This window comes from Coturnix japonica, chromosome 29 (assembly GCF_054131305.1).
Source record: "Coturnix japonica strain WE chromosome 29, WE-NBRP24, whole genome shotgun sequence".
Lineage (NCBI taxonomy): Eukaryota > Metazoa > Chordata > Aves > Galliformes > Phasianidae > Coturnix > Coturnix japonica.
The window spans coordinates 3,686,390-3,758,478 of record NC_140691.1 but is presented as its reverse complement, the minus strand read 5'-3'; the positions used below and the strand labels follow the sequence as shown (position 1 = coordinate 3,758,478).

At 47.0% G+C, this 72,089-nt stretch overlaps 1 protein-coding gene across 1 annotated transcript; it reads right to left on the bottom strand.

The window, feature by feature from the left end:
• Window positions 1–41,796: 41,796 nt before the first annotated feature.
• LOC146755865 (uncharacterized) lies at window positions 41,797–43,380 on the bottom strand. The gene has a single exon (XM_085525084.1). The coding sequence runs from the start codon at window positions 43,378–43,380 to the stop codon at window positions 41,863–41,865; it is 1,518 nt and encodes a 505-aa protein (XP_085381210.1). The 3' UTR covers window positions 41,797–41,862.
• Between the last annotated feature and the right edge of the window lie 28,709 nt (window positions 43,381–72,089).

Genomic DNA, 72,089 nt, shown 5'->3' with positions numbered 1-72,089 from the left:
TACCAGAGATAAGCCTAGGGAAATGCTGTTTGAGCTGGGAGAGAGGCAGATGCCTCAGCTGAAGTGCGTCTACACCAACGCACGCAGCTTGGTCAACAAGCAAGAGGAGCTGGAAGCAACTGTGCATCTGACAAACCATGACCTAGTTGCTATTACCGACCCATGGTGGGACCACTGCCATGACTGGAGTGCTGTGATGGATGGTTACAAGCTCTTCAGAAGGGATAGAGGAGGAAGGAAGGGTGGTGGTGTGGCCCTTTATATTAAAGAGAGTTTTGATGTTGAAGAGCTTGGGCTTCAGAATGAAGTGCATGTTTGTAAGGATCGGGGGAAAGGCCTGTAAGTGTGACATCTTGCTAAAGGTTTCTTATAGACCGCCTAATTGATGGGTGAGGCATTCTATGAGCAGCTTACTGAAGTCGCAAGATTGCCAGCACTCATTTTCTTGGGAGACTACAACTTCTCTGATATATGCTGGGAATATAATAAATAGCAGAGGAATCAGTCCAAGAGGTTTATAGATTGCATGCAAGACAGCTTCCTTACACAGCTGGTATGAAGTCCTACCAGGGGTGGTTCCTTGCTAGACCTGCTCTTCACTAACAGTGAAGGACTGGTAGGAGTTGAGAAGGTTGGGGACTGTCTTGGGCAGAGTGGCCATGAAATGGTAGAATTCTCTATTCTTGGAGATGTCAGAAGGGTGACTAACAAAACTACTATCCTGAACTTCTAGAGGGCGGACTTTGACCTGTTCAGGACACTTGTAGCACAGGTCCCTTGGGAGTCGCTCCTTATGGGTAAAGGGGTCCAGGAAGCCTGGACACTCCTCAAGATGGAAATCTTAAAGGCACGAGATCAGGCTGTCCCTGAATGCCATAAGGTGAGCCATAGGGGAAGAAGACCAGTGCAGATGAACTGGGGAAAACTATTGAGACTCAGGAAGAAAAAGAGAATCTCCGTCCTCTGGAAGAAGGGGCTGGGTACTTGGGGAGATTACAAGGAAGTTGCTGAGGCATGCAGGGAGGAAGTTAGGAAGGCACATTAATTCCCTGTCCCTTAATCCATGCCCAGAGCTTCTCAGCCATGTCACTGCCAACTGTAAGCTCCATGCAGAGTTCAAGTGGGACACAGAGGGCACAGCCTTCTGCTGGGTGGATGCAAGTGTTGGTGGAACCAGATGGGACAAAGCCCTCCCACCATGCCCTCCTGGGAAAATGGCCACCCCAAGAATGGCAGTCTGCCTCCTCCATGACCCCATCTGAAATGCTCCTGCACTGATTGATTATAGGGCTTTAAAGCAGGTCCAAATGGGGAAGGGTGGGGAATTGGATGTGACAGAGAAGGGCTGAGGGATATTGTTGCTGTTGGAGATTGAATGGAAAGCCTCTGAGTTGTTCTATAGGATTGTGTGAGGATTCCTCAGAGAAAGTCTTGTTGCCAATACCCCGTCCTAAATCTTACTGTGTACCCTCTGGGGGTAACCCCAACCTACTGCTGCCCTAAAGTGCCTGTAGACCAGTGCGGGTAGCATGGGAAATAAACGGGACAAATCAAGAGAAAACCACAGAGCTTTTCCTTTCATGCAGGCTGCTGATTCTGAGCAAGGCCCTGAACATCAGTACCACAGTGTAGATGCAAGACCCAGACAGGCTAAATCAAAGCATGCTTCTGGAAGGGGATGCTTTCTGAAGAATCCTTACACTAATGAGAGGACCACAAACATTCACTCAGCGAACTCCAAATCTCTGTGCCTTTGCAGGCCTAGGGTCTTGTTTGGTTCACAGAGACACGGTGGGTTGATTCTCAGCTCTGTACTGTAGCAAATGGGGTACAGATTCTGCATGACGGATGGGCAAGGAAGAAGAGAAAAGGCTGCTGCCATCCATGAGAGGGCACTGAGCTCTGCCTGGGGATGGCAGAGGAGCCAGCTGAGAACTGATGGAAAGGGCTCAGAGAGGAGAGCGGCAGATTCTGTTCCTTGCTTCCTGATCAGGAAGAACAAGAAGAGGGGACAGGCAGGAATCTGAGTTACAGCTGGGATGGAATTGTTTTCTTCAGACTGTCTGCTGTGGTGCAGTGTTTTGGTTCTAGGAGAAAACCATTGATAACACTCTGATGTTTACAGCTGCTGCTAAGCAGTGTTGTACAGAGCCAAGGCCATGGTCAGTGGAGGGCACATGGAGCTGGGAGGGAACAGAGTGAGGACAGCTGACTGATAGTGGCCAAAGGGACGTTCTCTATCAGCTGACAGCAAGCAGAAATTGTATTGAAAGGGGTGGGAGTTCATCTCAGTCTCTTCACTGCTCAGGGCCCAGCTGAGCATCAGTCTGGTGGTGCTGAGCAAGTGCTTGTGCATCAGTTGTTACATACGATTCTATATCAACGGATATATAGTGATTACTATTACTCCTCTCCTTTTATCTCTCTTAGTAAACTGCTTTGTTACAACCCAGAAGTTGTACTCTTTTTCCCAGTTCTCATCCCCATCCCACTGGGAATGGGGCAGTGCACAAAGCACTGTGAGCTGCTGAGCCACATGTTGGGTTCAACAACCACAGTCATTTTGGTGCCTGATGTGAGGCTCCAAGGGTTGTGGTAACAGCACATCTGTCCAGAGTGGACAGGGCTTTGTGGGAGTTGGAGATGTGCAGGCCATGGTGCTGATAGTTTCCCTATTTGTGAAGCTTGCTGAGTCTTCTCATGAAGCTGCATTTCACAGCTCCTTGCTTGCTGCTTGTTTTCCCTGCTGCATCATTTGTCAACTCTGGATGCTGGATTAGGGTATTTATTTTGCTATGCTGTTTGACCTTGGTTTGTACCATGATAAAATTGGCAAAGTGAAGTTTTGTGCACATTCAGCTCTTTGGACATCTTTGGGTTTTGGAAGTAATATTGTTGGTATGATTAGGAATTACACATTTTACACTGTCGTCTCTGGGAGACCAGGGGTATTCAAGGAGAGACTGGATATTGTGTTGAGGGACATGGTTAAGTGGGAGCTATTGGTAATAGGTGAACGGTTGGATTGGATGATCTTTCAGGCCTTTTCCAGCCTTGGTGATTCTATGATTCTAGGATTGAGGTTAAACAATTATTCAGGAATATCAGTGAGAGATCTGCCCCAAGGTGAGAAGGCTCTGCATGGCAGGGGGTGTGGGACAGTCTGGGCAGCTGCCTGGAGTGGTGGGCACCCCCAGGGCTTTGGAACTTCATCTCCGAGCAACTGCAGGATCCTGAGAAACTGGTAGAATATTGGAGACAGGTCTGCTGTGGCACTGGTAATCCTAAAAAGGCCCAAATGACTGCAGTGTGCCAGGGCCTGGCCCACACCTACTGAGCTGTGTTCAACACTATTCAGCATCTTCAAGGGGAAGAGAGCTGGATCTGCTGACATTGCTGCAGCCTCTGCAACTCCTGGCACAGTCCCTGCAATAGCTCCAAGTTTTTGCTACACATCCTGCAGTTGCTCCAAGCTCTGGACAGATCCCACTGTCACTCCACCCCTCATAAGGAGCTCTGCGGTCACTTATGCTACAGGTCCTGTAGCTGTTCCAAGTATTGAGATAAGAAAATTAAGCAAACCACTGAGTGCTGCTGTAGAGACGACGGGACTGCTGTGAGACACACAAGACCTTCAGGCCTGTAGAAATGAGAGGACTCGAATCCTCTGTGCACTGTATCAGTGTAAAGAGAGGAGGAATGAAAAGAACTAGTTGTGCTTCTATCTGTGGCTGTACCTTCCCCAAATCCAGACAAAGTTGGATAAGAGAAGAGCTAAGGAAAAGCGTATTTTGAATGCTATTTATTTATCTCTTAACCTATTCGGGGAATCTGGTTCCATGTTTACATGAGCTCTTGGAGTGAGAAAATGGATAGTAGGTGTGAAAGAAGTGAAACAAATTTTTATTTATAAGTTCAATAACATTTTTTTGCACGTTGCTATATCTCACATAATCAATCAATCAAAGATGCATAAAAGATGAAGAACCATCACTGGGAATCATGCGATGAAGATGTGCACTTTATTGAAGCGGGAATAGTGAGTATTGCAACACCTTCCTGAGAGCGTGCTTGATCTCCCTGTTCCTCATGCTGTAGATAATAGGGTTCAGTGTTGGAGGAACCACTGAGTACAGAAGTGCCACTGTCAGATCCAGGAGTGGGGAGGGAATGGAGGGGGGCTTCAGGTAGGCAAAAGCACCAGTGCTGAGAAACAGGGAGACCACGGCCAGGTGAGGGAGGCACGTGGAGAAGGCTTTGCGCCGTCCCTGCTCAGAGGGCATCCTCAGCACAGCCACGAAGATCTGCACATAGGACACAACTATGAAAACATAGCAGCCTACGTCTAAACTGATAGTAAAAATGAGAAACACAACTTCCCTGAGATTTGATTCTGAGCAGGAGAGCTTGAGGATCTGGGGAATTTCACAGAAAAACTGGTTGACAACATTGCCTTGGCAGAGAGGCAGTGAAAACGTACTGGCAGTGTGCAGCAGGGAATTGAGAACCCCAGTGCCCCAGGCAGCTGCTGCCATGGTGGCACAAGCTCTGCTGTCCATCAAGGTCCCGTAGTGCAGGGGCTTGCAGATGGCAACATAGCGGTCATAGGACATGATGGTGAGAAGGGAATACTCTGCTGACATGAAGAAGGTAAAGAAAAAGAGCTGTGCAGCACATCCTGTGTAGGAGATGGCCCTGTTGTCCCAGAGGGCGTTGGGCATGGCTTTGGGGAGAGTGGTGGAGATGCTGCCCAGGTCGAGGAGGGCCAGGTTGAGGAGGAAGAAGTACATGGGGGTGTGCAGGCGGCGGTCGCAGGCTACGGCTGTGCTGATGAGGCCGTTGCCCAGGAGGGCAGCCAGGTAGATGCCCAGGAAGAGCCAGAAGTGCAGGAGCTGCAGCTGCCGCGTGTCTGCCAACGGCAGCAGGAGGAACTCACTGATGGAGCTGCTGTTGGGCATCTGCTGTTGTTGGGCTTGGAGTCCTGCTCAGAGTGCAGAAGATAATGACAAGTCCAGACCATTCTCAGAGGCACTACTCCTGCTATACTATGAAATGTTTTAATTCTCCTACAACAGTGTACATTTAGCACCATTACTTGCATTTAATTTCATGTATTTCAGCATTCCTTAAGCAGAAGCAGCATATGGAGCTCTAACCTTCCTTTTATTTTCTTATGCCTTCTCCCTGGATATTTTCATCTGTTTCATGTCTCATATCTTTACCCCAAGTGCTCTTAGAGCCCCCTACCCGAGCTTCTGTGGCATTCAGTTTCAGTTAGAAAATGCTGCCTGTTTGTAGGATAAGTGAATTATTCATGCCTACAGAAAATGATGATAATTCCATCCTTCGAGAAAGGGGAGACTGAAAGCACATCATGTGTGAGTGTTCACAAAACAAGCAATTGATTGATGAAAAATTCTCAGAACTCTTATTGCCCCTTTTAGATTTCTGACTCCAAACCTCTTTGCCTCAGAACAGGAAATGGAAACCCCCTGCCTTGGCTCTCCTCTTGCAAAGTGCCCTCAGAAACATTCAGTTGTGCAGTGGAGCTGTGATCCCCTGCCCCAGGCAGCAGCTGTGGCAGCACAAACCCTGCCGGGGGCTCCTTCCCCCACACGTCTCCCCGCAGCGCCCTGGGCAGCTCCCCGGGCAGGCTGAGTGCTGAGCCTGGCAGGCGGCAGAGTCCCATACCCGGCACACAGCCCCTGGGGCACAGCAGGGACCCTGCTCTGCAGGACAGCCCTGGGCACCCGTCTCAGCTGGAGCAGAAAGCTTTTTCCACAGTAAAGAAACATGCAGTGCCTGCAGTCAGATCTCCTATGGGATGTCCCAGTTATAGTTACCCCTTAATTAAAAGCAGCTCATGGTCAGCTGCGAGACTTACCTTGTCATGGTCTGTGAGCAATGCTCCTGCAGTGAGTTCACAGCCCGCTCACACCACACACATCCTGCAAGCTCTCTCCAATTTCTCTCCTCTCCTTCTGTCACCTGCAGGCTGTGCTGTGCACGAGATCTGCTCCTGGGCACAGCTGTCTCTCTGCAGCTCTGCCCACTTTTATGAGCTCCCTGTGTCCCAGGAACCTGGACAAGCAAGCAGCAGATTATGTCATTTTTATCCTTCCCACTCATTTCCCCTGACATGTCCCTGGGTCCTCATGGCCAACAGCTCCTGAAAGACAACAGCATCATGACTGTGCTTTGAAATCCACTCAATTAACCACCACATGTCCAGTGGTCAGTGACTGATTGGAGACATATGGGGAGTGCTCCCAGAGATCGTTTGATGAAACAATAAGGGCAACCAGACAAGGAAGGCGAGGTTTGGACTTTCCCTGTGCAGGGCAGTGATCCAGCTGAGGCAGCGCAGGAGTCTCATCCCTTGACAGAAATCCTGGAGCTGAAATGGGATTCGGCTCCCCACAGAACCACAGGAGCTGGGATTTCTCTGGTTCAGTTCAGAAGTGCACAAGGAGTTGCCTGCATGTGAGCTCCTGCTCTGAGTCCTCGGTCCTTCAGCTGGGAGGCAGCAGCTCACACACAGACACTGGGTGATGCCCAAGGTGCCTGGGCTGCTCCTGATGTTTGCAAGTGCTTGTAAACCGTGTGGGAAATCCCTGTGATAGACACCTCCTTCCTGGGCATCAGCTGAGGGCCAGAGAGGGGATAGCACCGGCTGTCCGGTGAATTCACTCACAGCTACAAGAGCAGCACAGGGCCTTCAGGAAAGCCATGCCCATGGTGTGTCCGTGCTGCTACGTCACCTCCAAGACCCACGATCGGTCTAATGTTTGTGTGCCACCTTCTGCACACTGATTCTATAGATGAGCTATCCAGTCAGGCAATGTCCAGTGATGCTTTTCAATTAGGATATTTACTTCTGTGCTTTTGCACTAATGCAAACACCAACACACAAGAAGCTAGAAATCTTGGTAGAGCTGCAGGCCTGAGCTCCTGTTTGGACCATGGGGACACAGTTTAATGGTTTCCACAACTGCACTGTAGCACAAGGGGGATACCGAGTCTTTAGGATGGATGGGCGAGGAGACAAAGAAGGGCGACTGCCCTCTGTGAGAGTGCACTGAGCTCTGCCTGGGGATGGAAGAGCAGACAGGTCAGAGCTAATGGAAATGGCAAACAGAGGAGACCATCAGTGTCTTTTCCTGTCTTCCTGATCAGGGAGAGTAAATGGAAGGTGCCCTCTGCAGACAGATGGGAATCTGATGTTGTCTGTCCCTTGTCCCATTTGGTGGCCTTTGTCACTCCATTATCTGCGGCAGGGACAGCACAGCAGGGCATGTGGCATCCAGCAGATCCATGGAGAGCACAGATGGCAGCTTCTTGACCAAGCAGTGGAGGAACCAAAGAGGAGAGGTGCTCTGCTGGATCTCATACTCTCCGGCATGGAAGGACTTGTGGGAACTGTGAAGGTGAAAGGGGCATCAGGCCATGTGCAAGATGCAAATGTATCTCTTTTAATTTATTTATTTATTTTGAGGCTGTAAGCTTAATAGTTGATCATAAATGTCAATAAAACTGAAACAAATAATTGAAGACAAAGATGGAAATCAATGAAAATGTGTTAACCCTTCTCAACATGAAAAATTCTCATGAGTCTTGTTCCATTTTAAGTTGTAAATATGAATCTTTGAGGTGATTTGATGTCTTTTTTTTTCTTTTACTGAAACTACAATGTTTTCCAGAACTGTGTTCGCTGGACACAAATGCCTTCAGGTTCAGAGACACAGACAGCGGTGCCAGTGCCAATGCCCTGTGACTGTAGCCTGGTGCCCAGCACTACTCTTCCCTGCTGCCTATTTGATGTGCCTCATCCTCCAAGTTTTTTCAGCTCTCCTAAAGAAATGGCCATGGTTAAGGGCATGTTTTCAGCAGGCCATTTGGGCACACACTACTCCCACTGCCCTCCAGATTTCTCCATCCCTTGCTCTTTGTTCAGTCAGATACCTCCCAATTATCTGTCTGATTTCTGACTTTCAGGGGGATTACTGGAATTTGTTCCATCTCCCCAAAGTCTGATGGAATGTGTTGTCAACTCCTTCACTGTGATTTGATCTATCCCTTCCTATCTATTCTTTTTCTTTTTCTTCTTATACTTTTTCTTTTTCTCAATCACTGTCTCTTTTTTATTAAGGCACGAAGTCTGAAAGATGTTCATTAATGTCAGTAAAAGTGAAAAACAGAGTTGGAGACAAAGATATAAATCAATGAGAATGTGTTAACCCATCTCAATGTGTGAAATACTCACAAGTCCTGATCAGTTTTAAGTTGATACCTCTCAACTACCTGGCTGATCTATCCCAGGAAGATTACTGGAATTTGCTCCATCTCTCAGAGTCTGATGGCCTCTGTTGTCAACTACTTCACTGTGATTCAATCTATCCTATCCTACCTCAGAATAAATCATTTCTTTTAAAAATATTCCATATGAAAGACAAACTTCAATAGATGCCGCTTGAACATGGCATGCAGTTGATCACTGTGTTTTACTGTTCATTCAATTGCATCACCTTTCTTTCCATTTGCTGGCCAGATAAAAAAGAGAAATCTTTCCTTTTCCATGTGTAGCTGGTTCTCTGAGGAAAGCCAGTGGGAGTTGGTGCAAAGCAGTTTTAACACTGAGCGGATGAATGCAGAGGAGAAGAGTGATGTGAAGAAAAGTGATGCAAGTCCCATAGGTCCATTGTGAGCAGAAATTGGGTGGGGAGGTTGAGAAGGACCTTTGTCAACACAGTAACAGTACAGAACTCATTGGGACATCCTGGATTGGTATCAGTTGCACAGTGCTGCTTTAATGTCTTCTTTAAACCCAACTATAAATAAATAGACAATAAATTTATACTGGATTCTTTAAGCTCTCTCCAGATATCCCTCCTTTTTGCTGAACAAGTTCTGATAACCTGAAGAAGATAACAAGATGGCATAAGGCACAGGAGATTCTTTAGGTTATAATGGGCCCCAGGGTGCATTTGATGCTGAGTTCATCAGCCTCTAGTGCAGAGAGAAGTTTGCACAAAGTGCTCAACAAGACAAAGTCGGAAGTAACAGTGAAGTTTCTTGGAGTATTAATGGGCCCACTGAGGGCCATTACCAAGTAAGCTTCCCAAGGGACTTGTTAGAGAAGATAACTGGAAGCCATGACTACAGGCAGGCAAAGGCACTGGCATGCTAAGAAACCTCTCCTTTGCCTTACGAAGCAGACAGGTCAAGCCCTGATTGCAAGACCAGTGGTAGAGAGATCCTGTCTCTCATGTTGGCTCCTGGCATTTCCTGGGGCAATGGGTTGGAGGTCCGTATGATGTTAAATGAAAGACATGGGGACAGAAGATCCCAGGCTCTACATGTGGTGCAAGGACGCTGTGAGGTTCATGTCCCATATGAGACCTATGTTTCATTGCAGGATGTGAGAAGGGATGTGAGAAGGGCCCAGTCTGAACAAGCAGTCAATCCCTGTGAAACTCTGAACTTCAGATCTCTCAGTTCCAGTGCCCTCGTTTGCACATTCTCCCAGAGTTTGAAGTCCTTTATGTTCTGCGGTGCACAATCAGGCACTTGTTCTTGTTATACGTTATGCACTTGGTGCTTAGTACCAACTGGTACCCACTTCTCTGACTTGTCCACATCTCTCTGCAAGTCCTCTCCACCCTCAGTGGAGGCAACAGCACCTCCTCATCTGGTCTCATCAGCAAACTTGCTCAGAACGTCTTCTAGTCCTGCATGCAAGTCATCTGCATAAACATGAAAGGAAAGTGGCCCCAAAATGGAACCCTGGGGACCCCGACAGTGACCATCTACCAGCCTGATGGAAAAAACTGACTATAATCCTTTGGGACTGACCTACTGGCCAACTGCTCACCCACCACATTGTGTTTCTGTCTAGCCATATGCAGAACATTCTGTCCAGAAGGTTGTTGTGAGAAACAGTATCAAAATCTCCACTGAAATCCTCAAGGATTACATCAACTGGCTTCCCTTGGTCAACTAAACGGATAACTGTGTCACAGAATGAGCTTAAATTAAACAGGACCTTCGCCTCACAAACTTGTGTTGGCTGCAACCAATGACAGAATTGTCCTTCAGCTGTTTTTCCATAACTCCCACCATCATTTTCTCCATAATTTTACCAGGCTCTGGACTGACAGGTCCATAATTGCCCATGTCATCTTTCTTGCTCTTCCTTACAATGAGACAACATTTGCCAGCTTCCTGTCAGCTGGCATGACCCTAGACTTCTTTAGATGCAATTGAAATGACAGCCCAGAGCATACTAAGGCGTCATCATTGAAAGAAAGTAGATGTGCCATAGCTTTGCAATGTCTTGAACTCCAGAGTATGCCACAAATGGAGCAGAGGGGAAGATTTGCCTCTTCTGTAGTGAACTCATTCATTTGGTAAGCAGAATAACACTACCTGATACATGAGGACTGTGTCTCTGCTCTGCTCTGCTCAGCTCACAGGGCAGAGGTTCAGGGTGTTGCTCTCATGTCAGTGCAGGTAAACTCACTTTAACCTTTTTTCTTCTGTAAATGCTTCCTCTGTTTGTATGCTCAGATACACTTCCACATTCCCTCAAGTACACTTCCATATATCATTAACAATTACACTTTCTTATACCATCAAAACAGTTTGTCAAACAGTACAGTTCTTCAGTTCACATAAACTCCCTTAATACAGTCTGTATTCTTCAGTTATAAACACTGTGCCACAGAACCAGCACTGATTGAACCACCTCCCTCACACACTTCCTCGCAAGCAGTACATAGTATTACATAAATGGGTTGACACTCATTGGTCGGGTGGAATGTACACCTCTCCTCAGGACAATCTTACTAATCTACAGAGTACAAACTCCTGTCTTCTTACATACAAGCAGAAAGTACTTATGAGTGGACACACAACACAGTCTTTCACTTTGTCCGTGTCTGGCCATTTCCCTCACAGGAGGAAGGAAACATGGATCGGGACTCGGCACTCACCCTGCAGCTGTTCTGTGTCTCACTCACACCACACTCACTCTGACATTTAGATCAAAAACCATGGTTTATTCATACTACACAATGCTGACAACGTTTTCTAGCTGGAATCTTAATAACACTCATACTCTGGTCGACCAGTTGCAAACGTTAATGTTTTTCCCAGAGTCGGCTTGACACACGGTACCAAACACCTAAAGCAGATGATAATATTGAACATACAACCTATAACCCCCGTGATTACAACTTGGAGAACCCAGGCTACCATTTGACAGGCTATCCACTATATCCCATACCCGTAGGAGAGACCAACCTAGGTCCCTCCTATTGTCACCCACCTGGGAGAGAGTACTTGTTCTTGTTTCCATTCATATGACATACAGTTCCCTTTCATAGGAACTCACCCAAGGAGTCTTCCTACCCCAGCTGGCAACCAAAGCCATGAGCTCACCTCCCTGGGAGCAGCACGTATGGCTGTAAACTGTGTAGGATGTCTCCTCAAGACATATGGGCTCCACTTACCATACACATACCTGGTCCACCTATGGGTGGTCCTTGTCTGTCCCTGCAGTGATCAGGTGAGGAAGGGAGTCCTTCAGAGAAATCTCAGGGTGCGCCAAAAGTGTCTCCCTCTCAGCTGGTCCTGCAGCGAACAGAGCTGGTCCCACCTGGGCCGCCAAATTGACTACAGGAATTGAACTCTATAACCTCTATAACTGATACAGTCTCCCATGACATACTTATACCAAAGCTGAGGAAGTATGGGATAGGTGATTGGACAGTGAAGTGGGTCGAGAACTGGCTGACTGGCAGAGTGCAGAGGGTTGTCGTTGGCGGTGCAGTGTCTGGCTGCAGGGCTGTAACTAGCGGCGTCCCCCAGGGGTCTGTGCTGGGTCCGGTCTTGTTCAACATCTTCATCAACGACCTTGATGAGGGGATAGTGACCACCCTCAGCAAGTTTGCTGATGACACGAAGTTGGGAGGATTGGCTGACACGCCTGAAGGCTGTGCTGCCATTCAGCGAGACCTGGACAGGCTGGAGAGCTGGGCAGTAAGACACCGGATGAGGTTTAACAAAAGCAAGTGTAGAGTCTTGCACCTGGGTAGAAATAATTGCATGCACCAGTACAGGCTGGGGGAAGAGCTGCTGGAGAGGAGCTCTGCTGAGAGGGATCTGGGCGTCCTGGTGGACGACAGATTGACCATGAGCCAGCAGTGTGCCCTTGTAGCCAAAAAAGCCAATGGCATCCTGGGGTGCATTAAAAAGAGCGTGTCCAGCAGGTCGAAGGAGGTGATCCTCCCCCTCTACTCTGCCCTGGTGAGGCCTCATCTGGAATATTGTGTCCAGTTCTGGGCTCCCCAGTACAAAAAAGACAGGGATCTCTTGGAAAGAGTCCAGTGGAGGACCACAAAGATGGTGAAGGGCCTGGAGCATCTCCCCTATGAGGAGAGACTTAGGGAACTGGGTCTGTTTAGCCTTGAGAAAAGAAGGCTGAGAGGGGACCTGATCCAGGTCTATAAATATTTGAGGTGTGGGGGGCAAAGAGGTGAGGCCAGACTCTTTTCAGCAGTGTGTGGAGGAGGGACAATGGGAAACAGACAGAAACTGCACCATAGGAAATTCTGCACTAATGTGTGCAATAACTTCTTTATGGTGAGAGTGACAGAGCACTGGAACAGGCTGCCTAGGGTGGTTGTGGAATCTCCTTCTCTGGAGATATTCAAGACCTGCCTGGATGCTGAGCTGTGCAACGTGGTGTAGGGAACCTGCTTTGGCAGGGGGACTGGACTCAGTGGTCTCTGGAGGTCCCTTCCAACCCCTACAATTCTGTGATTCTGTGAATATCATGGAGTTGTTTGGATGGGGAAAGACTACCCCTTTGAATGACCTTTTGTCAGGGCATGTCCTGGGATTCCTAGGATCCTCAAAATGCAGCACTGCTTCTGTCACTGAAAAATGGGGCCCTGTGTGGGACGGAGGGAGGGTCCATGAGTCCCTGGCCCACCTGACTGAGTATTTCCATGGTCTTAGCAAAGACATACTTACAACTTGAGAATGACAGTTAGCTGTGTTCATGGTGGCATGGCCACTTTTAATGGCCTTGAACTGTCTGAACATAACTGAAGAGGCTCAGGCTGATGCAAATCAGCTATTGAATGATAGTGTTGAAAAATTGGAAAGACAGGTGGCAGTTTTGATGGGAAAAAACCTAATTCAATCATTCTCCTATGGAAGATCAGTAACAACTGTCTGGAGGACCATGGGGGCCCTGTACAAGGGAATCTGTATAAAATGGACTCTGTAAATGAAGGCACTAAAAGGTCAGATTTTGAGGTTCCATTTGGACTAGATCTATTTGAGATCTGACTGATTGTAACCCAAAAATGAAAAAAAAAAAATAAAAAAAATGCAGGATAGGCTGGTGGGAGTGCCCTGACCAGTGTCCACCCCCCAAACCCTGCTGCCCATAATACAGCAGCTGAACTGATGGATATAGTACAGTGGTTTAGACAGAAACCAAGAGAGCATGCCAGCATAGCTGCTCTGGTTATGGAACATGGAGGCAGAAAGTGCTATGGTGAATGGACTGGAAATTTCAAAACTGACATCCATTACTACTAACCCTGCCCTCAGGCAAAGACTTTATGCTCTTGTCTGGAGGGCTTATCGCAATAAAGATTGGCGGATTTGCTGCGTAGACCGGTCAGAACTCAGATCTGCGTTGTGCTTCCTGCGGCACCAAACGCCCAACAGTGGCAGTTCCGCTTATTGGCCAGCAGGTGGCAGCAGAGACCACGGAAAGAACGTCTGCGGGACAAACCCTGGGGATCCGTTCTTTTGATTATAGGGGAAGAACACAAAGATGGAAGAGGAGGGAAGGGGGAAAAAAAAAAGAAAAAAAAAAAATCAAACCACAGCAAACAAATAAAAACTTCTCCAAACGTAGCAAACGTGAATGTCTGTCAATAAATTAATGAGTAATTAAATTGATATCCCTTTCCCGCCCCCCCCCCCCCCCCCCCCAACTTCTGAGATGAAAAAAAACCACTTCTTTTAGAAGAAAACAGAGTAGTAACAACTTCTGTACCTACATTCACCACTCTGAGATCCTGTCTGGGTCTCCCAAGGCTTGTAAATAACCACTGGGTCGGTTCTGATGTCGCGTGATTTGTTGTCAGTTCTCTCATGGTTCTCCGGTCAGTTCTCCGGTGCCAGGATCTGCCACAGGGCATTCTGACCACGGGCATCATGTTTCTACGCTGCCGCCTGCATTTAACAGGCAATGGGACTGCCCAGCATGTGCAAGGCAGCACCTCTTTCACACCACCAGAATGTTTAAGGCTGTTGGGATTGTTGTTAGCGTCCCATTAACACTGAGGCTAGAGATACCCTTAGGATTGACATTACTATTAGCATTACTTTGATGGTGCCCTATCTGGGTCATTTCCAGGGGATGTCAGGAGTAAGGCACAGTGTCAGGAGAAAAAGAACAGACTCTGTTACTTTATAAACGTGATAATAGAGAGAGTTCATTGGAAAAAATACAACTCTTAAATAATGCAAAGCATGCTTCTGATTGGATGCAGGCATCATCTGGGCTCTGATTAATATTACTCTTAAGGTAAAGATTATTGTTACCATAATGATTTTTTTTTTGGATTATGATCAGGGTTAAGGTTCCTTTTGCTACAAACTTCTAGCATCATTTTTGTTGTTGCATTTGGAGTTAGGGACGATTTTAGAATCAGGGTAAGGGTTAGGATTAGAGTTACATTGCTGGTTAATGCTGTTATCTTTACAGCTCCTGTGAGGGTTGGGGTCTGGGTCAGGTGTTTAAAAATGAAATGAAAAAAGAATTAAAAAAATATATTGAAAGCTTCAGATTTCCTTAATCTTTGTGGGAATCATATAATGTGCAACTCAGATCTACCTCTTCGTGCAGTGACTGCCTGTAAATTTGCTGGAGCCTAATATAATATGGCCTTGTGCTTTCCACTAACTCACCTTCATTTCATTTTCATTACATTTGCTTGGTAGTCAGATTTTGGTGTGTGGATATTTTAAAACAATCTAACTGACATTAGCAAAAAATTAAAAATAAAATTAAAAAAAATGCACAACAGCATCGTATCAATTTTTATAGATAAGATAAAGAAGAGCAGTTTCCCTTAGTTTTCTGTGCCTCTTTACTTTCTTACCCTCTCCCCTTGTGTGAGAAACTCTCAAAGTCAAAGATTTCTAGTTAGGCAAAGATGGCAGCGATAGCAGCAGTGCTTATTCATTATTGCAATACTGCGCGCACATCCCCTATTCGCAAGGGAGAAACTGCACACCAGTCAGTGAAATCAGTTCTGTTCTGTGCCCTAAACCCACTGCAGGTGATGCTCTCATGGCTCTCATTGGTTGAGCATCTCAGGCTCACAGACTCCTTGAGACTGTGGCTAGGATTCATTTCCATAGAAGGTCAATTACCAACCTCTTGTTTTTAGGTCTGCCTTGTACTTTTCTGCGGACAGAGAAGGGCAATGTTTCCAAAAGTCAGTACATTCATTCTGTCCTGTGCTGGGCTCTACCCACCCTGTATTTATCTTGTGCTTGTCTCAATTCTCCCCATGTCAGAATGCCCCCAGTCTGAACTTAATTCTGTTCAGCAACTTTCTTGGTGGAAAAACTACTTATACAGCTGTTTTACAAGAGGGTTATACATTCAGTTAGGGCCTACACTATGTACTGAAAATACTGGAAACTTCCACTGCAAAAACACAATCTACCTCTCCCATCTGTGCAGCCTTGCAGACCCAGAGCATGCCAGGTTATTTCTGCTTTCATAGCATTTGCATGCTGTAGGGTGAGCACAAGGTTCTGCTGCTTGATTCTTCTGCAAGAGCTGCCTACCGGCAAATGGTTGCAGGGATGGAGGATGTGACAGAAAGCATTTGTCTCCACAAGAGCAGAGTTACATTCAGTGCAGAGTGTGAGAGTCAGGTTGGTGTGGAAAAGCACTGACACGCTGGGGATGATGCAGTGCTCACATGTCTAACACTCACAGACATTACTGTCAGAAGGATGGTGCTGTGTTGTGCTTCTACCTTTGGCAGCCCCTGGAGAAATGCTATGGCACACAGAACACCTTTGTATTGCACTGACTGCTGCCATGCAGCATGGATTTAACACACCAAATCCAGAGGAGCATGACTGCATCTAACTGCCCTGAGAAAAACTACTGTAGCTGAAGAGATGAGGAGGCAGCTGCTCATCTGCAGAACAAGCAGTACTGCCAGACATTGGGCCAGGTGAGCACCTCCTGCTGCAGCGTGATGATGACAGGGCTGGAGATGATCTGCAAAGCCAGCTTAAAAGTGGGAGACGTGAGTCAACATGGCAGGAGGACAGAGGTGTTAGGGAGCAGCCAAGGCATCAAAGAGTATCAAAAGGCTTTGAAAAGTATCACAAAGTGACAGCCAGGAAGACTGGGATATATCATGAGCAGCAACCTGGATGCTAGAGATTATTTGCTCCCATACAAAATGGTAGAGATCTTGCTGCAGACATCCCAAAGCCAGGCAAAATGGGAACCCAGAGCTCTGCCTGCACGAACCCCACAGCCATAGCATTGCAAGCTGAGCTGCCTTGCTGTTTGTTGCATTCATCCCAATCCCTGTGATTGAAGACTCAGAATGCAGTCGAGGCGATGACTGAGCATGAGAGTGACTTTATTCAATAAAAGACAGGAGGGCTTGAGAGGTCAAGGGTGAAGATGGGACTCCTCTTGTCAAGATGAGAGTGGCTCAGAGCTGGTGCTGCTGCCTGGTGCCTGGGACTGGCAGCCTGACTCTAAGTCCCCATCTAAGATGCTCAGCTTCACCTCACTGATGCTGCCCTGCTCCTGCATGGTGGTGCTGCTGCTGGGACACTCGGGCTGTGCTTGGGATGGGCAGCACTGCAAAGGCGCTGGGTCACAATCCAGGCAGGTGACTGCTGTGTCTGGCAGGCTCAGGTCAGGAGCTTCAGCAGAGCCAGGAGATATGAGAGCATGAACGTGGATGAGCCCCTTGTGTCCATCACTGTTACCATGTGGAAGGCTGTCATCCGAATTGCAGCGATTCATGCTTAATAAGAACTCTCCATTGATGGAAAGACACTGCTTGGTTTGGATCTTTGGGGTTGACAAGGGCTCGAATCACCTAGGAAGGCATAGAAACACAAGGGTTAGTTTCAAACATTTGCAAGTTGAATCATGAAAGGTTGTTGATACTTGGTAATAGAGTGGCGGCAGGAAGAAGCAAGTAGGCTTGAAGCAGCATAGCCACTGTCTTGAAAGTGATCCTCATTCAGGTCCAGCTCGTGTGTTGTTTCACTGTAATCTGCTTCTTTGGGTCTACCTAGTGGGCAGCAACACTCGAGCTGTTACTGATATCATTGAAAAGAACTGGAGACAATTGTTCTATTCCTAAGAGCTTCAAGGTGCCTAGAAGCACAAATAGAAACCAGCAGTATTTCATCACTTCACCAAAAGGAAGGTCAAACACCTGAGCTGTGAAGAGCAGTTACAGAACCTATGCATAAGATCACACCAGACATACTTTGTTCTAACAACAGTTATGGCACATAGTCCATTTCCTTCAATATTCCCAAAATGAAATGATGTGGAGCATTACAGGGAAAGAAACACTGCACACAGACACTATGACCCTGATTAGACTCAAGCAGCAGACTTAAAACAAGTCAGAGTTTTTGATTCCAGGATATTTCAGGACCTATCGTGTGAAATTCAGTTACACAACAGTGCCTAGGTGCCTGCGTTTCAAGCAACTTTCAGATCACAGCCATGTAAAATAAAAACAAATTCAGTGCAGAAATAGCAAGCCTGTACCTTAATACTCATGAGATTATCCATTTTTTACTGCATTCTGACTAAGTTCTAAAACTTGCTCATCCCAGTTCACTTCAACAAGTTCCACCAGTTCAAGCAATGCAGTTCTGAGATCCTGTGTATGTTGTGCAGATAGAATTGAACAGTGCAGAAATAATCTCTGACAGCTTTAAGAGCTCTGTTCTGCTTACAAACTCTCAGTCCAAAACTATTCACAGTTTTAAGGAAATGAACACCTGAAGCAGTTGAATCATCTGCCATTTGCCGCATTCTGCTTCTTGGCATCATGATTAGCACAAAGGGTTTTCTGCTGTCCTGCAGAGATGGACAAAGTCCTGCTTACAAATGGACCAGGTTTCAGTGTACAGCAGAGTTTGTACCAGACTAACAAGCCACGTCATTCAATTCATGTGCTCAGGTTGTTATGCACTCCGAAAGGAAACAGAACTAACTGTTGGATTCTGAAGGCAATCTGTGGGGTCCTACATTACCTCCTGATTCTGGAAGAGGAAATTCTAATAGCAAATGCAGAACTTTGATCTTTGTAGACATGAGAAGAGCTGGCATTTAGGAACATTCATTTCAGGGAAATCAAATGATGTGTCTATATTTTTACTACAGATAGTATAGGGAGCAGCCAGTTGAAGAACCAGATACAAAAAAATCCAGCCCATTGGCAGGAAAATACTTCTCCTTAAATTCTGTATGCTATCATGGTACAGAATTAGGCTACAGTGCCACATAGGCCAACCAAGCGTAGAACCAAATCCACAAAATACTGGTAGACAAAGCAGCAAAAACAGGGACAATATTCAGCAGACAGGCCTTTCTACCCACAGCTCAGCATGTTCTGCCATCCGAAAAGCAAGGCCTCTTGTCAAGCTCAGCTATTTCCCTTCTCAGTGTATTCTAGCACCACTGATACCCACTGGTATCCTCCTGTAGAGTGCCATCATATTGTCATCATCCAAAGGAAAAACCCACACAGCAGAGCATACAGCAGTACACCCATGCTCCAAATATCCGCCTGAAAAACAAAAAGACAAGCTTACAAACCTGAAGCACCTCAAATGGCTTCCTGACAGACTGGATTGTCTGCCCTTGCCAAAGCCCACATATAGCCCATGAAAAGCTGGCTCTTTCCCTCAGGAAATAAAACCTTATCGTCCCAGAGAAAGCATATAACCCTCATTCAATTGCCCTTTCACTCAGCTTAGAGCACTACTAAAACCAGCATCTTCACCTTAGCTCATCACACTGCTGCAGTTCCTTTTACAAGGATTTCACTGGCAAAAATGAAATCAAAGCCGTCACAAGGGATTTAGCACAGTTACGTGTTACTGGCTACGAGAGCTGTCAGCACAGTCACCTGTCTGGCTTTGCTGCTGTTCGGTTCTCTTTATGTAGAGGCACAACAAGGTTCAGACACAGTGCAGTTCTCACTTTGACTGTAAAGAAAAAGGAGGCTTGAAAAGCAGCGTGTGGAAAACAAAGAAACAAGAATTAGAACAACAGTGGGGCCATGGCACTTGTAGGAATTGCTCCGCCTTTAACAGCGATTCAAGAAGTACGAGGGCATTCCAAACCAGACCAGTTTGGACAGATTAACAACTGCAAGTAGTGGGTTCCAAAATTCCAGACATGAAATCAAAGCTGGAAAAACTCTTCACATTTTCATCTCTCAATTTTTAGTTCATTGTGCATTACAACGGAAACAATTCTTCACATACAACTTGGAAGCTAAAGACAAGTCTGACAAAACAGACTGCACAGAAATGATGGATAATTAACAGAGCAAATTGCTCTTTCAAACACTTAGTAATAGAAAGAGATCTCTGAAGTTGCTGTTCTGTAGAGCCCCAAAGCAGTCGCTTGAGGCAGTTCAGGATTAGCCTGAGACAAACCAGCCAGCTGTGTGAACTGAGACCAATTGCACTTTTCTAGTCTGTGGCCACTGACAGCTTCTGAGAGCTACCAAGCGATGCAACCTAGCAGAATTCAGAAGGGAAACCAAGAGAGCCTACCTGAGCTCCACTGCCTTTAAATGCTCTGTGGAGAGGGAAGGGAAAGAGGGGAAAACAAACACCGCTCTACATCCCTCTGAGCCAATAGACACTTTGCCCTGGATTAGCTCTGGTGCTGCATAAGCTGGGCTTCCACAGCATGTGTTCAGGCGGTAATCAAGGCCTGCCTGGAATAACACAAAAAATAGAGAGAAACGTTTGCTTTAACAGAGTTTATGTCTTCTGGTCATAACACTTGAGAAGCCTCAGAGGCTTCTTCTCCTGTGCATATTTTCATTCATCTTAGAGTTTGCTTTCATTCAATGTGACCTCTCTAGGCAAATATTGTCTAAGACCATGAGCATCACATCAATGTGCAGATCTCAAGCTGCTCACTTATCTAGTACCCTTCGCATGATGCTTTATTTTCCTCAGCTGATCATCTAGATTGTGTCTGTTGATTGTGCAACAACAGCCTGTTGATCTCGATTACCTGTGAGAGGCTCTAACTTTGGCCAGGAAAAATCATTTGAGGATAAGTAATTATCTGGGACTCAGTAAGTCTTCCCATGCTTTCATAACAGCAGAGATACACACACACACAAACTCGTGGAACCCCACTGCTTTGCACAATCCTGTGCACACTCATGTGTGTCATGCACTGATTTCCCAGCCAGTCCTCATAGGGTCTCTTACTTAGGACGGGAGTGTAGGGGAGCAGCCAGAAGCTGTTTGCATTCCCTGCTGTCTGCTGGGCAGCTTTGCTGGAGATGCTTGGGTTGCTTTGTTTTTCCTTGGGAGGTGGGAAGGAGCTTTGGGTTGGAGGCACATCCCGTGCCAGAGCATCCCAATGGCACGTGTGGGGCACTGATCTGCAGCAGATGAAGGGGAGGAGGTCCCAGCACAGCTCTGCACCATGCTCTGCCACACTGGGCAGCTTGTTCCTGGCTCAGCAGCGTCATCAGACAAGAAGCAGGGAAGGAAATCAAGGATGGGGGGTACCATCAAACGCAGTTAGTGCATGCCTGTGCAAGACAAACAGACCCAGAGCTTGCAGGTTGTTCCTGCTTTTGTAGCATTTGTGTGCTGTAGCTGAGCAAAAGGTTCTGCTGCTTGAATCTTCTTCTGCAAGAGCCACCTACCGGTAAATGTCTGCGGGGATGTAGTCGGTGTGCACGTCTGAAGCCATTTGAGAACCTAGTCGTTCTTGCTGCAGGACCCCTGTCTTCTGTTAAAAGCTGAACGGTCCCCAGAGCACCTGTTTCCATCAGCTACCACCATCCAAAGCAGCCAGCCTTCTTACAGTCACCTGGCCCAAACATCCCTTTTGCTCTACACTTGATTCCTGCAAGAGATGGGAGCTCGGCACGCACACCATCCTTCCAACACCCCATCCCTGCAGCAAGGGATCACAGCGCTGGCACAGCTGAAACAAAAAGGGTGTGCGAGTTTCCTGTTAGCACTCAGTGTGAACCAATCTACCACTGAGCAACACCGTGAGTCCCCACTCACCTCAGCACAGGTCAACCTGTAACCCCAACCTTCCCCTATCCATGTGCACACGCACACCCATTCACCACCCTGCCTGCTTTGCACACCCCCATGCACACTCTGCATCGTGTGCCCTCCTTTGCATTCACAGACGTGTGCAAACCATCCCTGGGAACACCTACGTGCCTACACCTTCCACAAACACCCCTTTGTGTGCACCTGTGTGCAACCCAACTCCTCAGCACACGCACGCGTTTGTGCCACCCTGTCCATGCACTCACCACGTGCCCTCCAGCAACCAAGGATTGCAGAGATGCTCCAGACTGTGCCAGAGATGGAATCTCAGAGTGCTGGGACATTATTGATCACTAAGGAAAACACTTGGAAGCATATTCAATCTGCAGAAGCTGTAATTACTGGGCACAGTTAGCTTTCCTATGGCTCAGCTGGAGGAGGCGGGTGCTCTCATACATCTGAGACACTCGCACAATGTTGGGATCATTCTGATGGAAACTATGTCTTCAGATATCATGGTTAAAACCATCCAAGATGATCATGCAGAGCCTTAGCTCTTGAGCAGCACTTCCTCCCCACCCTTCACTACTCCAAGCAGCTCCAACAAACTTCTCAGAAGAAATCCAGGCCAGCACAGACCTGGCAGACCAGAACCAAGTGCAGCTTGTGGGACGGCAGTGCCCACTCCTTGCTTCCACCCTGCTCCAGCAGGTTAAGGAGTCTGAGCCTCACTGGCCTTTGACAACTCAAGACTTTCAGCACCTCATGCCAACATTTCTCACTAAGATACACCTAAGGCATTGAATTCTCTTCTCACTACCTCCTCCCAGTCCTCCCCTAGGAACAGAAACAATTCAGATTCTACAGCAAACTACAGCATCTGCACTGCAAGAGCACACTGAACCACCTGCAACAATGAAACATGGTTTTGGAGAGTGGGTATGAAAACACACCTTTAGACAGCTGTCTCCCTGTAGCCAAAAGGAAACCAAGAAGGAAAAGTCCAGCCTGAAACATGCCCATGCTACTAGCCCAGGTTTTTCACAGTCAATGCAGAATCCATCCTGTTCTTGAGGTAACAAACGACCAGTGAGTCTCCCGTTGCTCCACCCCTTCTCCTTCAAAGCCTGAAAAAGAAAGAATAAACAAGCAGAAGAAACCCAGACGTACCTTTCCACACACAGAGCAGAAAGTGGAACAGCAGTTGTCTCCTTCCTGAGACATGGTGGGGAGCATCCCAGAGGAAGCCCAAGTTCTTTGCTTCTCTCCACAGGGACTTCAAGCACTCTTGGCAAGAGCTGCTTTGGTTCTTTCTTCAATTGCTTCCATCACCAGAATCTCCTTTGGAAAAGGAACCCGAATGAAAGAATCAGCAAATGAAAAAGAATGAGCAATAGCCACTTTACCAGCTTTCTTCTGACACTCAATTTAGACTCTTGACTCGGGCAAGGTCTTAAAATCAACTGGTTACAAGAACTGTCCCAAAATATATCCAGCTTCTGTACAGCTGCCATTCTTTCTGACAGCGAGTGTAATCACAGAATCATAGAATGGCCCGGGTTGGAAGGGACCTCAAGGATCATGAAGATCAATCACCTCCCTGTCCCTGCTGGCCATCCCCTCTTCTGATGGAGCCCAGGGGACCATTTGCTCTCTGAGCTGCAAGAGCACGCTGATGGCTCACGTTCTGTTTTTCATCCACCAGGACCCCCAGGTCCTTCTCTGCGGGGCTTCTCTTAAGGACTGCTCCTCCCAGTCTGTAGAAATGCCTGGGATTCCTCCAGCCCAAGTGCAAAACCTTGCACTTTGCTGTGTTCAACCTCATTAGATTCACGTAGGCCAACCTCTCGGTTGAGCTCCCTCTGAATGGCATCCCTTCCTTCCACTGCGTCAGCCGCACCACTCAGCAAACAGCAGAAGGTGCACTCCATTGCATCATTGGTGTCTCTGATAACCATATAAAAAAGCACTGGTCCCAAGACAGACTCCTGGATGACACCACTTGTTATCGGCCTCCACCTGGACATAGAACCATGAATCACCACCCTCTGTCTGTGGCCTTTCAACCAATCCCTTATCCACCAGGTGGTCCACCTGTCAAATCCACATCCCTCCAGTTTAGAGATAAGGATGTGGTGGAGGGCAATGTCAAAGATCTTGCTCAAGTCCAGGTCAATGACATCTGTTACCTTCCTTTTGTCCACAAATGCCGTCACTCCATCATAGAAGGCCACCAGAGTGGTTAGGCATGGCCTTCCCCTGCTAAAGCCACGCTGCCTGTCTTGGATCACATGCTCATTTCTTATGTGATCAAGCATGTCTTTGAGGCAGATCTGTTCTTCACCATCTACATCAGTTACACATTTGAATCAAATAATTGGTGTTCCTGTCACCAAGAAAACCTCTTTGTCTTCTACTCCTGCTGCACTTCTGTGCTTTCATCAGAAGCAAAGGAAGAGACCACCTCCTAGATCCAAATTTTAAGAAACCAACACCCAATAGGTGTCATCTGAAGTAAAATAGCAGAGAAATTAAGATGACTCTTCTGCATCCAGCTTGGATCACTCCCTCACTCAGGCACACCACCATCAGATCAAGGAGATGCTGCCTTCAGCTTAGAGACTGTATGGGAAATCACAGCTTGAACCTCTGATTAATCAGCTGAGGCAAGTATTGGGTCAGCTGCGGGAGCACACGTGAGAGTAATCTAGCTGTGCTCCCAGAAGGGGTGGACCTCGACTCAACCTCCTCTGAGACCTCATTTAAAGGCTGACCACCACTGAGACAGCATGTCTTAGAGATTGCTCCCTAGTTGAGGCTGCCTCAGCTTTCTAGTCAAGGTATCGATATTGGTGAGTTTCCCTTTGCTAATAACCTTAGGCTATTTACCACCATCTTGGTTAATATCTTTTTATTAACCACCCTTACAGAGACCATAAGGGTTTGGGCTTCCAAACTCTCAGCAAGCATTTGGATCAGCCAGCTTCCTGCCGAGGAGCCCCCTGCATCACTGCTGCCTATTCTGGTACCGGACCCGCAGATGCTTCAGAGCTCATTAGCATGGACTTCCTTCCTCCCCTCAGCAGCTGCTCCTGCACTCACCTTCATTCCTACTCAGATACCGGCCGCTTCCAGCACCAGCTGACCTGCAAGACACAGAAAGGAAAGGTGGGAGTCATGCAAACGCACAAGCCCAAGGCTGTGTCACCACCACACGTGGCAGCCTCGGGAAGTCAGTTGAAACTACAGCCTTTGTCAGAATGGAAACAGGCACCGTCAATTAAGTGTGACCTCTGAACTCATTGCCACCATCAGAAATAGGCACTGAAATCGCTCACTTCACTGCAGCTGGTTAACTCCAAATTCTTTTGCTTTTGGGAAAATGCGGACACGGAATTGAAGGACACCAGAAAAACGACATCTACTTCATTGTAGGTGGTTAAGCTTGGAAGCAGGACTTGAGCAAGAAATGCTTCTCAGCTCCTTGAAAGGCACTAATCCTGACCTCTGCCACAGGTGGCTGAGTGACACAAAAGTTGAGCTGCCCATTCAGAAGCACATGGAGCAGGCCATGGAGCGGTTACATACCAACACATGAACAGGCACTTTCCCATTGGAAGGGAAATCCCTTCTCCCTGCCATGCCATGCCCACACCGCTCCTCAGGGCTGCACTGACAGCACAGACAGAATTGAAACATCTTTTGTCATCATTGTGGTTTTTCACAGACCCAGACAATGAGATACTGGGTTGCTGTGTGGGTTCCCAGGCGGCACTGCCATTTCCAAGCCATTGCTTCCTAGGGGCACAGAAAGGAAAACGCCTGAACAAAATTTCACCCAGAGATTGCTATTTTACCATTCTTCCATGCAAAACAGGAGGACAGTACAGCGGATTTGTGCAGCTGCATCAACACCCTGGGTGCTAAAGGAATGCAAAGACAGAAATATCAAAACTACAAGGAGGGAAGCTATGTTTAGTAATATCTTTTCTCATTTACAACAGGCAGTTGGCACTACTAAAGGAAAATCCCAGGCCTCAGGTTCTGACAGTGCGACAATCTGGCACGGACTCAGATGTGAGTGATCCAAATGGTTTATTCCAGGTTCTAATACCACTTCTGTGAATTCACACGTTTTCTCTCTTAACTTTCCCACAGCCTTCACATGTCCACAGAACATCCCACAAACTCTCCTTTACGGCGCACGTAGGCACTCATCCCACCAGAGCCATCAGTCATTCCTAGCCATGTGCTTCTCCTCCAGTCACGGACAGTATCACACGGCCATAATGCATCTTAAATGACTTAGTTTTTCTGTTCTTTCTGGAGGTGTCCTTGGTTCCTAGCCTTACCTTCTCATGCCGTTCATCTTCGTCTGCAGCTCCTGCTCTGAAGAGTCTTCTTATGTTCCCACATGACAGGAAGAAAATGAAGACACAACCCCTGCCACCAAGGTCAGCTCGGCAGCACACGTTACCTGAGGAGCACTTGGCTACTCATGCAAACTGCACAGTGCCAGGAAGATTGTTACATGTTGCACTTCTTCTTCTCCTGGCTCAGAAATTAAATTTTCTACCTAGAAAATGGAAAACAAACAAACAAGCAAACAAAAAACAACAACAACAAAAAACACCTCACCTGACATAAAGGAGACATGATTGTTACTATGGAATTCCGGAGGGCAAGGTATTTGCCCTCTCTATGAAGAAGCTGACTGCAAAGGACTAAGAACAGCCACGATCACGTTGAGAACTTGCGGGTAAAATTCGGGACTGAACCAATAATGGGCTTCTGGAGGTGAGGGTCTGCTCCAGGCCGCCTGGTCAAGGGAGCCTGTTGATGGGCCCTGCTTACTGCAGCTACCAGAAGCACCGCGCTCACTGACTCTCAACTTGATGGGGGATTCCAGTCAGGCTGGGAAATCAGCATGGCTGGCTGCAAGCTGTCTGAGAGACTGCTGGACTGCACTGGGAATAACTTTGTGGGCCAAGCATTAAGCACACCAAGCAGAAGGGAAGGTATTGGACAGACCGACCAGAGGTCAAGCGTTGCTGGGCCTGCTGCTCACCAACGCTGAGGAGATCATCAAAGGCGTCAAGGTTGGAGGCTGCCTGGGCTCCAGCGATCATGCCCTGGTTGAGTTTGTGATCTCAAGCGATGTGGGCCTGGCAAAGAGCAGGACCAGGATGCTCAACTTTAGAAGAGCAGACTTCAAGCTACTCAATGGAATGCTGGCCAAGATCCCCTGGCGCGCTGCCCTCAAAGATAAGGACGTTGAGGAGAGCTGGCTACTGTTCAAGGATGCCCTCCTGGCAGCACAAGAGGTCTCCATTCCCCTGATTAAGAAAGTGGGCAGGAGAGGTAGAAAACCGGCATGGCTCAGCAAGGACCTGCTAAGAGAACTGAGGGTGAAGGAAGGGGTGTACAAGCTCTGGAAACAAGGCTGTGTCACCCGGGAAGAATACAGGGATGCCGTCCGAACTTGCAGATGTGGGATCAGGAAAGCCAAGGCTCAGGCAGAACTGAACTTGGCGAGGGATGTGAAAAACAACAAGAAAACCTTCTACAGGTACATTGGCCAGAAGAGACAGGCCAAAATGGGCGTGCCTACTCTGGTAAATTTAAAAGGAGAAATGGCTTCAACAGATGAAGAGAAAGCTGAGGTGCTGAATGAGTTCTTCACCTCGGTCTTCACTGGTGGCCAGGATTCTAGTCTTTTTCACGTCCCTAAGTCTTGCACCCCCATACCTCCATGTGGGGACCAAGGAGGTAAATCCCTCCCCACTGTAAGGGTAGAGCAAGTCCGAGAGTGCCTCCTTAGACTGAATGAGTATAAGTCTATGGGGCCAGATGGCGTGCATCCCAGGGTCCTGAAGGAGCTGGCTGAGGTGGTTGCTGAGCCGCTCTCCATCATATTTGAGAAGTCATGGCTGTCAGGTGAGGTCCCGGATGATTGGAGGAAGGGTCACGTCACTCCCATTTACAAGAAGGGGAGCAGGGACGACCCGGGTAACTACAGGCCGGTGAGTCTCACCTCTGTGCCTGGGAAGATTATGGAACAGATCCTCCTGGACAACATGCTTGATCGCATAAAGAACAAGCATGTGATCCGAGACAGCCAGCATGGCTTCACCAGGGGAAGGTCATGCTTAACTAATCTTGTGGCCTTCTATGATGGAGTGACGGCGTTGGTGGATGAAGGGAAGGCGACCGATGTCATTTACCTGGACCTGAGCAAGGCCTTTGACATGGTCCCCCATCACATCCTCATCTCCAAATTGGAGGGAGGTGGATTTGATGGGTGGACAACTAGATGGATAAGCAATTGGTTGAAAGGCCGCAGACAGAGGGTGGTGGTCAATGGCTCTATGTCCAGGTGGAGGCCGGTAACGAGCGGCGTCCCTCAAGGGTCTGTCTTGGGACCGGTGCTCTTTAACATCTTTATTAATGACATCGATGAGGGAATGGAGTGCACCCTCAGCAAGTTTGCTGATGACACCAAGCTGAGTGGTGCAGTCAATACGGTGGAGGGAACAGATGCCATTCAGAGGGACCTTGACAGGCTGGAAAGCTGGGCTCGGGTGAACCTAATGAGGTTCAACACGGCAAAGTGCAAGGTTTTGCACTTGGGCCGGAAGAACCCCAGGCACCTGTACAGGCTGGGAGGAGTTGTCCTTGAGAGCAGCTCGGCTGAAAAAGACCTAGGGGTCCTGATAGATGAGAAACTTAACATGAGCCAGCAGTACGCTCTGGCAGCCCGGAAAGCAAATGGGATCCTGGGCTCCATCAGGAGAGGGGTGGTCAGCAGGGATAGGGAGGTGATCGTCCCTCTCTACTCTGCTCTTGTGAGGCCCCATCTGGAGTACTGTGTCCAGGTGTGGAGCCCTCAGTACAAAAAAGATATGGAAATTTTGGAAAGGGTCCAGAGGAGGGCCACAAAGATGATCAGGGGGCTGGAGCACCTCCCCTATGAGGACAGGCTGAGGGAGTTGGGTTTGTTCAGCCTGGAGAAGAGAAGGTTGCGAGGTGACCTCATTGCAGCCTTTCAATACCTGAAGGGAACTTACTCCCAGGAGGGGAGTAAACTCTTCGAAAGGGCTGATAATAGCAGGACTAGGGGAAATGGTTTTAAGTTGAAGGAGGGAAGATTTAGGTTGGATGTTAGGGGAAAGTTCTTTACTAGAAGGGTGGTTAGGTCCTGGAACAGGCTGCCCAGTGAGGTTGTGGATGCCCCGTCCTTGGAGGTGTTCAAGACCAGGTTGGACAGGGCCCTGGGCAACCTGATCTAGTAAATGTGTATGTTTGGTGGCCCTGCTAGGCAGGGGGGTTGGAACTACATGATCCTTGAGGTCCCTTCCAACCCGGGTAATTCTGTGATTCTGTGATTCTGTGATTCTGTGAAGGGAAGCATTACTGGACATGCTGCACAGCAGGGGTTAAGACTGGAGGTGGTCAGGGCTGTAGTGACCATGCCCTCCTAGAGTTCCTCATCTCAAGGAATGCGGGCCTGGCAAAAAGCAAAGTCAGGACCCTGAGCTTCAGGAGAGTCAGCTGCAGGCTGTTCAAAGAATTCTTGGACGAGAGACACTGGAAAACTGTTCTTAGGGGCAAAGGGTTCAAACATCCCTTTGTGTGCACCTGTGTGCAGCCCAACTCCTCAGCACAGCCCTGTGCAAGCACACATTTGTGCCACCGCATCCACGCACTATCTATGTGCTCACACACACTCACACAACCACATCCCTTAGTGCAGCCCTGTGCGCACACACACTCACACATGTGTAACCCCTTCCTTTCACTCCCAAAGTGCACGCACACACCGGTACCACAATGTCCTTGTGCAGCTCCAACACTCTGCACACCCCTGTGCACGTACATATATGTGCATGCTCGTCCTTGCACACATACCCACAGACCTACACACACCTGAGCAACACCACTGGTTTGTACACTCATGTACACAAATGTGTGTACAACACCATCCATGCACAAATACACACACACACACGGATCCCCACTGCTTTGCACAATGCTGTGCACACTCACGTGTGTCATGCACTGATTTCCCATCCAGTCCTTGAGGGGTCACTTACTTAGGACAGGAGTGCAGGGGAGCAGCCAGAAGCTGTTTGCATTCCCTGCTGTCTGCTGGGCAGCTTTGCTGGAGATGCTTGAGTTGCTTTGCTTTTCCTTGGGAGGTGGGAAGGAGCTTTGAATTTGAGGCACATCCCGTGCCAGAGCATCCCGATGGCACAAGGGGGATCAGGGCCCCTCTATTGGTTACCTCGGTGGCTTGCAGCAACTGGAACTTTTTGCCTATTGAGAAAGCTAAAAAGTGTGAGTTCCTCCTGACCCATATCAACAAAAATCTCAACCATAAAAAAGAGACGTCTTCGTATTCAAGCAAATGACAACAGTAAGACCATGCATGTTGTTTTGTTGTATTTCCTCTGTAATCATGGGGAGGATATGAAGAAGTGGTATAATTCATCCACTTCTGCACTTCAGGCACAAGTTCCTTAGAATTGGAAGAGACCCTTAAAGGCCATCTAGCCCAGCTCCCCTGCAATAAAAAGGGACATTCACAGCTAGATCAGGTTGCTCACAGCCTGGTCATTAGTCATCCCAGAGGCAAAACACACACTGAATGATCTCTCCTTCAGTCATAAATCCTTGGAGACAACAGCATTGACACTGCATGTTACTGAAGCAGTAAAAGAAATTGCTCCTGTAACTCTCCTTGTGTTAAGTAAAATGATGATAAAAAGCAATGGAATGCTTTGGCAGGACACCAAAACCATCCTCCTTCCTTGATATCTGCTGCAATGGAACCTTCCACTGGAAGAAAGCCTCTGATGACTTGTCACCCCAGAGAGGTCAGCTTTAGAAGCAGGACTGCTGCACAATAGAATGAACTGGAGCTCCTTAGCATCTCTTACATCCAGGAGGGGTGTGATCAGACCCACCTATCACCTTCAGGTGCGCTTTCTGACACCTTGTCTGACTTCACTGTCACTGTGCCAGCATCCTCAGGCTTAACCTGCTTCATTGTCAGTGTGCAGCAATTGCCAACGTTCTTGATGTCATTGTAATTGTTGGTGTAAAGGAGGTTGCCATTCAGGAACCATTCCACGTCCTCGTCATTATGGGACAGCTCGCAGGAGAAGACAGCAGAGCTCTCTTCTTCAATTTCTACATCCTGCAGGTGCTTCGTTACTTCTACATTGCGGGCTGTGGGGAAACAAGGTGAACTGTTACCACTGTTACTATAAATCATACTGGGATGTGGTAGAATGGTTGGACTAGATGATCTTTGTGTAATCATCTATGTGAAGATAATACATGTATAAAGTTAGCAGGAGAGAACGGCAGAAGTCAACCTCAAGAAGAGAAATCTGAGGTGAAATAGGACATGGAAGAGGCCACCCTCCCTGCTCATACCTTCAGCTGTCAGCGTGGCCTCAGTCTCTGCAATTCCTGCCTTGCACTTGTACACACCAGCATCATCGGGCTTCAGCTTCAGAATTCTGAGCTCTACTGAATGCTTATCCCTCTTGATCTTGTACTTCTCAGAGGGCTCGATGGGTGTGCGGCCCTTGAACCATTTCACAACCTTTGGAGAAGGCCTGAAGTCACAGGACAGGATGACAGAATGACGTTCCAAAGCTGTCTTGTCCTCCAACTTCCTGGTGATTTCTATATGGTAATCTGCAAAGCAGGGGTGGAAGAGAAGAAAGGATGAGGACAATTGGAAGAAGAGGAAAGTCTCTTGCGTGTATTCCATTCCAATTAATGTCAAGTTCACAATGGTTCTTTGAACGACTCTAAAGATAAAACAAGCGATTGTCTATAGGGAATGCCATTGACTACATTTCTATGAAGTAATACTGTACAGTATCTACCAAATGCAAGGTCCAGCTCTTGTTCTGTGCTTATTAAATTGCTCCCAATTGTTGAGGCTTTTATTCAAATAAGAGTGAGTTGAAAATATAACAAGTACTTTAGGATGTGAATGGATAATCTTACGCTGGGGACAACAGCAGATAAAAAGCCTGCAAGTTTCTTTCAGATGAAATCAATGACAAACCGCACCAAATTTAGGTGCTACCAAACTTAAACTTGTCTAGTTCAGAAATACAATTAATTTCACCTGATTTGACTTCTTTGCTATAGCCAAGGACAAAACCTCAGCTCTGTAAATCTGAATAGTAAGCACATCACAGCTATTCAAACACATCTTTTACTGAGATGCAGCTGTCTCATTTAGTGTCCAACAACTTTGAACTGGAAATGGAGCAGACCAAAGCAGAATCTAAACATGGCTTCTACAAGGACTGATCAAATGCGGCCACCGTCAAATTCAAAGTATCTGATACAGAAGGATCACACTCACAGTCAGACAAAACCTCTTTGGAGAGGTGAACTGACTGCCCTGTTCACCCCCACTTTGGAAATAACTGCACTCATTTCCTACCTGCTCCCAGCAGTGTGGGATGGTGGGATAGCATCACACTTCCCACACTAAGCATCCCACCATGTCACTTGTTCCACCTAAACCTCAGTCCCAAAACAAAAGGGGAACTCGCTTCTGAACCCTCTTCACTTCATTTCAGATGTCTTATATGCTTGATCTCCAACCCACCCCCCACTCAGGAGAAAGACCCCCCGCTTACACCCTACCATCTTGTTGCATTCTGATGTTGTCATCAGCCTTCAGCTTGTTGTCCTCTTTGTACCACTGGGTCTGAACCTCATCGTGTGAAATCTCACAGACAAAAGATGCACTCCCATATTCATTCACTTCCACATCTTCCAGTGCTTTAACAATCTTGATATCTCCAGCTGTGAAACAGTAGAGATATATTTGTCAGGGTATTTCCAGAACTGAGTGCAGCATCTTTTCCTTACACATATTTGCATAGAAAATAAGTAGGATTATGTTTTATTCTAAACCATCATCCATTCCTGAGTCATTTCTCTCTTCAACACAGTCAATGCATTATTGCCCTTGAACTTAAAGACAGACCTACTAGCTACAATGGAGCTCCCTGCAAACAGTTTTCATGGAAACCAGAATCTCATTTATTCTAAAACCTTTCAAGCAAAATTAAGGGTAGAAAAACAATAGAACTGACTGAATCTTTAAGGTCATTTAGTTCCAGTCCCCCTGCTATAGGCAGGGACACCTCCCTCCACACCAACTCTTCTCCTCAGGGTCAAGGCTTCTCTCAAATCATTCTCCTCTAAGCCTGTGCCTGTGCTTGGGATTGCCCTGACCCAGGTGCAGGGCCTTGTACTTGGCCACACTCAAGTTCATGAGGCTGCCAAGGGCCCACCTCTCCAGCCTGTCCAGGTCCCTCTGAGTAGCATCCCTTCCCTCTAGCACATCAACAGCACCGCTCAGCTTGGTGTCATCTGCAAACTTGCTGAGGCTGCATTTGATTCCACTCTCCATGTTGCCTACAAAAATGTTAAATAACACTGGTCCCAACACCACCCTCCACCTGGACACTGAGCTATTGACTGCAGCTCTCTGAGTGTGACCATCCAGACAGTTCCCTATCCTGCAACTGGTCCATCCATCAAAATCATTTTTCTCCAGTTTGGTGACCAGGATGTCATGCAGGACGGGATCAAATGCTCTGCACAAGTCCAAGTAGATGATGTCAGTTGCTCTCCCATTATCCACTGATGCTGTTACTCCATCATGAAAGGCCACCAAGTTTGTCAGACATGGCTTGACCTTGATGAAGCCATATTGGTTACCACCAATTACCTCATCTTTATTTTCCAAACTATGCCAAGGAGAACTAGACAGAACTCTACAGTGTTGTGTCACTACAAACCTGTCTGAACCATTGGCTTCTCTGCATGCTCATCACTAGTCTCTCCTTAGCTTGTGTGCCTACAAACAATGTATGGGGAATGTCAGCCACAAATCTTACCTAGGGGACATCTTTGCTTCAAAATCCTTTGAACATCACACAATCCCTTTTAACTCTCCAGGTCTGCATTTAGTTATGTCAGAATCAGGCCATATTTCTGTGCTGCTATATCCCTTTCCTTCTGAAGGGCCTGGATACAACTTGGATTAACCTCAGGAGAAGAGTTCCTGCATAGAATCATAGATTTACCCAGGTTGGAAAAGACATTGAAGATCATCAAGTCCAACCGCAGCCTAACCAGTACCCTAACTCTAAAAACCCTACACTAAATCATATCCCTGAGTACCACATCCAAAAGGCTCTTAAACACAACCAGGGATGGTGATTCAACCACCTTTCTGGGGAGCCTATTCCAGTACCTAAAATCTCTAGTATCTAAATCTCTCTAAAAGAGCACAGGTATTAATCTGACCAGAAAGGTTCCTGTTTGTTCATAAAATGAGCCTTTTCCGCTCCATCTTGCATAGGCCACTGGGCACAGGGTAGCTGGGAGACCACAGAAAAAGTGGTTCTGTGAGCAATAGGGAAACTACTGCCTAATCCAACTCCTCCAATCTCTGCGCTCTGCCAGCATGTCTAAATAGGGTGGCAGATACACACAGGAGATAAATATTTCCACTTCCCTCAGCCAACACTGCTCTGAATTTCTATGGGACACACAGTTAGATGAAAAGGCATTTGACAAAGAAGGAAATGAAAGAGTTTAATCTGCTGTGTCATTCTCTCGGTAGCCAGAATAACTAACCCTCGCCAGTGTTAGTTCAAAGAATAGGCAGATTTTATCTCCTGACATGAGCAGTAATTCAAAGAAGCTGGTATATGATCCAGTATCCTGCATATTCACTGCAGGCAGGAAAAGACATTATGAGATAAGGGAGATCTACACATCACTTGTTATGAACACCTCATAAAGATAAAACCACACACAAGAGGAGAGTTTAGGAAGAGGACCACTCTTGGACTACTTTCCAAGAGGCATCAATTAGTAACTCTCTTCGCTCATTTTTCACACTACTCCACAGTGTCCTCCTGAGCCCCCTTACTCCTGTTGCCAACTGCTGATGCAGGGAATCCTGAGGAACCAAGGATTCATAGTTGTTCCATCAGTAGTCCTTGGTCAGCTCTCCCTCCCTGCCCCTTCTGTTTTGATCCCACTAACCAAATTTTAGTTAGTCTGAAAAGAGGATGGAAACCTCCGCAGCAATTAGTTTCTAAATATCTTGCAATGGGCAGCTTGTAGGAGCCCCATCTCAATGCCCACAGCACAGGAGGCAGGACTGCTTAGCCCATGCACTAGTGCATTTACCAGCACAGATGTAAGCCCAGATCTATGCACACCAAATAAAGGCTCTCAGTTTGCACAAGGAGGCATCCATGGAGCTGAAGTATTAGGCAGATATTGTGGTGGGGCAGCAGTTATTGAGACGCCAGACAGAAAGGACACAGATAACATGGCAACTCAGCTTTACCATTATGACTGATGATGGAACATCTAATTTCACTGCTCAAAAGAGAACTTACATATAACTGGAAAGAATGAAATTCACAGGGGAAACCACACACAGACACACACAAAAGCAATACAAAGGAGATGAAGGATGGTTCACATACTAGTGATTCACTCTGAGACGCAAGCAAATGAAAGAGTATCCCCAACCATTTGCCTCCTGAAATGCTAAGTATATAAACTCATTGCTGTGATAACTCTGCCAGACGTGAGTCATACACTGTAAAACCTTATGGGGTCAATCAGTTTAACTTCATAAATTCATTACACCAACAAAAACAGACCATCGTGTCCAGGCTGGTTCATTTCAGCTCTTCAAAGCTGTTGGTAAAACTGCCTGAGAGCTGAAATGCTTACCAGCAAAAGCTAAAAACTGTAAATCAAATGTAATAGGCTGGCTTTGTCTACTGTATAGAAATGATGCCTGAAAAAAAGAAAATAAAAAAGAACGTAAACCAGAACAAATGGAATGGCTACATAAAACAGCCAGTACTGAAACAGCAACCCAACCTGGTTGCAGAATGAGAGAGAAAATGAGAGTTCACCAAAGTCATGGGACAGGACACATGTTCATGTTCATGCTAACACTGAACCCAAGTGGCCACATGAGGACAGCATCTAGTAGGAAATCAGAAAAAAGCATCCTTTCATACGTCCCTTGGGAAGGTGGCATCTACCAGGGCACAGCAGACCCGTGTGTTCAGTAACAAGTCTGATGCTTCAGAGCCCAATGATGAGCTACAAACTGGGGTTTAACCAATGCAACACATGGAGGGAAAATCTGTCTTGAGCATAAAGAAGAAAGAGAAAGGTATCCAAAAGGACTAACCAAGAAATGCCCAAACTGCCCATGAAGCATTTCTTCCCGTGGTGCAAAATACCACAAGAGGATTTATTTGCTCTTTCAGTTAAACATAAAATGAACCTTTAGGGTAGCTGATGTCTTGTCTTAGGCTGCTCAGCATGTGGATGTTCCCTGATCTTCATATTCACACTTGTGAATAATGAGACTTCTCTTATTTCCCTGGGAAGTAATGCCCACTTTTTTACTTTGACAGAGCTCCTTCCCATCCTAGAAGGGAAAATATCAAGTCAGATCTCCATTAGTCCTTCCATCTCTACACTGAGCAAAGGGAGCCTTCAGATCTATGCTTAATTCACCCACTCCCCTAGAATTAATGGAACTGTGCTTACTGGAACATATGCTGAAGCTTAAGCACAGTGCAGTGTTTTCAACATGAAGGAATTGTCTCGCTCCAATTTGTAGGAGGGAGGCAAGGTTCTTTAATATGTGTATACCCGGCGTGAGATTAAGAAGCAACGGTTCAAATGTTGGTCCAACCAGTTTATTAACGTCCTAGGCGTTTTTAGGGAGACGGGGAAGGGAAGGTAGGCGATAGGGAAAGTAGGAAATATAAGCAAGGAGTCTTTGCAGAGAGCAAAAGAGATAGTCACCACCGTGGGTCCAGCGAGGTACACAGTAGGTTCGTTGATCTCAGGAACTCGTCTGATCACCGCGGGGGACGGGAGACAGCCAGGGAGCTCCGCAGCAAGCCGGTCCCGGGGGTTCTTCCGACGAAGTTTTCCCCTCAGGGAATTCTCCGTCAGAGGTGTCTTCGGGAGTTTGTCTCCAAAGTCCCCAGTTTAGTGAGGGCCTTTTATCCCCCGTTTGGCGGGAATTTTCCTCTTCAAAGTCTGAGAATTGCAGCTCAGCATTTTTTTTGGGGTGGAAATACCAAACTTCTGAACAAACAGGCAAACACTTCTTGAAAGGTGATTTACAAAAAGCTTTTGTGATATTCCTGGCCACGGATGAGCCAGCAAGGAAGGAAGAGGGGGTCTCTGTTGCCGGACACAAGCGTTATCGCCTTCTGCAGTGGTCCGCTCCTTCGAGCAGCACCCCCGAGAAAGACTGCTCTTCCTGTTTCTGTTTACCCTTGCAATTGTAAGCAGAAACACTATGGCACATTGACGCCCACCATCCGCCCTCCAGGATACTGATCAGTTGTCAGTCAGAGTCTTATCATCAGGAAGGCCTCATGAAGCAAGCTTTGAGACAAAAAAAAAAAGGAAACCAGTTCTGTCTTTCACACCACCCCGTGGCTCAAAGGTTGCTTGAAACTGATGCGCAAATGACCATTCACGGTGGTGGGGAAAAAAAAGAAAGGTAAGCATAAGGGAAAAGAGGGATAGGTGATATGGGGGAATTAAATGTTACACAATTTCTATAAGGGATCTTTTGGGCTTGGTTACAAATGTTGCCCTGATTTGTTGGACTACTTCTTCATCAGTTGAAGCAGTTACAAAGTACATAGAGGATACCACATGCTGTATAAGTTGAATAAAACATGGAATCATACAAGGAACAAACATAAGAGTTGCAACAACACACAGTAGATAAAACAGAATACGTTTCACCCATGGGCCACCTGGAAGCCAGGAAAAGAGCTCAGTGTCTAGGTTTTTCCAGGTTTGGACAGGAACATGGGCTATTTTCCTTATACCCTGGGCAATTTGTTTAACAATTTCACCGTTATCATCAATCTTCAGACAACAATTGGAATCGTTCAACTTGCCACAAACACCACCTTCTTCAGCTAGCAAGTAATCAAGAACCATACGATGTTGGAGAATTGCTGTCCGCATCTGTGTGGCTTGATCTGCAAGGAGGTCAAGCGCATAAGCCGTTTCATTAGTAATGATTTCAAGGACTGCCTGCAATCTGATAATACGGTTCAGGTTATAAATGGGTTCTCGAGCACCATTAATTATTTCACTGGGATTCCAGGTAGCTGGCCCATAGTATTTGATTATACGTTGAGGGGGCCAATCATCTTTGCCCCAAGTCTGGCCACTACCACTTGTTAGGGAGGTATCAATAGACCTCCGCTGTCGTTTAAGATCATCATATACCTTGATACCTAATTCATTGCCATCATCTCCCGCAAGTAGGAAGAATAGTGGGCGGATTGCCCCCACATAACACACCCCAGTCCAATTTGCAGGTAGTTGTTTATATGCATAATGGCCACAAATCCAGTAATGTCCTTTCAGTGCTACTGATCCATTTTCAAAGGGTCCATCCCATTCATCAGCCAGTTTATTCACATGTTCCTTAGCTTGAAAGTATGTGGTGTTGAAAGGTCCAAAAGGATGTCCGGCCACATTACAGTTCCAGCCGTGACCAGTATCACTCTCATTCCTACACCACTTACACCTCCAAGCCCCAGCATCAGGCCTCCAGGTACATTTCATACCCCCAGCTTCAGTAAACAGGGTGTTGTTGGTGGAGGACCAAAAGTGAGAGAACCCTTGTCCCAACCCTGATCGATTGTACCACCCCCACTGATACACTATGGGGCTGTGTAAATGGGGTCCTGTTTCATAAGCCATTTTACGATAAGTCCAAGTGCAATTACTTGTTCCAACGTAGATACCACCTGGCTGAGTACGATTCAGACAATAAATTCCCATGGAGGGATACTGAATTGGCCATGGAGATGTATTCTCAATTTCCCAGTGGGTAGTGTGGTTAATTCCACTGTAGTTACTTGCCAGCCATTTAGGGGCAATAGGAGTTGAAACCCATGGCCAGGTTTCAAGTCCCATAGGTCCTCCACAGACCCAACAGTTAGTCAGGTTATAGACATTTGCCACTTGTTCAGCCAGTTGGAGAAAAGAGTTTTTATGCCACCCCCCCCCATCCCCGAAGTTTTGAGGAGGATAGCCAATTGCTACAGAAATTGAAATATATGACAAACACAGAAATAACAAAAATGACATTTGGCTCAGGTGTTGAAGAGGCAATCACCAAAGCACCAATGATTTGGCTCTTCTGTGTTCAGTCAGGGTCCCTCGGAGATCTTCTGTAAAATAAAACAAGACATCGGCTTGCCCTTTTGGGCTTTTGTTAATATGGTTAAAATGAAGGGATAATCCAGCGAGTGTTAATTTTATATTCCTTTTCCCGGACATCCTTAGCTTTCCATGCATACTTATTAAGAGGCTCTGTAAGGGTCAGGGGAACTGGCCCCACATTAGGCAGGTCAACTAACACAGGCTGGCCAGGGAGATAAGAAGGTTTCCCTTGCTTATCTGCATCTGGGTCAAAAGTAATAGGCAACAGTGGAGGGGCCCTGGGACAGAAGGCATTAAGTCGAGGACAGCCATTAATTCCCCAGCGATCATTAACTCTTCTGACTGCATCAGAAGTGCGGGTGGTCCAATTGGGTTTTTCTGGTTTCAGGAATTTCTTAAGGAGGCCATTGGATCGTTCCACAATACCATTAGCTTGAGGATAGTAGGGAGTGTGAAAGATCCAGCTAATGCCTTCATCTCTGGCCCATTCTTGTACTACCCCTGCAGTGAAATGGGAGCCATTGTCTGATTGGATAGAACTAGGTTTTGGGAGAATACTAAACCATTTCTTTAGAGCTTTTACAGTGTTTTCCCCTGTTGCTCGAGGAAAGGATTCAGCTTGTAGTAGGCCAGAGATTACTTCTACCCCTACTAATACATATTGTTTGCCTTCAGATTTTCTGAAGGGGCCAATGTAATCAATTTGCCATGTTTCCCATATATGTTTCCCTTCCCTTAAATGGAGAGGGGCATCCTGCAAAGGGTGCTTGTCTAAGCGGGTGCGGCATAGTTCACAGGCAGAAATGCAAGTGCGACATTGTTCCCTAGTAACAGGCCAGCCACGGGCTTGGGCCTCACGGTAAAGATCAAAAGCACCAGTATGTCCTCTTTTTACATGCAACCACTCCATAAGTCTCTCCCAGTTTTCACTGTCTGGTTCTCCCTGTCTCAGTGGAGCAATCCTGGCTAGTTCATCAGCTTTATTGTTCCACTGACTTGCAGGATTGCCATCTTCTTGGTGGGATGCAACCCATGCAACTGAAAATTGGCCTTGTTTAGCAATAGCAAGAATCTCCTGCCACTTATCTTTCTGCCAGACTGGGACACGATTAACCTCCCAACCATTTTGCTCCCAGAAAGGAAGCCACTCTGTACAGCCTTTGAAGACAGCATATGAGTCAGTGTAAATATGCACATGAACAGCAGACTGTGACTCATGCTGGAATACACTCCATACTGCTACCAGCTCCCCAACCTGAGCACTACCTTCCCCCTCAGTGATAATAGTGAAATTAGTGCCTATCTGTAAGGCAACAGCCCGATATTTCCATACTTTTCCCTCACGCTTGGCAGAGGCATCTGTGAACCAAACATTCTGCAACTGGTCTGAGTATGGGGGGGCAATCTGGATAACAGAGGGAAGATTGGCATCAGTGATAGAGAGAATATCGTCTTGAATAGCAAGTGTTTTTGTAGCACCCTCTGTGACTGTAAAGATATTACAATAATGTTCAATTTGAGCATACCATTTCCGGACAGAAGCACGCTGTGCCGCCCCGTCAGGGGGAGGGGTACCGGATATTACAGGCTTGATGACCTTAAATGGGCCTCTCAGTACTATAGGTTGCTGTCGTATGGTCCTCTCAGCTTCTCGCAAAGCTAAGCTGACAACAAACAGCCCCTTCTCCAGCTGTGAGTATCGCTTCTCTGCATCTTTAAAGCTGCGGGAATAGAATCCAATAGGTCTAGTGGGACCTTCTGGACCCTTTTGCCAGAGATGTATAGACAATCCTGACTGAGCAAATCCCCATTCTATCTGCACGGGGTCAGAGGGATGAATAGGACCTAAGGACTGGTGGGTAATAGCTTCAAAAATTAAAAGCTGCAAGGCTTCCTCATGAACTGGGGTCCATTCCCATGATGTCCCCTTCCTCAATAAGTCATACAATGGACGAGCAATGATAGAAAAGTCAGGGATGTGTTTTCTCCAAAACACTAGAAGTCCAAGAACATGTTGTAATTCCTTTTTATTCTCTGGCATTTTGAGTTGATCTAAGGCTGCGAGGGTGTCCTGTGGAATGCAGGCCATACCGCCTTTCCACCAGATACCCAAAAATTTCACTTCAGAAGCTGGAGACTGAATTTTATCTGGAGGAATAGTCAAACCCAGCCCTTCCAAGTGTTTTATTATTTTGTCATGCATTGTTTTAACTGCTATCAGCTTATCTCCCCCTACCAGGACATCATCAATATACTGATAAATCCGGACTCCTTCTTCCAGGGGAATTTGTTCCAGCTCTTGTGCCAATGCATGGTGAGCCAAAGTCGGAGAGTGCTTATACCCTTGAGGGAGACGGGTAAAAGTATATTGCTGGCCCTCCCATGTAAAAGCAAAACGGAGCTGGTCCTCAGAACGCAGGGGGACCATAAAAAACATATCTTTAACGTCAATAGAAGCCATGATCGGGTGAGCTTGCTCTTGGATAGTTGCTATCAATTCAGAAATGTTAGGAACAGCTGCAGTTAGCGGCCCTGCGTTAGCATTTAGCCTACGATAATCGACAGTCAGTCTCCATTTGCCATTTGGTTTTCTAACAGGCCACACGGGAGAGTTAAAAGGGGAGTGAATGGGTATCACAATTCCCTGTTCCTTTAATTCTGCCAGCAAGGGGCCAATACCATTACGTGCCCCCAGGGGTAAAGGATAAGGCTTAACAGAGGTCAAACGGGAGGGGGGAAGCAGGGGTGCCACCTGCAACAGACGAATATCTAAAGTGGGGGCGCCGAACACCCAGCTCCCTCCCTGGTCATCTGTCCAGCTCCTACCCTTCAGGATATCTAGCCCTAACAAATTAAGAGGATATTTTCCTACAACCATGGAGACCTCTTGCACTGCTTCCTCTCCAGGCAATCGCAACCTCACTATTGCCATGGCTTGAGAATGTATGCCGCCCATTGCATCTGCCACAAACATTTTTCTGCGAGACAGAACCACGCCTGCGCGGTCTGCGTCTTCTATTTTAATAGCCGAAATTTGTGCTCCTGTATCTACCAGAAATGTCAGAGGAACTAGTCTAGGTTCAACAATGCATGTGATTAACAGGTCGTTTCCTTTTGTTGTGAGCTTTCTAATATACATCCAACCTCCGCCCCCCCGCTCACATGAGAGGAGCGAAGGCATTAGTTTTCCTGTGGCTCTAGTGTTTGGACTGATTCCAAAGAAGGGGCACTCGGAATTACAGTGTTGCTCTTTTCGAGCTTCTGGTTCGGCCACCCATTAACTAACTTCTCTAGCCTGTCGGTAGATAATCCATCCATTAAGTCTCGCGGAATGCCCTTCTGCCAACCTAGCGTCCAAAGATTATTACGTTTATGATCTATATTTCGCCCACTCGGTTTCATAGAAAGCGAGGCCCCTTTAAACTCGTGGTTCTCTAGTCTGGAAGGGGGCGGGGTCGAATTGGCCACTGCGCGCCTCACTCCTTTTGTTTCAAATTTACTGGTGGAAGAAATCACTGGTCCATATTTTCTCCCATAGTTAATTAATTCTTGGGCAACCTCCCCCCATGTCCATGCTTTATATCCTGATTGCAGATGGTTCGAGGTTATTGATCCTTCTAATGCTGCCCGCGTTCTTTCTCCCTGAGGCATAGCCTGTATCTTTCCTTGTAGCTGTATACCAATAGGTTTCAGTGACTCTGGAAGCCCCCTGATTAAAGGAGTCATCCGTTCAGGATCAACAGGCATCATCATAGGTGATTCATGATGTGGCTGCAGTTTTCTGTCATACATCATTTGGAGACAAGCAGCCTTTTGAACACTTTCTACTAATTGATCAACTGTTCCAATAATGGCAAGAGGGTCTCCCCTTTCTAAAGGGTTAAGACCACCTGCCCAATAGGCAGCCCTTTGTGTTAGGGACCAGGGAGCACGGTTGTTACCAGTAGTTAAAAACACTCCCGGTCCCCAATAACCTTCAGCTTCCTTTTCAGTTAACAGTATTTGGTCTCCACCAGTGAGACTAACCCTCCATACATACTCTGTCTCTGATTCCTTTGGAGAGCGGCTGAACTCTTTTCTCAGCTTTGCTAATTCAGTGGCAGAGAAGGGAATTTCTTTAACATTCATTTGAGGGTCCAAATCCTCACTGTTATCAAAGGTATATTCGGTTTTTATCAACGGACGCAAGTGGGTTGGTGAGTCCTCTAACTTGTTAAGCCTGGACTTTATTTCTTTCAGTCCTTCTAAAGGATAGACCTTTTCCTGAGGCAAGTTATGAACGACAGTGTCGGTAGTATCCCTACACCTTAATTGTTCCTTCAGAGCCTCTAGTAAAAGAGCCGCATCGCGTTTTTCATATTCTAATTGCTTGTTGAGCTCCTCTGTCTGTTTCTGCAGAGTCTGGACTAACTCTTGCAGAGATCCTATGGTTTGGTTTTCTGCTTTAAGCTGTTGGTCTCGGAATTCTATAGCAGCAACCAGAGCAGAACCCAATACTGCACAAATAAACGATTTGCCTTTTCCAGCCCGGCTATGAGCATTCCTTTGCAGAACACTAATACGGTCTGAAACGCTCTGCAAGTTATGCCAGTTTTGTCGTGCCCAATCTACCCCTGATAAAGAGGGCCGAGCACCATGTTTTTCTAAAAGGTCAAATAACACATCTTCACTTTTCATGGTGGCAATACTATCACTCATTATCTAGATAAACAACGAAATCTACTGGCAACAAAATCTACACTGGGGGAGAGGGAGGTGACCCCTTATCTCCTCAGAGAGACAAGCACTTAACAAAACAAATCCAGCAACTACTCAAAGCACTTCTTCCCTACACAAAAGACTGAGAAGACCAATCAACACTTGCAAAGAAAGCGTTAACGCCCAATTCACTCCTGGCTACCCTGTCAGACCAGAAGAACTTCAAGTTTCAAGCTGCAAGAGTTACAAAACACTTCAAGTTTTCTCAAAAAGCAACAAACTTCTTGGAGAGGCACATATATCCTAACTTCCCCAAGAGGCGCACACACAAAACTTTCAATATTCAAAATAGTCTTCCCGAGGAGGCACACGACATATGTCCTCGAGAGATGCACACGTAATACAGTAAAGTTTCAGAATATGGAGCGATCTTCCTGGAGAGGTGCTCACATCTAAGTTACCTAAATTACCGCTCCTTGCAACTCCAGGAGGTGCACACAGAAAAGTTTTAGACTGTATCTGGGAGGACAACACTCTCACGGCGGGTATCCTGCCGACTACGCCAATAAAAATGTCTCGCTCCAATTTGTAGGAGGGAGGCAAGGTTCTTTAATATGTGTATACCCGGCGTGAGATTAAGAAGCAACGGTTCAAATGTTGGTCCAACCAGTTTATTAACGTCCTAGGCGTTTTTAGGGAGACGGGGAAGGGAAGGTAGGCGATAGGGAAAGTAGGAAATATAAGCAAGGAGTCTTTGCAGAGAGCAAAAGAGATAGTCACCACCGTGGGTCCAGCGAGGTACACAGTAGGTTCGTTGATCTCAGGAACTCGTCTGATCACCGCGGGGGACGGGAGACAGCCAGGGAGCTCCGCAGCAAGCCGGTCCCGGGGGTTCTTCCGACGAAGTTTTCCCCTCAGGGAATTCTCCGTCAGAGGTGTCTTCGGGAGTTTGTCTCCAAAGTCCCCAGTTTAGTGAGGGCCTTTTATCCCCCGTTTGGCGGGAATTTTCCTCTTCAAAGTCTGAGAATTGCAGCTCAGCATTTTTTTTGGGGTGGAAATACCAAACTTCTGAACAAACAGGCAAACACTTCTTGAAAGGTGATTTACAAAAAGCTTTTGTGATATTCCTGGCCACGGATGAGCCAGCAAGGAAGGAAGAGGGGGTCTCTGTTGCCGGACACAAGCGTTATCGCCTTCTGCAGTGGTCCGCTCCTTCGAGCAGCACCCCCGAGAAAGACTGCTCTTCCTGTTTCTGTTTACCCTTGCAATTGTAAGCAGAAACACTATGGCACATTGACGCCCACCATCCACCCTCCAGGATACTGATCAGTTGTCAGTCAGAGTCTTATCATCAGGAAGGCCTCATGAAGCAAGCTTTGAGACAAAAAAAAAAGGAAACCAGTTCTGTCTTTCACAGGAATGGCTATAGAACATGCATAAATTCTGGCTGACCTATGACAGCTTAAAGCACTGCGGAGGACTGTTAACAAGCCTGTTTGGACATCACCTTGAATAAATGACGTTATCCCCAAGTAAGGGAAGGAACAGCTGAGCACCAGGGAGGTACACAAAGTGCCAGAGCAAATTCTCACACTGTCAGGTGCAAAGAAAACTGAGATTTCACCCCAAAAACCCAGTTTACAACAAGGCTACAAAATCCCGGCTGAGAATTTCTGTGTTAGACTTGAAGCTCAAGACTGTACTGTAGTTCAACCAACAATATTTTGTGCAGCATGACCTAAAAAGTTCACAATAAAACCAAAACAAACTTCAATTTCAACTTGATAAATGAACTCAGGACATAATAACAAAGAGTGCTGATCTGGGCAAATAAAAGAGCATAAAGAAAAGAGAGCAGTGAAAAAGCTATCAAGGAAAAGCTCAGACTCGCATCCCTTGGAAGTGAAATTAAAGGCTCTCATTCATTTCCAGAGAAGTCAGAAAGGAAAATACCATTACATGCCATACCTTGAACCACTTGACGTCCATGTTGGGCCTGGACAGCTCACACTCAAATGTGACCTTGTCCTTCTCAATGACGCTACTGTCTGCCAATGGTTTGCTGATTTTCACAGGCAATTCTGAGAAGGAGAAAGAAGAATGTGGATTTAGTTGGGAACTTAGTTTTGTTCATAACCAGGTCCATGGGTGCTGTTAAATGGATCCTTCCAGATGGAAAAAACATTTCAGGTGGCCTCCTAGATTTTACCCCTTTTTGTGTTGCACGCAAGACTGAAAAAAAAAATTACTTCTGCAAAGTTCTTCTTGTCATAAGGAAACAAATATTTGGGGAATGGCAGAACCAGGTAAAATTTTCCTTCACGTCAAGAAAGTATAAATTTCACTCTCATGCTCTTGGTGTGGTTTCTGCTATGATTATTTGGACTAATTAAGCTTCTCCCTGATGAAAGCCTAGAAGTATATCACAAGAAGGACCAACTTACCCGTGACCTTTTATTTGTCTTACTCAAGCATCTCCTCCTGACCAAAACTGACAATAAAAGATTCAGCCAGACTGCAGGTTTGAGCAGCTGAGTTGTTTCTAGGATCTCCTGCAATCTCAAGCTTGGAACACACACTTGTCTTTTGACTAAGTGTCTCTTATAGTGCAGTAAAACAACAGGTTTTCACACGGCGATTCCTCATTTACCTTGATCTGAAATCATTCTCAAACCATGTGGGATCAGTCCAGGGAGAAGGGGAGGAGAGGGGAAGGGAAAGGGGAAGTCCACAGTCCTCTAAAATCAGGCTTCTTAGCCTAAAGCTCAACAGCAAATAGCAGTCCACTTCCCCACATTGCTAGACTCCGAGCATTTAAAGAACATCAGCTGACCTCATTATGAGCTCTAACATAGCCAAAGGAATTCATATATTCAAATATTCTCTTGAGTGATGAGAAATATGGAGCATAACTTCAGACTTCTGCTGTTAAACTCTCACTTCTATCATAAACCAGAGTAAGAGTTCAATGCTGTTTTAGATGGAGGACTCATATTTTAAATAACTCATCTCATTAAGGCTTGGATTCCCTACTACAATTAGTTAAATTCCAGTTTGGATCATGCTTCACCTTGGATCACTTAAAGCTTCAGCCACTTATTGGAACTAACTCAATTTGTCTACAGAGAAGCTGTTTTCTATAGCAACAATAAGCTGTGATTGCAACTGGATGTCGGGAGAGCACAAATCCCACAGTTATCCTGTACCAACATCCTCTCCTTCCATCAGAACAGCAAGTTTTTAAACCAGACTCATGCAAGCTTGCATGACACACCTTGTGTAAAACTGTTGGCAGCCATCAGGACAGCCAGTTGCTTCCTGTATAGACACTGTTCCATCAGTTTTGGTTTTTTGTCTCGCTAGAACAACAGCCAGTGTCTGAAAACTCCCACAACTGAAGCAACCACGCTGATATACCGCAGTCACTGGAGGTGCTCAAGAGCCACGGGTATGTGGCACTGGGGACGTGGTTAGTAAGTCCAGTGAGGGTGGGCTGGGTTGGACTCAGCTATCTCAGTGGTCTTTTCCAGCCTTGGGTGCAACTTGTAAGAGGGAATGAAGCAGCAAACTGCCCAGCACTGAGCTGCATTCTTCTGACACATGGTATCAGTGAACTGCTGTATTTCCCTATCTTCTCTGGAGCTATTGATCTAACCTAACTGAAAAAGTAAGCCTGAACCTAGATATAAATCAGGATCATAGTCACCCATGGTTGCTTATATATTCAGAAAGACACTCCAGAGGGTAATTCAGCGCATCTAGAAATTAAAGTAGAAGTTCCTTAGTCAAAAATATTCCACAGCCAGATTTTCACCTCGCTACCACTACATTAAAAAGGAGAATCCAACTTGTGGTGTGGGTCATTGATGTTGTTCCGGGGGGAATTGTGGCTGTTCCATGCCCACAGGGTAGAAGACAGCCAGTCTTCCTCTAAGCCACATAAAAAGCTGCTTAGTGCTCCCAAAGCGAATGCTCACCAGTTGTTTCCAACTTGAAGGTCATCTTCTGGCCAGCAGCCTCGCAGATGTATTCTCCAGCATCTTTCTTCTCCAGCTGCTCCACAACCAGACGCCGTGTTTTGCCCACAGATTCCATTCTGAACTTTCTGGAGGAGGCAAGCAGTCTTCCATCCTTGTACCATTTTACTTCGGTTGGATCCTGTGCTACTTCACAGCTGAGGAAGGCACTTGCTGCCAGGGCAGCACTCACCTCTTTCTGCACCTGCTCCTGGTTTATAAACACAGGTTTTGGCTCTGAGGGAAGAAAAGAAAAAGTATTGACTGAGGGACCGAAATGAGACCAACTTGCAGGTTTGTATGTACAGGTTGGAACAGGTTTAGGTTACCACTTGTGCCCAAACTAATAGCCTTCACTAGAGAATATCAGCTCTTCTGTTGAAACAAAGTGTCAAATCTAGGCAAGAAAGAACCTAGGAACTGAAGGAACCAAGAGGGTCCTTGAACACCAGTCCCATGGTTGCAAGTCACTATGCAAACATATTGAACCCAAAAGAACATCTGTCCTGCAGGCAACCAAAACCTGAGTTCCTTTTACTTAAGACCCACTGTGAAACATCAAAACACATAAACATGTGATAGTCAAACCACTGGCTGCCTTTTCATGACCCAGAACAGTACTCCTGGCTTCCTGAACAGACTCCTCATGGCCTCTACCATTGCCACAACTGTGACTGTCAAAGGCACAAAGGAAATATGCTCACCAACGCAGTCCTTTGTTCTTTGTGTGTGATTTGCAGATATCTATCTTACTTTGAGCTCTGGCAATAGGCAGCTCTACCAGGTCTCTTACTGTGAGTAGCAGACTCACCTATCCAGATGCAGCCTCCAACATAAAGGCATAGTAAAAAGGCAGTGTACTACTAGGAGAAGTTCCTGCTTCTCCTGCCATGAAAGGCTGCACGTAGAACATGCACTCCAGCCTCACTGCACATACTTATCTTAGTCAAATGTTTAGGTGAACAAGAATTACAGTTTGGGATCTCAGGCACAGGAGAGATTTGAATAATATCTTGAATATTGCTTCCACTGTACATATATTACTAATTATTGCTCTACAGACAGATTGAAACAGGTCTTTGTGTCATACTGAAACCAAATACTTTCTACAAACCCAGGCAATCAAGTCTAGGGAAAAAACCTCAGCACAGACTACAGTGATCCAGGTGCAGTATAATAGAAACTAGATTTTACTTTACTGTTCTCTGCTGTATTTCATACAACACCTGTCTTACCTGTGACATGAATCTTGAAGGTGAGTTTCTGGCCAGCAGCCTCGCAGCTGTACTCCCCTGCATCTTTCTTCTCCACCTGGCTCACCACCAGCCGACGCTGTTTGCCCTCTGACTCTACCTTGAACTTCTTGCTCGAGGTGATCAGTTTCCCCTCCTTTTATCACTTGACCTCTGTGATAAAATGTTTGCTCATTAAGACCGGGATGTGGTAGCATTGTGGTGGAGTGCTTGTTCATTAGGACCGGGATATAATGGTGGAATATGGAGGCCACAAAGGTTGCAGAACACTCTAATTTTATGGGTAGATTGTGTACTCTGCGTAGTTACAGGCAAAGCGCGCCCCGATGGATACAAAGTTCCACGGAAGGACCAACCAAGGAACGACACACCAAGTCGCACGATCACAACCGACCAATTAAAGGACAATACGCTCGGGATGGACAATACAAAAGAAGTTGCAAGGGACGGGACGGCGCGGCAGTTGGAGGAACAATAATCCCCCTGTCGCCCAGCGCTGAATTGCCTTTTTGTTTTACCCGCTACAATTAATAAAAGTTTATAATTGGAACATTATTGGCTCATTGCTTATAAATTGATGACAACCTCCATCTTCTCCTGGGCCACCTCGCAGCTCAGCGTGGCATTTTCTGTTGTTGCAGCCTTCACCACCTTCTGTACCTTCTCCTTGTTTGTAAATACAAATTCTGGCTCTGAAAAGAGAGAGATACATTAGTTTGGCCTCTTGAAAGAAGAGCAGGTTTTGGGGAAGGAGTCAGAAAAATGAATCAGTTCTCCCAGTCTGATGCCCCAAGAGAATGATGTGGAGAGAAGTTGTGCAATTTATGGATGCCCCATCCCTGAAAACATTCAAGTCTAGGCTGGATGGGTGTTAGAGCAACCTAGTCTCAAAGAATGTGTTCCTTTCCAGGACAGAGATTGGAACTGGATGATCCTCCAGGTCCCTTCCAACAAAAGGCATTCTGTGATGCTTCTTGTATGACTCTCATGACTCTTTCGTCCCCTAGCTGCCATTTACTTATGTCTTCAAAACATCAACTTATACAAAACATTCCTGTAGTATTCTCTCCCATGCTAAATGAGCCCTTCCAAGACAAAAACATGTTACATAGAGCACACCCCCTAGTGCTTGACACAAAGCCCCTGTTCTGAAACTTCCTGAGACGCAGCTGCATTGCAGAGTTGTTCTAGTGGTACAGGCACGTGGGAATGGAGAAGTGCAATCAGAACTTTCTTGTCTATGGCCTCATTCCCACAGCAAAAGGAAATTCCTGAAGATTTTAAAAGATGGAGCTGCCTCACAACTGTATTTAGAATAATTTGTTCAATTTCCTCATCAGAAATTAACCACCCCAAAGTTCAGCTCCAAAAATTTTAAGCATAGCAGGGAAAACTTACAAACTAATGACCGTTTTCTAAAACATTCTAGAATGAAAGGCCAAAATGTGTTCTCTCTCACCTGTGACATGAATCTTGAAGGTGAGTTTCTGGCCAGCAGCCTCGCAGCTGTACTCCCCTGCATCTTTCTTCTCTACCTGGATCACCACCAGCCGACACTGTTTGCCCTCTGACTCCACCTTGAACTTCTTGCTCGAGGTGATCAGTTTCCCCTCCTTGTACCACTTCACCTCCATCTTCTCCTGGGCCACCTCGCAGCTCAGCGTGGCATTTTGAGTCAGTGCAGCCTTCACCTCCTTTTGTACCTTGTCCTTGTTTGTAAACACGTCTTCTTTCTCTGCAGGGACATCACAACAGTCACACCATTTTGCTGTAGTCTGCTGCAGAGCTTACTCCAGTTCCCCATTTTCATTATACTTGCCCTTCACAGGGACCATCATGATGCCTCATTAAGACAGGAAAATACTTTCCCCTCTATTTTGCCTTGGGAAATGAATAGGCATATCATTTCATATCATATCATAAATCTAAACATTTCGCAGTCTGATAGCAGATTTGGACATGAGATTTAGAACACCTGCATGCACTGCTGAACCTCCTCCCTTCTCTTTGTTTCTTCTGATGTCTCTCTACATTTCCAGTAAATCAGAAGGGAATGGCCCTCTAGAACAGGTTGCCCAAGGAGACTGTGGATGCTCCATCCCTGCAGGCATTCAAGGCCAGGCTGGATGTGGTTCTGGGCAGCCTGGGCTGCTGGTTGGCAACCCTGCACATAGGAAGAAGGGGGTTGGAACTGGATGAGCACTGTGGGCCTTTGCAACCCAGGCCATTTATGAGTCTGATTAGTGGCATTTTCCACCTCATTGTGTCATTCAAATTTTGTAACCAGATCTCATCAAACACCTCCCCTTTTCTCACTCCTTGCATGCCTGGTGTGCTCTTGCACTGTAACCCTGCAGACACCAGCTGACTACAAGAGCTGCACAAGTTACCCTCCTTGCCTATTGTTTGTTGCAGTAATTCATTCCTGGATGGAAAAGCACATGTAGAAAAGTGTTGCTATGACACTAGATGACAAAGAAAGTCCTATAGCCAAAATGTTTTGCACCAGAGAGGCTGTAAGTTGATCCTCCAAATGCAAGACACACAAAATGAAGTGTTCCTTTATCTCTGGGATTCCAAGCATTTTCTCACCTCTGACTTTCACTTGGAATGTTGCTTTGTCATCTTTTGTTTCACAGCTGTAGCTCCCTTGGTCTTTCAGGGTCACATTTTTGACCATGAGCTTGCGGTGCGTCCCCTGGGAGATGATGGTTGTCCTCTGGTCCTGCTTCACCTCTATTTGATCTTTCTTCTATACGACAGCTCCGCTTGCAGCTGACACCTCACACACCAGCTCCAGGTCTTCAGAAGGACTGACTGATATTTCTGGAGTCGTTTTGGACTTGCTGACAAAATTAATGGCTTCATCTGAAGAAAAAAAGAGAAAGTGGTTTACATCCTGACTCAGGCTTATTCAGCACAGCATTAAGATACAGTTAGAACTGATTGTAATGTCTCTGCTCATTACATCTGGGGGATCAAGTTTCACCTCTGGAGGTACTCACATACAAACATGTGCTTGATTCTCCTGTGTAAGGAAAGAGTAAGTTCTATGCAGACAGTTCTTATTTCTTTTAATCAATTCTGTATTCTGCACATGTTCTTCTGAAGCTAAAATGAAGGCAGCTAAGTAACCTGTTTGCAATACATGAACAAACCAATTCAACACCTTGTCTCTAAGCTAACAAGCAGCGTTTGATGAGCACATCAGTATTTCATGCCCTTCATTCCATCCAGACTGTATTGGCAATAACTATGCTGGTATTAACAAGGATAGCAATTACAAGCAAAATGGTAGAAATACAGAAGATATAAGGAAAAGGGAACTCACCAGAGCTGAGGCGATCCTCCCTGGTGAGCGATCTCCAAGAGATGCTGCCTCAGTGAGGGTCAGCCCTTAAATGAGGTCTCAGAGGAGGTGGAGTCGAACTCCACCCCTCCAGGGAGCACAGCTACATAACTTTCACCTGTGCTCCCACAGCTGACCCCACACTTGCCTCAGCTGATCAATCAGTGGTTCACATTGTGATCTCCCATACACTCCACCCCTTCACAACGTGAACCAATGATTAGGTGAGTTCCCCTTATTACAGAGACCCAATCACGACGCTGATACAATCTCCCGTCGCATTAGATGTTGATATTATTCAAATGATGATGATTGGATGGGTGTTTATGATCTTCCATGGGCCAGTGCTTGATAGATGTTACCGGAGACAAATCATCTTGAAGTGCAGGTCCGTCTGCGTTTCATCAGTCCAGAGTAATGGTCCTAGAGGCTTAGAATCAATCTTAAGGGGAGTAATATAGATGTTTCAAGGGTACTAGGAGGGGAAGATCCGCCCTCCAGGGCAAGATACAGGCCGTATTCTTATCTTGGGTCAATACTTCTGCTTGTACTGGATTATGTCCCGGCCTCCGATACCATACCCTCTGGCCAGATATCTGTGGCTGTATAACTATATCTGGCACCAGAGGAGGAGTCTTGATCTGCCATAGGGACATAATAGGTGTTCCTTTAGCAATAAAGGCCGGAGTATTGACCACGATGTCAGTAGGCCATGTACCTATCACCGAGGGGGTGACTGAACCTCCCACCTCCAATAATCTCCCCCAAGGTGCAAGTAGGCCACACCATTTGGGTCCTACCTGCACCTTCCAAGGCCAATTTATCTTATGGATTCCCGGTTCTAAATTCTCAGGGGCAGGGAGCAGAAGATTATTTTCAGTACCAACCTGCGGTTTTACCTTATTATTGGTGCCTGTAATTTGGATCCTAAGAGGGGAGGCCCATATAGTTTGTAACATTTTCAGGGCACTGGGTCTGCCATCCCGAGGTCTTTCATTCAGGTCCCGCACGGTTTCATATAATCTTTTTGTCCACCCCTGCAGGGACTGAGAGTCTGTTTTCAGGGCAGCCTTAAGGATACCATTATAACGTTCAATAAGGCCTGCCCCTGTTGGGTTATATGGCAGGTGGAATCGCCATTCAATGTTGTTTTCTTCTGCCCAGCGCTGTATCATCGCTCCAGTGAAGTGAGTCCCTTGGTCACTCTCGATAACTTGAGGTGTCCCGTATGCAGACATCAGTTTAGTAAGTGCCTTAATTGTGTATGCTTGATTTGCCTTTGGTACAGGATAGGCTTGCAGCAGTCCACTTACAGTGTCAACGCAGGTCAGGGCATATCTCGCCCCCTCAGACCGAGGGAGGGGCCCAATGTAGTCGACCTGCCATCTCTGAAGAGGACTATATCCTCTAGCAATGTGGGATGTTGTTTCAGGCAACGGTCTCGGTCTCATCTTTGAGCAAGCATCGCAATCCTGACATGCTTGAACGATATCAGATAGTTGTACAGGCAGCCCCCATGCTTTAGCAGCTGCCCACATTATCTTCTGTCCAGCATGCCGTAGCTTCTGATGTAACCAACGGGCAATATTTTCAGATTGTGAATTCTCAATCCATCGGATTCGGGCCAGTGTGTCAGCTTCATCATTTCCTGGTGACTGCAAGGGTTGATGACCAGAGACATGGTAGACACATACTGTCCTGTGTTTGACCGTATTCCAAATGTCTACCCACATGTCTTTACCCCAAATCGGTCGGGCGTGGATAGTCCATTCCTGGGTAGCCCATTGCGTAATCCACAGAGTGAGCCCCCGGTACACAGCCCAACTATCTGTACAGATGTTCAGGACGCCGTCACCAGGTTCTTTAGTTATAACCATCCACACGGCTCGCAATTCTGCCCATTGGCTGCTTTGACCATCCCCCTCATCAAACCAGATGGTCTCAGTAGAGGGATGGTATGCTATTGCTCGCCACTTGCTCGGGTTGCCTCTGCTGGACCCATCCGTATACCAGGCATCTTCAGGAATAGGATATCTTCCTTCCTGAACGGGACTCTTCTCTGGTGGAGCAACCATCGGTTCTTTTGATGTATCACTGTGATACGTCACTGGGCCTAGGATCTTCTGTAGTTCTTCTTTAAGTGGAGATGAAGACAGACTGCTTCTCTGGCTTAGATAGGCGACCCATCGTGCCACCGTTTGTGCTTGGGCCACCCCCGTCTTAGGAAGGTGAGTCAAATCTCTCACCCACCCCTGGATTGGTAATGAAGTCTTAACTATGACCTCTGCTGTTTGCGTTATCGGCTCTACTGCTTGTAATGCCGAATAGGCAGCCAATAACTGTTTCTCAATCATGCTATATCGTTCTTCTGCTCCGTGCCAAACCTGAGACCAGAATCCAATGGGGGTTCGAACAGAACTCTGGCGTTGCCACAGGCCCCAGCCAAAACCATCTTGAGTAACATGAACATCTAGTTCAGCTGGGAGGGTCGGATCAAATATACCCAACGCCTGAGCTTGTTTAACTGCCAGTTTTGCCTGTTGGAAAGCATCCTGTTCTATCTTTCCCCAATTCCATGATTGACCCTTCTTTGTAAGCTTGTATAATGGCCTTAATAGCTGAGCTAAATGAGGTATAAAGGAGCGCCAATACCCCAATATACCCAAACATTCTTGCAATTGTTTTGATGTTGTAGGGACTGGAAACGCTTGGACTTTATCTACTACCGCACTGGGTAGTACTTTGGTTTTCCCGGACCAAATTACTCCCAGGAATTTTACAGATAGCCCCGGACCTTGCACCTTCTGTGGGTTTATAGCCCACCCTCTTTTCTGCAGGTAAGCTATCAACAAATCTGCTGCTTGTCTCACCGCCTCTAACGAATCGGATGTTAACAGGAGGTCATCAATATAATGATATAAATTGACATTATTTGGCTTTTCCCACTTAGCCAGATCACGTGCCACTAAATTATGACAAAAAGTGGGCGAATGTACGTACCCTTGGGGTAGGACCTGCAAAGTCCATTGCCTCCCTTCCCATGTAAATGCAAACTGATCTTGCGATTCTTCACTGATTGGAATACTGAAGAATGCATTCGCCAAATCCAAGACACAGTGATATGTTTTGATTTCCCTGCTTAGTGTGTCCATTAGGGAGGCAATATTGGGTACAGCCGCATGAACAGGTGGCGTGACCTTATTTAATTCCCTATAGTCTACTGTCATCCTCCATGTTCCATCCAGTTTTCGCACTGGCCATATTGGGGAGTTATATGGGCTATGTGCAGGCCTTATAATACCCACTCTTTCTAATTCCTGCACCGTCTTTGTTATTTCATCCTGCCCACCCGGGAGTCTGTACTGTTTCACATTAGTAATCCGGCGTGGCTTCGGCAAACAAATAGGCTCATGTTTTGCATGGCCTCTCAATATTGTCTGGATTGCCCGGATACTAATGCATCTCTGCCGCAATCGGAACTCTCCCACTGTTGTATGGAGAGCCAGACCCCACAGGATATCAATTCCTAATATATACTCTGGAATTGGGGCAATGGATACCTTGTACTCCCGTGGTGGAAGACGCCCGACCCCCAGTTTTACCCAGGTTTGGGTGACCGGAATGGTTTGTCCCCCAAAACCTCCAATCATCACTCTATTACCTTTAAATTTAGTTGGGTCTCCATATATTATAGATGTCTCTGCCCCGGTATCAACTAGGGCCATAACCTTCTGTATATTCTTTCGGGACCAGTATATCGTCAGTTCCACATAGGGCCTCCGGTCCCGTCTAGAGGCCCTAGGAGGACTGACATCCCTCGTCAAGCCATGAACTGAGCCAGATTCAAGTCTTTTACCTCCGATACCTCCGGTGTCACAACCCGAGGCACCTGAGGTGGCTTCTTTTTCCTATTTGGAACTATAAAATCTTCTAAATTCCATGTTGTTGTTGGTCGCCGCTCTATAAATCTTATCCCTGGCCTTTTGGGTTTATTCTGAAATTTTTGTTCATCCTTCAGTTGCTTCCACAACTGAAGGAGAACCTGATTGGGCTGCCCATCAATTTTTGAAAACTGAACGCCTGTCCGGAGCAGATCATTAAACATTTGTTTCCGGGATACCCTAACAGGTCCTGCCCGAGAAGTTCGCGGGGCCGATCTTCTGGCTCGCACTATTGGAAAAGCCTCGGCATCCTCAATCACCCTGATATTGCGCTTAGCTCGTAAACGCTCAGTTTCTCCGAGGTCTGCTACCAATTGGGCGGCTTGTTGGACTACTGCCTCTGCGGATACTACTGGATTAAGTATGGAAACCAAGGTTCCATACATATGAGAGGGTGCTTACTGTAAAATTAGGTCCCTCATTCCCGCAGAAAATTTAACCATATCAGGGCTATCGAATGTGTCTTCGTAGATAGCCTCTCTCATACCTAATTCGCGTATATAATTTTGAAGGTCTTCCATAGAAGACCACATCCCTGTGTTTACTGGCATGTCAGTTTTATTTGTCCACACCATGCGGCAAGCAGCCATTATCCATTCTACAATTGAATGGTTTTCTTCAGGGAACTGAGTCCCAGCATACAGTCTCTGCCGAAGGGCAGGATGTACTGTTATTGTGGCCAACTTAGATACTTCGGGGCCACTAACCAGTACACTATCTGCCCCTGAATCCCATAACCGTAATAACCAAGCCGGAACACTTTCCCTTGGCCTTTGCCTAAATCGTTGCACTAGGTCCATGAGTTCAGTAGGCGTATATGGACGGGCTGTTACATGTAAAACAGATTTGGCAGGGGGCCATTGATCAGGAGGCACTCCTGCTGGTCGATCTTGAATTTTCTTTGTTTTTTGAGTTATTACTGGACGGACTTCTAGCGAGTCCGTCTCAGATGGTTTTTCTAGATCAGATTTAGTGATCTTATTTTGATTCATTTCTTCAGGATCTTGATCGTCATTAAATGAAATGTATCTAATTTGAGGGTTGGAGGAAGAAAATGACGGTTTTTTTCCTGTCAATAGATTGATCTCACCCTCCAATTTTTCAATACGGGCCTTTAACAATTCATTTTCATGTGCAATGTTGTTTGATTTTATCTCTGCCCGATTTAAAGCATTTAATAATGGCCAAGCTGCCATAGATGCAGCCATTCGCTTTTCTTTTATAATTAAGATATCTTTTTGTAGTCCTAGAAAGTAATCAGTTAGACAATAGGCGTCCATGTTATTTGGTACTCTTAAAGGGCCCCATTGTTCAATAATTGTTGCTAATTGGTAATATGGGGACGCCTCAAAACCTGGAATTTGTCCAGGAAGGCATGTCCCTAAGGGGGTGGTCTTCTCCCCCTTGTACCAATTAAAGATTTTCCACACAAAGGACATTTTTTTTTTTTTCCTTATATTTCTAGATGCCAAGTCAGTGGCTCCTGCCTGGCTTGCCAAATGTATTGGCAATAACTATGCTGGTATTAACAAGGATAGCAATTACAAGCAAAATGGTAGAAATACAGAAGATATAAGGAAAAGGGAACTCACCAGAGCTGAGGTGATCCTCCCTGGTGAGCAATCTCCAAGAGATGCTGCCTCAGTGAGGGTCAGCCCTTAAATGAGGTCTCAGAGGAGGTGGAGTCGAACTCCACCCCTCCAGGGAGCACAGCTACATAACTTTCACCTGTGCTCCCACAGCTGACCCCACACTTGCCTCAGCTGATCAATCAGTGGTTCACATTGTGATCTCCCATACACAGACAGAACCTGCCTGAGGAGCAAGCTGATGGCTGTCAGCTACAGGCAGACCTAGCTTTGTACTGCATTTCTTAGAGCAACAACTGTTGCTTTCAGTCACTGAATATACCAAGGCCAATTACTATGCCAGGAACATTTATGGCATCAGTGAACAAAAAATGCGTTAAAAATTGTAATAGACAGGAGCCATTTATTCTTTTATAACTAGGTGACCAAAGAACAACAGTCCTTCTAGAGTCAAGCTGTTAAGAACTAATAGCATCAATCAATATCACATAGATAGATTACTTCCCTGCCCTAAGACCATCTTGCGACCATTTGGTGCTCCTAATTAAGCCCTCTTGATGGCATTTTGTCTGAGCCATGCGACATTTTGTGATAGGAGTTACTGCTAGTGTTCCCTTAACCCTACACCAAAGTAGGAGGTATCCATTCTCAGGGAATCATGCAGGCTTCCTCTGTATTTGATGCTCAGAGACAGCCCCAGAACTTTTTAAATCTTAGCTTAGCTCTCATCCAATAATGTTCATCAAACAGTGCAACTTGTCCTTTGGGGATGCCTTTGTTCTGCATCAACCAGTTCCAACGGAGTCTTCTTGGCTTGTTTTAGATCAGTTTTTCAACAGATAAAGCCAGGGTCTTTGAATTACAAAGTGAAATTGCAGAATGCATGATTCTCAACCAAACAGAACAGCAGGTGGGATGCAGGGTGAATACCTGAACCAACACCACCTGCAAGCAATCCTTCAATATCTTAGGAATCTCTAGCCACCCCAAATCCAGTGTTGTGCTTGATCTATCATCTCTGCTGAGTTTTTAGCTAAGCTGATGGTGAGCATCACGGTGGTGATGGGTGAGCAGTCGGACTAGAGGGTCTTAATCAACCGTAAGGATCCTGTGATCAGAGGAACGTGAATGTGCTGTTAAAGGTCACAAGCGCTGCACTGCAGCATGAGCATACACAGCGAAAGGCTTTCAGTAGAGCTTCAGTTCATAAATGAGGACTGGGTTATGGAAAATAGGCTCAAGATATAAAACAGAAAACAGATCTTAACGCCAGGTTCTGTGAATGCAACCAGCTGAATTTCACAGATATTGAATTTCAATGACAATTTCTTGTGTTATTTTACCCTCCAGCTCCACCCTGAACAGGAACATGTCAGTGACAAGCATTACTCCTCCAGGCTTGACCTAACAGTGCTTTACTTGCACTATGAGCTAATGGCTGTGCTTACAGCACCTCAGGGAGACACCTCAGAGATCACAATGTCCTTCGGGTACAGCAGGAGACACTCAACTCTCCAAATGTGGAGTTTAATTTGTCCAAAGAGGAGACAGGATTCCCATGCTAATAACTTAGGACCATTTCAGTCATAGGTTTAAAGATGATGTAAGTGCTGAGGCAATACATGAACTAGATGAATGAAGCCCAGATGTCAGGGCTCAAGTCGTGACTCCAGCCCCAGCTGGAGCTAAGGCTGTCTTGAATTCATCACAACACAGTTACATTATTTGCTCATACTGTGGATTTGCATAGGGACAACAGGAAGGTCAGAATTGCTTCAATAGAGCTATGCAATCTTTGTCCTAAATACTGGAAACCCACAGCATTGGACAAATAAAATGAATTAAGTCTGAAGTGCTTTACATGCATTGTGATCCTATGTTTGCCTCACAAACTTACCTGAGACTTTCCAATCAAAAATCAGAGTGTCATCTCCAATTGTGTAGATGTATGTTCCCTCGTCTTCTTTCGTTACAGCTGAAGCCACAAGCTTATGCAGTTTCCCTTTATCTTCCATTGTGAATTTCTTACTGGTCTTGATTTCTTTGCCATTTTTGTACCACTTCACCATGACATTGGCTTCAGAGGTCTCAGAAACAAATTCAGCTTGTTTTCCAGCAACGGCCCTGATTACTCCTCCACTTGTCTCTTTGATTACGAAGTTTGCCAGTGCTGAAACAAAATATGAAGACACAAAATACATATGATGGTAAAGAACTGCAGGGACATTGGTGACCATGAGGCATTCATTTATCATAAGATCAAACGTGCACGTTTAGTCCTAGTTCTAATTGCTAGATTCTAATTCAGAAGCTGGCAAATTGGCAGCTTTTATAAACCACGTGCCAGATTACCTTATCTCCACAAGTTGAAGGACATACACTGGACAGGGGACAGAGCCAAAGGAAGAAGCCCAAGGCTTCAAGAAAATGTCTAAAATAGGAAAACTGAGGAAAGAATTGGAACAAGCAAACTAGAAGGAAATCAATGGAGGGGGTATCTATTACTGCACTGTAATCCCCTGGCAAACAAATCGAGCCTAAAAGATAGAGATATCACTTAGGACTGAAAAGAAAAACAGAATTCCTTTATGGAAATTAATTGGAGTGCAAAAGTTAGATGATAAAACTGGCCCCTATTAACACACAGTGGAATAATTGACTTCAAAGATTCAAAATCTCACCACTGTCTTAGCCAAAAGTTTAAGCCTAAGGCCATGGTCCTATTTTACTGAGGGTAATTGAGCTTGTTTTCCAACTTCTTGTTAACATATCATTTTAAAACAGCGCACACAACTGAGTTGGGTCTGTTGAGACAGCGCAGTCAGAGCTGCTAAAATCAAAGTCTGGATTATGCATGCATTTGTTCTGCAGTTCCAAGAACACGCATGTATAATACAAATTCAACAACGTTCTACAGAATGCCTGTATTTAGGAGCTCGAGAGCCAGCTGATGGACACTGGGATGACTGAGATCCTGTCAATACATTTAACTCCATCCTATCATACAGTCAAATTTCATTCATGTTTTCAGGAACTGTCTCATCATTGTAGTCCCATCACCACTGCTGGATGTGAGCCCAACCACACAAAAGCAGCTGCTGGTTTTCACTGCAGATACTGCAGTAAGGAGAAACAGCCTCCAGACTGGACCAGCTGAGCGTGGCCCTACCAGGATTTGCTCCAAAGGTCTTATTACCAGTAGTGCTTCCCGATGAAATACATGGGGGTCCTCCTTTGATTCCAACCCCAACCCACCCCACCATGCCCCCTGATAACATCCATCAGGGCCACATCTCGACAGCTCCTGAACACCTCCAGGGATCCCACCACCTACCTGGGCAGCCTGTGCCAGTTAATTCTATGGGCAGACCTGCCAGTATGAAATATTATGCTAACATGACAAAGAGAGAGAAGAAAAGCAAAATTAAGACTAGCTGACAAGCCTTGGCAGGAAGTTCTGCTCTCCATCAATTTAGTCCCTGTGACTCTTCACAGGTGTTTTCTACATTTGGGATCACTGCTACAAAAAGAGATGTTGACATCATCTCTTGTGGCCACCCTGACAGAAGAGCAGGAAGGCTGGGATGCTCTTTTTCCTGTCTTTCCCTTGATTTCCTCTATATCTTAGGGACGAATCACAGGACAGAACACAGAAATCAAATGGCTCTACAAAGCAGATTGGCCAGTTCAAGTCAAAACAGCCACTGAAAACACCCCAGATGCTGTCTGACAACAGCTGGACTGTCGGGGAGTCAGGTGAATGCAGTCTGCTGGCCCTGGGCAGGAAGAGGACAGCCCAGACTGTCACATACCTTTCACTGAAAGCTGATAGAGCATTTTATCCCCCTCACAGATGCACTGATAACTTGCAGCATCATCCATTGAGTCGTTGTGAATTTTCAGGGTGTGTTTCTTCCCCACAATTTGCAGTTCATAATTTTCACTGGCCTTGAGCTCCTTCCCATCCTTCATCCACTCCACAGTAGCGCCTGTGTCTGAAAGCTCAGCCTGCAGTTTGGCTTCCTCACGCAGCCAAGCGCAGATCTTTTCTACATCTTTGCTCTTCTTGGTAAATCTCACTGCAGCACCTGTCAGGAGCAAAGGCCTCGTTATTTCAATTTATATCAGGCTAACGTGGTCAATGTTTGCTGCAACATCTCTGAAAAAGTATCACCTTCTGTTCCTGCACTCATCATTGTGTCAGTGCTGAGCAATTCACGATATTTCATTTGGTCTTCTTGCTGGATTTACTAAGTAAAAATCAACCAAACATCTCCTTCTACTGATTAATAATGCTCTAAACATGCTTCTGCAGAGGTTTCCACCCAATGACAAACAGGTCCTCCCATCATGAATGTTTATTTGTTCTACTTTGTCATGCAAAGCTGATTGATAGAGATATTATTGGAATGATTGCTCCCCTACTTCTAAACTATTCCAGTGCAATCAGAAAGGCTGTCTGAACCTGCAGCTGAAAGTACTGCTCTATGGTCATGCAGTGGTAAACCTGGTGACTGAATGCACTGGCCAATAGCTGTGAACTGCAGACATTCATCAGCTGGCATGCTTGCACGTTGTTGTAACGACTGCCCTATAGATCTGACCAACATCAGCCCCACATCAGCTCCTGCCCCATAGATCTGACCCTCATCAGCCCCATAGCATCTCCCGCTCCATAGATCTTAACCGTATCAGCCCCACAGCAGCTCCTGCCCCATAGATCTGACCCACATCTGCACCACAGCAGCTCTTGCCCCATAGAACTGACCCACATCTGCCCCACAGCAGCTCCTGACCCATAGATCTGACCCACATCAACCCCACAGAAGCTCCTGCCCCATAGATCTGAACCACATCTGCCCCACAGCAGATTTTACCCCACAGATCTGACCCACATCAGCCCCCAGGAGATCCTGCCCCATAGATCTGACCCACATCTGCCCCACACCATCTCTTGCCCCATAGATCTAACTCACATGTGCCCCACAGCAGCTCCTGCCCATAGATCTGACCCACAGCAGCTCCTGCCCTATAGATCTGATTCAAATCTGCCCCACAGCAGCTCCTGCTCCATAGATCTGACCCACATGTGCCCCAGAGCAGCACTGCCCCATTGATTTGACCCACATCAGCCCCACAGGAGATCCTGCCCCATAGATCTGACCCAACTCTGCCCCACAGCAGCTCTTGCCTCATATATCTGACCCACGTCAGCCCCACAGCAGCTCCTGCCTTATAGATATGACCCCCATCAGCCCCACAGCAGCTTCTACCCCATAGATCTGACCCACATGTGCTCCAGTGCAGCTCCAGTCCCGTAGATTTGACCCACAGCAGCCCATGCCCCATAGATCTGACCCTCATCAGCCCCACAGCAGCTCCTGCCCATAGATCTGACCCACAGCAGCTCCTGCCCTATAGATCTGATTCAAATCTGCCCCACAGCAGCTCCTGCTCCATAGATCTGACCCACATGTGCCCCAGAGCAGCGCTGCCCCATTGATTTGACCCACATCAGCCCCAGAGGAGATCCTGCCCCATAGATCTGACCCAACTCTGCCCCACAGCAGCTCTTGCCTCATAGATCTGACCCACGTCAGCCCCACAGCAGCTCCTGCCTTATAGATATGACCCCCATCAGCCCCACAGCAGCTTCTACCCCATAGATCTGACCCACATGTGCTCCACTGCAGCTCCAGTCCCGTAGATTTGACCCACAGCAGCCCATGCCCCATAGATCTGACCCTCATCAGCCACACAGCAGCTCCTGCCCCATAGATCTGACCCACATCTGCCCCACACCATCTCCTGCCCCATAGATCTAACTCACATGTGCCCCACAGCAGCTCCTGCTCCATAGATCTGACCGACAGCAGCTCCTGCCCTATAGATCTGATTCAAATCTGCCCCACAGCAGCTCCTGCTCCATAGATCTGACCCACATGTGCCCCAGAGCAGCTCTGCCCCATTGATTTGACCCACATCAGCCCCACAGGAGATCCTGCCCCATAGATCTGACCCACATCAGCCCCACTGCAGCTCCTGCCCTATAGATCTGACCAACATCAGCCCCACATCAGCTCCTGCCCCATAGATCTGACCCTCATCAGCCCCATAGCATCTCCCGCTCCGTAGATCTTAACCGTATCAGCCCCACAGCAGCTTCTACCCCATAGATCTGACCCACATCAGCCCCACAGGAGATCCTGCCCCATAGATCTGACCCACATCAGCCCCACTGCAGCTCCTGCCCTATGGATCTGACCAACATCAGCCCCACATCAGATCCTGCCCCATAGATCTGACCCTCATCAGCCCCATAGCATCTCCCGCTCCATAGATCTTAACCGTATCAGCCCCACAGCAGCTCCTGCCCCATAGAACTGACCCACATCTTCCCCACAGCAGCTCCTGACCCATAGATCTGACCCACATCAACCCCACAGAAGCTCCTGCCCCATAGATCTGAACCACATCTGCCCCACAGCAGATTTTACCCCACAGATCTGACCCACATCAGCCCCCAGGAGATCCTGCCCCATAGATCTGACCCACATCTGCCCCACACCATCTCCTGCCCCATAGATCTAACTCACATGTGCCCCACAGCAGCTCCTGCCCATAGATCTGACCCACAGCAGCTCCTGCCCTATAGATCTGATTCAAATCTGCCCCACAGCAGCTCCTGCTCCATAGATCTGACCCACATGTGCCCCAGAGCAGCTCTGCCCCATTGATTTGACCCACATCAGCCCCACAGGAGATCCTGCCCCATAGATCTGACCCACATCAGCCCCACTGCAGCTCCTGCCCTATAGATCTGACCAACATCAGCCCCACATCAGCTCCTGCCCCATACATCTGACCCAAATCTACCCCACACCATCTCCTGCCCCATAGATCTAACTCACATGTGCCCCACAGCAGCTCCTGCTCCATAGATCTGACCCACAGCAGCTCCTGCCCTATAGATCTGATTCAAATCTGCCCCACAGCAGCTCCTGCTCCATAGATCTGACCCACATGTGCCCCAGAGCAGCACTGCCCCATTGATTTGACCCACATCAGCCCCACAGGAGATCCTGCCCCATAGATCTGACCCAACTCTGCCCCACAGCAGCTCTTGCCTCATATATCTGACCCACGTCAGCCCCACAGCAGCTCCTGCCTTATAGATATGACCCCCATCAGCCCCACAGCAGCTTCTACCCCATAGATCTGACCCACATGTGCTCCAGTGCAGCTCCAGTCCCGTAGATTTGACCCACAGCAGCCCATGCCCCATAGATCTGACCCTCATCAGCCCCACAGCAGCTCCTGCCCATAGATCTGACCCACAGCAGCTCCTGCCCTATAGATCTGATTCAAATCTGCCCCACAGCAGCTCCTGCTCCATAGATCTGACCCACATGTGCCCCAGAGCAGCGCTGCCCCATTGATTTGACCCACATCAGCCCCAGAGGAGATCCTGCCCCATAGATCTGACCCAACTCTGCCCCACAGCAGCTCTTGCCTCATAGATCTGACCCACGTCAGCCCCACAGCAGCTCCTGCCTTATAGATATGACCCCCATCAGCCCCACAGCAGCTTCTACCCCATAGATCTGACCCACATGTGCTCTAGTGCAGCTCCAGTCCCGTAGATTTGACCCACAGCAGCCCATGCCCCATAGATCTGACCCTCATCAGCCACACAGCAGCTCCTGCCCCATAGATCTGACCCACATCTGCCCCACACCATCTCCTGCCCCATAGATCTAACTCACATGTGCCCCACAGCAGCTCCTGCTCCATAGATCTGACCGACAGCAGCTCCTGCCCTATAGATCTGATTCAAATCTGCCCCACAGCAGCTCCTGCTCCATAGATCTGACCCACATGTGCCCCAGAGCAGCTCTGCCCCATTGATTTGACCCACATCAGCCCCACAGGAGATCCTGCCCCATAGATCTGACCCACATCAGCCCCACTGCAGCTCCTGCCCTATAGATCTGACCAACATCAGCCCCACATCAGCTCCTGCCCCATAGATCTGACCCTCATCAGCCCCATAGCATCTCCCGCTCCGTAGATCTTAACCGTATCAGCCCCACAGCAGCTTCTACCCCATAGATCTGACCCACATCAGCCCCACAGGAGATCCTGCCCCATAGATCTGACCCACATCAGCCCCACTGCAGCTCCTGCCCTATGGATCTGACCAACATCAGCCCCACATCAGATCCTGCCCCATAGATCTGACCCTCATCAGCCCCATAGCATCTCCCGCTCCATAGATCTTAACCGTATCAGCCCCACAGCAGCTCCTGCCCCATAGAACTGACCCACATCTTCCCCACAGCAGCTCCTGACCCATAGATCTGACCCACATCAACCCCACAGAAGCTCCTGCCCCATAGATCTGAACCACATCTGCCCCACAGCAGATTTTACCCCACAGATCTGACCCACATCAGCCCCCAGGAGATCCTGCCCCATAGATCTGACCCACATCTGCCCCACACCATCTCCTGCCCCATAGATCTAACTCACATGTGCCCCACAGCAGCTCCTGCCCATAGATCTGACCCACAGCAGCTCCTGCCCTATAGATCTGATTCAAATCTGCCCCACAGCAGCTCCTGCTCCATAGATCTGACCCACATGTGCCCCAGAGCAGCTCTGCCCCATTGATTTGACCCACATCAGCCCCACAGGAGATCCTGCCCCATAGATCTGACCCACATCAGCCCCACTGCAGCTCCTGCCCTATAGATCTGACCAACATCAGCCCCACATCAGCTCCTGCCCCATACATCTGACCCAAATCTACCCCACACCATCTCCTGCCCCATAGATCTAACTCACATGTGCCCCACAGCAGCTCCTGCTCCATAGATCTGACCCACAGCAGCTCCTGCCCTATAGATCTGATTCAAATCTGCCCCACAGCAGCTCCTGCTCCATAGATCTGACCCACATGTGCCCCAGAGCAGCTCTGCCCCATTGATTTGACCCACATCAGCCCCACAGCATCTCCTGCCCCATAGAACTGACCCACAGCAGCCACAGCAGCTCCTGACCTATAGATCTGACCCACATCTGACCCACAGCAGCTCCTGCCCCATAGATCTGACCCACATCTGCCCCACAGCAGCCCCTGCTCCATAGATCTGACCCACATCAGTCCAACAGCAGATTTTGCACCATAGATATGTCCCTCATCTGCCCCAAAGCAACTCCTGCCCCGCTTGATCTGACCTACATCATCCCCTCTGCAGCTCCTGCCATATAGATCTGACCCACATATGCCCCACAGCAGCTCCTGCCCCATAGATCTGACCCACATCAGCCACACAGCAGCTCCTGACTCATAAATCTGACCCACAGCAGCCCCACAGCAGCTCCTGCCCCATAGATCTGACCCAAATCTGACCCACAGCAGCTCCTGCCCCATAGATCTGACCCACATTTTCCCCAAAGCAGCACCTAACCCATAGATCTGACCCACATGTGCCCCACAGCTGCTCCTGCCCCATAGATCTGAACCACAGCAGTTCCTAACCCATAGATCAGACCCAAATCTTCCCTACATCAGCTCCTGCCCATAGATCTGACCCACATCAGCCGCACAGCAGCTCCTACCCCATAGATCTCACCCACATGTGCCCCACAGCTGCTCCACGGCACGGTTTCCCCGGCTCGGTGCGGCTCGCGAGCTTTGCGGCGCCGGCTATGCGTTTTTGCCTGCGGAGACGCCACGGGAGCGACATTTGGCTGATTCCGAGGAACGTCCGAGCCGAGCGGTGCCCGCCGGGAGCGGTTGGACCGTGCCGGCGCACTTGAGCGGGGTCCGTTCGAGCTCTGGGGCACATGTGGGTCAGATCTATGGAGCAGGAGCTGCTGTGGGGCAGATTTGAATCAGATCTATAGGGCAGGAGCTGCTGTGGGTCAGATCTATGGGCAGGAGCTGCTGTGGGGCTGATGAGGGTCAGATCTATGGGGCATGGGCTGCTGTGGGTCAAATCTACGGGACTGGAGCTGCACTAGAGCACATGTGGGTCAGATCTATGGGGTAGAAGCTGCTGTGGGGCTGATGGGGGTCATATCTATAAGGCAGGAGCTGCTGTGGGGCTGACGTGGGTCAGATCTATGAGGCAAGAGCTGCTGTGGGGCAGAGTTGGGTCAGATCTATGGGGCAGGATCTCCTGTGGGGCTGATGTGGGTCAAATCAATGGGGCAGTGCTGCTCTGGGGCACATGTGGGTCAGATCTATGGAGCAGGAGCTGCTGTGGGGCAGATTTGAATCAGATCTATAGGGCAGGAGCTGCTGTGGGTCAGATCTATGGGCAGGAGCTGCTGTGGGGCACATGTGGGTCAGATCTATGGAGCAGGAGCTGCTGTGGGGCAGATTTGAATCAGATCTATAGGGCAGGAGCTGCTGTGGGGCAGATCTATGGGCAGGAGCTGCTGTGGGGCACACGTGAGTTAGATCTATGGGGCAAGAGATGGTGTGGGGCAGATGTGCGTCAGATCTATGGGGCAGGATCTCCTGGGGGCTGATGTGGGTCAGATCTGTGGGGTAAAATCTGCTGTGGGGCAGATGTGGTTCAGATCTATGGGGCAGGAGCTTCTGTGGGGTTGATGAGGGTCAGATCTATGGGTCAGGAGCTGCTGTGGGGCAGATGTGGGTCAGTTCTATGGGGCAAGAGCTGCTGTGGTGCAGATGTGGGTCAGATCTATGGGGCAGGAGCTGCTGTGGGGCTGATACGGTTAAGATCTATGGAGCGGGAGATGCTATGGGGCTGATGAGGGTCAGATCTATGGGGCAGGAGCTGATGTGGGGCTGATGTTGGTCAGATCTATAGGGCAGTCGTTACAACAACGTGCAAGCATGCCAGCTGATGAATGTCTGCAGTTCACAGCTATTGGCCAGTGCATTCAGTCACCAGGTTTACCACTGCATGACCATAGAGCAGTACTTTCAGCTGCAGGTTCAGACAGCCTTTCTGATTGCACTGGAATAGTTTAGAAGTAGGGGAGCAATCATTCCAATAATATCTCTATCAATCAGCTTTGCATGACAAAGTAGAACAAATAAACATTCATGATGGGAGGACCTGTTTGTCATTGGGTGGAAACCTCTGCAGAAGCATGTTTAGAGCATTATTAATCAGTAGAAGGAGATGTTTGGTTGATTTTTACTTAGTAAATCCAGCAAGAAGACCAAATGAAATATCGTGAATTGCTCAGCACTGACACAATGATGAGTGCAGGAACAGAAGGTGATACTTTTTCAGAGATGTTGCAGCAAACATTGACCACGTTAGCCTGATATAAATTGAAATAACGAGGCCTTTGCTCCTGACAGGTGCTGCAGTGAGATTTACCAAGAAGAGCAAAGATGTAGAAAAGATCTGCGCTTGGCTGCGTGAGGAAGCCAAACTGCAGGCTGAGCTTTCAGACACAGGCGCTACTGTGGAGTGGATGAAGGATGGGAAGGAGCTCAAGGCCAGTGAAAATTATGAACTGCAAATTGTGGGGAAGAAACACACCCTGAAAATTCACAACGACTCAATGGATGATGCTGCAAGTTATCAGTGCATCTGTGAGGGGGATAAAATGCTCTATCAGCTTTCAGTGAAAGGTATGTGACAGTCTGGGCTGTCCTCTTCCTGCCCAGGGCCAGCAGACTGCATTCACCTGACTCCCCGACAGTCCAGCTGTTGTCAGACAGCATCTGGGGTGTTTTCAGTGGCTGTTTTGACTTGAACTGGCCAATCTGCTTTGTAGAGCCATTTGATTTCTGTGTTCTGTCCTGTGATTCGTCCCTAAGATATAGAGGAAATCAAGGGAAAGACAGGAAAAAGAGCATCCCAGCCTTCCTGCTCTTCTGTCAGGGTGGCCACAAGAGATGATGTCAACATCTCTTTTTGTAGCAGTGATCCCAAATGTAGAAAACACCTGTGAAGAGTCACAGGGACTAAATTGATGGAGAGCAGAACTTCCTGCCAAGGCTTGTCAGCTAGTCTTAATTTTGCTTTTCTTCTCTCTCTTTGTCATGTTAGCATAATATTTCATACTGGCAGGTCTGCCCATAGAATTAACTGGCACAGGCTGCCCAGGTAGGTGGTGGGATCCCTGGAGGTGTTCAGGAGCTGTCGAGATGTGGCCCTGATGGATGTTATCAGGGGGCATGGTGGGGTGGGTTGGGGTTGGAATCAAAGGAGGACCCCCATGTATTTCATCGGGAAGCACTACTGGTAATAAGACCTTTGGAGCAAATCCTGGTAGGGCCACGCTCAGCTGGTCCAGTCTGGAGGCTGTTTCTCCTTACTGCAGTATCTGCAGTGAAAACCAGCAGCTGCTTTTGTGTGGTTGGGCTCACATCCAGCAGTGGTGATGGGACTACAATGATAAGAGACAGTTCCTGAAAAAATGAATGAAATTTGACTGTATGATAGGATGGAGTTAAATGTATTGACAGGATCTCAGTCATCCCAGTGTCCATCAGCTGGCTCTCGAGCTCCTAAATACAGGCATTCTGTAGAACGTTGTTGAATTTGTATTATACATGCGTGTTCTTGGAACTGCAGAACAAATGCATGCATAATCCAGACTTTGATTTTAGCAGCTCTGACTGCGCTGTCTCAACAGACCCAACTCAGTTGTGTGCGCTGTTTTAAAATGATATGTTAACAAGAAGTTGGAAAACAAGCTCAATTACCCTCAGTAAAATAGGACCATGGCCTTAGGCTTAAACTTTTGGCTAAGACAGTGGTGAGATTTTGAATCTTTGAAGTCAATTATTCCACTGTGTGTTAATAGGGGCCAGTTTTATCATCTAACTTTTGCACTCCAATTAATTTCCATAAAGGAATTCTGTTTTTCTTTTCAGTCCTAAGTGATATCTCTATCTTTTAGGCTCGATTTGTTTGCCAGGGGATTACAGTGCAGTAATAGATACCCCCTCCATTGATTTCCTTCTAGTTTGCTTGTTCCAATTCTTTCCTCAGTTTTCCTATTTTAGACATTTTCTTGAAGCCTTGGGCTTCTTCCTTTGGCTCTGTCCCCTGTCCAGTGTATGTCCTTCAACTTGTGGAGATAAGGTAATCTGGCACGTGGTTTATAAAAGCTGCCAATTTGCCAGCTTCTGAATTAGAATCTAGCAATTAGAACTAGGACTAAACGTGCACGTTTGATCTTATGATAAATGAATGCCTCATGGTCACCAATGTCCCTGCAGTTCTTTACCATCATATGTATTTTGTGTCTTCATATTTTGTTTCAGCACTGGCAAACTTCGTAATCAAAGAGACAAGTGGAGGAGTAATCAGGGCCGTTGCTGGAAAACAAGCTGAATTTGTTTCTGAGACCTCTGAAGCCAATGTCATGGTGAAGTGGTACAAAAATGGCAAAGAAATCAAGACCAGTAAGAAATTCACAATGGAAGATAAAGGGAAACTGCATAAGCTTGTGGCTTCAGCTGTAACGAAAGAAGACGAGGGAACATACATCTACACAATTGGAGATGACACTCTGATTTTTGATTGGAAAGTCTCAGGTAAGTTTGTGAGGCAAACATAGGATCACAATGCATGTAAAGCACTTCAGACTTAATTCATTTTATTTGTCCAATGCTGTGGGTTTCCAGTATTTAGGACAAAGATTGCATAGCTCTATTGAAGCAATTCTGACCTTCCTGTTGTCCCTATGCAAATCCACAGTATGAGCAAATAATGTAACTGTGTTGTGATGAATTCAAGACAGCCTTAGCTCCAGCTGGGGCTGGAGTCACGACTTGAGCCCTGACATCTGGGCTTCATTCATCTAGTTCATGTATTGCCTCAGCACTTACATCATCTTTAAACCTATGACTGAAATGGTCCTAAGTTATTAGCATGGGAATCCTGTCTCCTCTTTGGACAAATTAAACTCCACATTTGGAGAGTTGAGTGTCTCCTGCTGTACCCGAAGGACATTGTGATCTCTGAGGTGTCTCCCTGAGGTGCTGTAAGCACAGCCATTAGCTCATAGTGCAAGTAAAGCACTGTTAGGTCAAGCCTGGAGGAGTAATGCTTGTCACTGACATGTTCCTGTTCAGGGTGGAGCTGGAGGGTAAAATAACACAAGAAATTGTCATTGAAATTCAATATCTGTGAAATTCAGCTGGTTGCATTCACAGAACCTGGCGTTAAGATCTGTTTTCTGTTTTATATCTTGAGCCTATTTTCCATAACCCAGTCCTCATTTATGAACTGAAGCTCTACTGAAAGCCTTTCGCTGTGTATGCTCATGCTGCAGTGCAGCGCTTGTGACCTTTAACAGCACATTCACGTTCCTCTGATCACAGGATCCTTACGGTTGATTAAGACCCTCTAGTCTGACTGCTCACCCATCACCACCGTGATGCTCACCATCAGCTTAGCTAAAAACTCAGCAGAGATGATAGATCAAGCACAACACTGGATTTGGGGTGGCTAGAGATTCCTAAGATATTGAAGGATTGCTTGCAGGTGGTGTTGGTTCAGGTATTCACCCTGCATCCCACCTGCTGTTCTGTTTGGTTGAGAATCATGCAT

Excerpts from the sequence above, each read along its gene's own strand:
- LOC146755865 (XM_085525084.1), bottom strand. The coding sequence starts at position 43,380 with ATGAGTGATAGTATTGCCACCATGAAAAGTGAAGATGTGTTATTTGAC.